Consider the following 72,089-nt stretch of genomic DNA (forward strand, 5'->3'; position numbering starts at 1 on the left):
AAACTGTAGTCTATCATCTAATATTTTCCAAATCAATATAGAAAACATTAAAAACATTGATGCACACAAAATCAATTATTTTATTTAGAACATATTAACCCATTCACTACTGAGCACTTTTTGATTGAAAAAATCTTAGCATAACATTTATTTGAAGAAAGGGGTGTACAGTAGAGATGTCCCGAACGGTTCGCTGGCGAATAGTTCCTGGCGAACATCGCATGTTCGTGTCCGCCGCGGATGGCGAACATATGCGATGTTCGATCCGTCCCCTATTCGTCATCATTGAGTAAACTTTGACCCTGTACCACAGTCAGCAGACACATTCCAGCCAATCAGCAGCAGACCCTCCCACCTCCTGGACAGCATCCCTTTTAGATTCATTTGGAAGCTGCATACATTTTTTAAAAAACATTTTTTTTTTTTTATTTTTTTTTTTTTAAATTCTTTATTTTTGTAGTGCATGGAGGTATAACAAATGAGCATGTGGTACCCCAACGGCATTCCTAATGCTTTTCAAGTAACGATTGTAACAATAGGGTATATGTTAATACCCTAGTCTGCGCGGAGCCCTCCATGGGTGAAGATGGATTAATTTTTTTTGGGCGCTCGGGTTTTTTATTTTATTTTTAAGTTCGACGGGTATGATGGCTTTATATTTGGCCTTTTTTGGGGCTGAAAAATGAAGATTTAAAAAAAAAAAAGAAGACGTCGAATAGTAAGTTGAATTTTACTTTACAGGGTAGTAATTTTATTCCCCCCTCACTATTTTTTAAGGTGAGGGGGGTAGGTAGGGGCTTTTTTATTTGGGTGGGGGGGTGGGTGACTAGGCGCTTGGGGACCCCTAGTCACCTTTGATGAGGGGGGGATTTTCATTTAGGGCCCCCACCCGCCGCTCAGGGGTGGGGGCCAGGGGGGAACGGTAGGTCCCCCCTTATTGTTTTTTAGGGCCCCCACCCAACGCGCAGAGGTGGGGGCCGGGGGGAGGACAGTAGATCCCCCCTTATTGTAACTTAGGGCCCCCACCCGCCGCGCAGGGGTGGGGGCCTGGGGGAGGACAGTAGGTCCCCCCATTATTCTTTTATAGGGCCCCCACCCGCAGCTCAGGGGTGGGGGCCGGGGGGAGGACAGTATGTCCCCCCCTCTTATTGTAACTTAGGGCCACCACCGGCCGCGCAGGGGTGCGGGGGTGGGGGGGGGGGACAGTAGGTACCCCCCCATTATTCTTTTTTAGGGCCCCCACCTGCAGCTCTGTATATAGAGGGAGTCATGTTTACACGGTATATAGAGGGGAGCCATGTTACACTGTATATAGAGGGGAGCCATGTTACTCTGTATATAGAGGGAGCCATGTTTACACGGTATATAGAGGGGAGCCATGTTACACTGTATATAGAGGGAGCCATGTTTACACGGTATATAGAGGGGAGCCATGTTACTCTGTATATAGAGGGAGCCATGTTACTCTGTATATAGAGGGGTGCCATGTTACTCTGTATATAGAGGGAGCCATGTTTACACTGAATATAGAGGGGGGGCATGTTACTCTGTATATAGAGGGGAGCCATGTTCACACTGTATATAGAGGGGAGCCATGTTCACACTGTATATAGAGGGGAGCCATGTTACTCTGTATATAGAGGGAGCCATGTTTACACAGTATATAGAGGGAAGCCATGTTACTCTGTATATAGACAGGAGCCATGTTTACACGGTATATAGAGGGGAGCCATGTTACTCTGTATATAGAGAGGAGCCATGTTTACACTGTATATAGAGGGGAGCCATGTTACTCTGTATATAGAGAGGAGCCATGTTTACACGGTATATAGAGGGAAGCCATGTTACTCTGTACATAGAGAGGAGCCATGTTTACACGGTATATAGAGGGGAGCCATGTTACTCTGTATATAGAGAGGAGCCATGTTTACACAGTATATAGAGGGGAGCCATGTTACTCTGTATATAGAGAGGAGCCATGTTTACACTGTACATAGAGGGAAGCCATGTTACTCTGTATATAGAGGGAGCCATGTTTACACGGTATATAGAGGGGAGCCATGTTACTCTGTATATAGAGAGGAGCCATGTTTACACTGTATATAGAGGGGAGCCATGTTACTCTGTATATAGAGGGAGCCATGTTACTCTGTATATAGAGGGGAGCCATGTTACTCTGTATATAGAGGGAGCCATGTTTACACGGTATATAGAGGGGAGCCATGTTACTCTGTATATAGAGAGGAGCCATGTTTACACTGTATATAGAGGGGAGCCATGTTACTCTGTATATAGAGGGAGCCATGTTTACACGGTATATAGAGGGAAGCCATGTTACTCTGTATATAGAGAGGAGCCATGTTTACACGGTATATAGAGGGGAGCCATGTTACTCTGAATATAGAGAGGAGCCATGTTTACACTGTATATAGAGAGGAGCCATGTTTACACTGTATATAGAGAGGAGCCATGTTTACACTGTATATAGAGAGGAGCCATGTTTACACGGTATATAGAGGGAAGCCATGTTACTCTGTATCTAGAGAGGAGCCATGTTTACACGGTATATAGAGGGGAGCCATGTTACACTGTATATAGAGGGAGCCATGTTTACACGGTATATAGAGGGGAGCCATGTTACTCTGTATATAGAGGGAGCCATGTTACTCTGTATATAGAGGGGTGCCATGTTACTCTGTATATAGAGGGAGCCATGTTTACACTGAATATAGAGGGGGGGCATGTTACTCTGTATATAGAGGGGAGCCATGTTCACACTGTATATAGAGGGGAGCCATGTTCACACTGTATATAGAGGGGAGCCATGTTACTCTGTATATAGAGGGAGCCATGTTTACACAGTATATAGAGGGAAGCCATGTTACTCTGTATATAGACAGGAGCCATGTTTACACGGTATATAGAGGGGAGCCATGTTACTCTGTATATAGAGAGGAGCCATGTTTACACTGTATATAGAGGGGAGCCATGTTACTCTGTATATAGAGAGGAGCCATGTTTACACGGTATATAGAGGGAAGCCATGTTACTCTGTATATAGAGAGGAGCCATGTTTACACGGTATATAGAGGGGAGCCATGTTACTCTGTATATAGAGAGGAGCCATGTTTACACAGTATATAGAGGGGAGCCATGTTACTCTGTATATAGAGAGGAGCCATGTTTACACTGTACATAGAGGGAAGCCATGTTACTCTGTATATAGAGGGAGCCATGTTTACACGGTATATAGAGGGGAGCCATGTTACTCTGTATATAGAGAGGAGCCATGTTTACACTGTATATAGAGGGGAGCCATGTTACTCTGTATATAGAGGGAGCCATGTTACTCTGTATATAGAGGGGAGCCATGTTACTCTGTATATAGAGGGAGCCATGTTTACACGGTATATAGAGGGGAGCCATGTTACTCTGTATATAGAGAGGAGACATGTTTACACTGTATATGGAGGGGAGCCATGTTACTCTGTATATAGAGGGAGCCATGTTTACACGGTATATAGAGGGAAGCCATGTTACTCTGTATATAGAGAGGAGCCATGTTTACACGGTATATAGAGGGGAGCCATGTTACTCTGAATATAGAGAGGAGCCATGTTTACACTGTATATAGAGAGGAGCCATGTTTACACTGTATATAGAGAGGAGCCATGTTTACACTGTATATAGAGAGGAGCCATGTTTACACGGTATATAGAGGGAAGCCATGTTACTCTGTATCTAGAGAGGAGCCATGTTTACACGGTATATAGAGGGGAGCCATGTTACACTGTATATAGAGGGAGCCATGTTTACACGGTATATAGAGGGGAGCCATGTTACTCTGTATATAGAGGGAGCCATGTTACTCTGTATATAGAGGGGTGCCATGTTACTCTGTATATAGAGGGAGCCATGTTTACACTGAATATAGAGGGGGGGCATGTTACTCTGTATATAGAGGGGAGCCATGTTCACACTGTATATAGAGGGGAGCCATGTTCACACTGTATATAGAGGGGAGCCATGTTACTCTGTATATAGAGGGAGCCATGTTTACACAGTATATAGAGGGAAGCCATGTTACTCTGTATATAGACAGGAGCCATGTTTACACGGTATATAGAGGGGAGCCATGTTACTCTGTATATAGAGAGGAGCCATGTTTACACTGTATATAGAGGGGAGCCATGTTACTCTGTATATAGAGAGGAGCCATGTTTACACGGTATATAGAGGGAAGCCATGTTACTCTGTATATAGAGAGGAGCCATGTTTACACGGTATATAGAGGGGAGCCATGTTACTCTGTATATAGAGAGGAGCCATGTTTACACGGTATATAGAGGGGAGCCATGTTACTCTGTATATAGAGAGGAGCCATGTTTACACTGTACATAGAGGGAAGCCATGTTACTCTGTATATAGAGGGAGCCATGTTTACACGGTATATAGAGGGGAGCCATGTTACTCTGTATATAGAGAGGAGCCATGTTTACACTGTATATAGAGGGGAGCCATGTTACTCTGTATATAGAGGGAGCCATGTTACTCTGTATATAGAGGGGAGCCATGTTACTCTGTATATAGAGGGGAGCCATGTTACTCTGTATATAGAGGGAGCCATGTTTACACGGTATATAGAGGGGAGCCATGTTACTCTGTATATAGAGAGGAGCCATGTTTACACTGTATATAGAGGGGAGCCATGTTACTCTGTATATAGAGGGAGCCATGTTTACACGGTATATAGAGGGAAGCCATGTTACTCTGTATATAGAGAGGAGCCATGCTTACACGGTATATAGAGGGGAGCCATGTTACTCTGAATATAGAGAGGAGCCATGTTTACACTGTATATAGAGAGGAGCCATGTTTACACTGTATATAGAGAGGAGCCATGTTTACACTGTATATAGAGAGGAGCCATGTTTACACGGTATATAGAGGGAAGCCATGTTACTCTGTATCTAGAGAGGAGCCATGTTTAGACGGTATATAGAGGGGAGCCATGCTACTCTGTATATAGAGAGGAGCCATGTTTACACTGTATATAAAGGGGAGCCATGTTACTCTGTATATAGAGGGGAGCCATGTTACTCTGTATATAGAGGGGAGCCATGTTACTCTGTATATAGAGGGAGCCATGTTTACACGGTATATAGAGGGGAGCCATGTTACACTGTATATAGAGGGGAGCCATGTTACTCTGTATATAGAGGGAGCCATGTTTACACAGTATATAGAGGGGAGCCATGTTACACTGTATATAGAGGCGAGCCATGTTACTCTGTATATAGAGGGAGCCATGTTTACACTGAATATAGAGGGGGGGCATGTTACTCTGTATATAGAGAGGAGCCATGTTCACACTGTATATAGAGGGGAGCCATGTTACTCTGTATATAGAGGGAGCCATGTTTACACAGTATATAGAGGGAAGCCATGTTACTCTGTATATAGACAGGAGCCATGTTTACACGGTATATAGAGGGGAGCCATGTTACTCTGTATATAGAGAGGAGCCATGTTTACACTGTATATAGAGGGGAGCCATGTTACTCTGTATATAGAGATGAGCCATGTTTACACGGTATATAGAGGGAAGCCATGTTACTCTGTATATAGAGAGGAGCCATGTTTACACGGTATATAGAGGGGAGCCATGTTACTCTGTATATAGAGAGGAGCCATGTTTACACGGTATATAGAGGGGAGCCATGTTACTCTGTATATAGAGAGGAGCCATGTTTACACTGTACATAGAGGGAAGCCATGTTACTCTGTATATAGAGGGAGCCATGTTTACACGGTATATAGAAGGGAGCCATGTTACTCTGTATATAGAGAGGAGCCATGTTTACACTGTATATAGAGGGGAGCCATGTTACTCTGTATATAGAGGGAGCCATGTTACTCTGTATATAGAGGGGAGCCATGTTACTCTGTATATAGAGGGAGCCATGTTTACACGGTATATAGAGGGGAGCCATGTTACTCTGTATATAGAGGGGAGCCATGTTACTCTGTATATAGAGGGGAGCCATGTTACTCTGTATATAGAGGGAGCCATGTTACTCTGTATATAGAGGGAGCCATGTTTACACGGTATATAGAGGGAAGCCATGTTACTCTGTATATAGAGAGGAGCCATGTTTACACGGTATATAGAGGGGAGCCATGTTACTCTGAATATAGAGAGGAGCCATGTTTACACTGTATATAGAGAGGAGCCATGTTTACACTGTATATAGAGGGGAGCCATGTTACTCTGTATATAGAGAGGAGCCATGTTTACACGGTATATAGAGGGAAGCCATGTTACTCTGTATCTAGAGAGGAGCCATGTTTAGACGGTATATAGAGGGGAGCCATGTTACTCTGTATATAGAGAGGAGCCATGTTTACACGTTATATAGAGGGGAGCCATGTTACTCTGTATATAGAGAGGAGCCATGTTTACACTGTATATAAAGGGGAGCCATGTTACTCTGTATATAGAGGGGAGCCATGTTACTCTGTATATAGAGGGGAGCCATGTTACTCTGTATATAGAGGGAGCCATGTTACTCTGTATATAGAGGGAGCCATGTTTACACGGTATATAGAGGGGAGCCATGTTACACTGTATATAGAGTGGAGCCATGTTACTCTGTATATAGAGGGAGCCATGTTACTCTGTATATAGAGGGAGCCATGTTACTCTGTATATAGAGGGAGCCATGTTACTATCTGAGGTGGTTAACTATGATTGGCCCTGGTATGTTTGTTAGTCTGGCCTGGTTGTCTGGCATGAATAAAAGTAGCATGTTTCAACTATATTAGTAGTTAGACTAGTTTGCACTAAAACATGGAAGACATCCTAGTATGAATCATGATCAACCACTCTCAGAGACTATGCATTGCGACATGTATATGATGTGGAAAGGTTAACTGTTATGACTGTCTATAGACGAAGTGGCTTTAGCTGCACCTTAAGGATCACCAGTCCGTGGGTGCTGTATCTCTGCGACTGCTACTCAGGAACCATAGATTGTCGGGTATTGTTGCCAATGCTATTCAGGAGCCATAGATTGCCGGGTATTGTTGCCAATGCTATTCGGTGGGTGAGTCCTGTAGCCTCCTGGACTGTTTGCGGTTGTTTGCGGTGCGTTAAACGGGGAGTTTGGTCTGTCACTGTGAAGCGGGCGTAACCCTTACACTACCTGATCGATACAACATCATACCTGATGTTTTAAAGCACGTTATTCCAAACAATTTAGGAATGTTAGGTGATGTATGCCCTTTATGGATTAAAACCAGACTCTGCATCAACTATGTAATTTTCCATCGGAGTTTTGCCATGGATCCCCCTCCGGCATGCCACAGTCCAGGTGTTAGTCCCCTTGAAACAACTTTTCCATCACTATTGTGGCCAGAAAGAGTCCCTGTCCCTTTAAAATTCGCCTGCCTATTGAAGTCTATGGCAGTTCGCCCGTTCGCAAACATTTGCGGAAGTTCGCGTTTGCCGTTCGCGAACGTAAAATTTTGTGTTTGCGATATCTCTAATGTACAGCTACTATATAAACATATGGTAACACGTACCAACATAAAACGTATGGTTGCCAACAAACTTAAACATTTAAGTTATGCAAGTTCATACACAGTTTGTATTTTTCGCTTATTCGTTCATTCCTCATAAACATATTTGTGAAATGAAAAGCTTTAGACAGTATATAGGGACCTTTATCTTGCAATATTTCACACAGCGTCTGAAATGTAAGTATAAAAAGGAAAAATTCAAGTTTTCTCACATACAGTAGATGTGACAAAAATGGTAAATAAAATTGGGCAATACCTTATACTTATAGGATTTTAGTTTTGTCAGGACAACTCTGCATTTTGGGGTACTATCCCTGAAAAACTGGGTAGCGGGGGCCTGTCCTGCACTTTGAGAACTGTCCAGCAGTTCAAATCTGCCGGTCAAACTTCAAGATTCAGGAAGGAACAAGGCACTAAACTATGCTTCAGTTGCACTTTGTGCATGGTCTGCCGTGAGATTTTTACCAATTTATGGGTGGATCAGTACCCTTTCACAGGCTGAGTTCACTCCTTTCATGGCAAGGATCTGCCAACCTGTGCAGCCCTCCTCTATCCCAGAAAGATGGTCAGGAAAGATTGGTTGGTATATCACCAGGGGTGAATTTTTACTTTCCAGGGCTGAATTTGTACAATGCCTACTGTGGAGTGAACATTTTGAGAACTGTTAATTATATAGCTTTTGGATGTTATTACATGTTATTACATGGAAAGTAAGGTTAAAGTGAGAATAGATGTTCTTTATTACAGTTGTTTTATGTGCCGTGTTAATATGTAGTGTTGTCGCGAACCCGGAATTTTCGGTTCGCGAACGGCGAACGCGAACTTCCGCAAATGTTCGCGAACCGGCGAACCGCCATTGACTTCAATGGGCAGGCGAATTTTAAAAACAACAGGGACTCTTTCTGGCCACAATAGTGATGGAAAAGTTGTTTCAAGGGGACTAACACCTGGACTGTGGCATGCCAGAGGGGGATCCATGGCAAAACTCCCATGGAAAATTGCACAGTTGATGCAGAGTCTGCTTTTAATCCATAAAGGGCAGAAATCACCTAACATTGACACCTGTCCTCAAAGCCCAGCCCTGATACACACTGACACAGAGCAGAATAGAGACTGTTCCCCCTACATAGGGTCACTTGGCAGATATGGATTGACACCTGTCCTCAAAACCACTGATACACACTGACACAGAGCAGAATAGGGACTGTTCCCCCTACATAGGGTCACTTGGCAGATATGGATTGACACCTGTCCTCAAAACCCCTGATACACACTGACACAGAGCAGAATAGAGACTGTTCCCCCTACATAGGGTCACTTGGCAGATATGGATTGACACCTATCCTAATGATCCCTGATACACACTGACACAGAGCAGAATAGAGACTGTTCCCCCTACATAGGGTCACTTGGCAGATATGGATTGACAAATCCCTGACAAACAGCTACCACATGCAAGGAAGGCAGCAGGGGCGCAAATGACCCACTCCCGATGCGGGAAGGTAGTGACGACAAATAACAATACAGGACTCTTTAGAGGCCCTGTAATTGTAATCAGTCCACTTGAAATCCTTTAACTTTGATCAATTGGAGGGAAGTCTGGTGCAGAGCCACTGACCCATGCGCAGGGCCAGCCTTAGGCCTTTGGGCGCCCTGTGCAAGAAATCTTCCCGACGCGGGAAGGTAGTGACGACAAATAACAATACAGGACTCTTTAGAGGCCCTGTAATTGTAATCAGTCCACTTGCACCAGTGGGGCTAAAAATTAGGCATGTACACATGCCTGAAAAATTTGGTATTGTTGCAGCCGCTGCTGTAGCAGCGGCCAGAAAAATTGATGTTTGTTTCACAGGCAGAAAGTGCCCTAAAACATGGCGGCTTGAACCCTAGTTGGTGGCGGATAAGTCACGCAAGTCAAACGTCATTCAGAGCTAAAATACAGCAGTGGACCATTTTTAGCCCAAGGCAGCTCATCTCATCAGGCCTTTTTTAAGCGAATGTATCGCCCAGTGTCAGTCCCTTCGGGATCCATCCCTCATTCATCTTAATAAAGGTGAGGTAATCTAGACTTTTTTGACCTAGGCGACTTCTCTTCTCAGTGACAATACCTCCTGCTGCACTGAAGGTCCTTTCTGACAGGACACTTGAAGCGGGGCAGGCCAGAAGTTCTATCGCAAATTGGGATAGCTCAGGCCACAGGTCAAGCCTGCACACCCAGTAGTCAAGGGGTTCATTGCTCCTCAGAGTGTCGATATCTGCAGTTAAGGCGAGGTAGTCTGCTACCTGTCGGTCGAGTCGCTCTCTGAGGGTGGATCCCGAAGGGCTGTGGCGATGCATAGGACTTAAAAAGGTCCGCATGTCCTCCATCAACAACACGTCTTTAAAGCGTCCTGTCCTTGCCGGCGTGGTCGTGGGAGGAGGAGGATGACTTCCACCTCTCCCCCTGTTAGATTCCCGTTGTGCTGTGACATCACCCTTATACGCTGTGTAAAGCATACTTTTTAATTTATTTTGCAAATGCTGCATCCTTTCCGACTTGTTGTAATTCGGTAACATTTCCGCCACTTTCTGCTTATACCGGGGGTCTAGTAGCGTGGACACCCAGTACAGGTCGTTCTCCTTCAGCCTTTTTATACGAGGGTCCCTCAACAGGCAGGACAGCATGAAAGACCCCATTTGCACAAGGTTGGATGCCGAGCTACTCATTTCCCGTTCCTCCTCCTCACTGATGTCATTGAAGGTATGTTCTTCCCCCCAGCCACGTACAACACCACGGGTACCAGATAGGTGACAACGAGCACCCTGGGATGCCTGTTGTGTTTGGTCTTGCTCCTCCTCAAAGCTAAAATCCTCCTCTGACTCCTCTTCCTCACAATCCTCTTCCAGCGTTGCCGCAGGTCCAGCAAGCGATGCTGATAAGGCTGTTTCTGGTGGTGATGGTGACCACAACTCTTCCTCTTCCTCTTCACGCTCATCTACAGCCTGATCCAGCACTCTTCGCAGGGCACGCTCCATGAAGAAAACAAATGGTATGATGTCGCTGATGGTGCCTTCGTTGCGACTGACTAGGTTTGTCACCTCCTCAAAAGGACGCATGAGCCTACAGGCATTGCGCATGAGCGTCCAGTAACGTAGCAAAAAAATTCCCAGCTCCCCAGAGGCTGTCCTAGCACCCCAGTCATACAAATATTCATTAACAGCTTTTTCTTGTTGGAGCAGGCGGTCGAACATTAGGAGTGTTGAATTCCAACGTGTAGGGCTGTCGCAAATCAAGCGCCTCACTGGCATGTTGTTTCGCCGCTGGATATCGGCAAAGTGAGCCATGGCCGTGTAGGAACGCCTGAAATGGCCACACACCTTCCTGGCCTACTTCAGGACGTCCTGTAAGCCTGTGTACTTATGCACAAAGCGTTGTACGATCAGATTACACACATGTGCCATGCACGGCACATGTGTCAACTTGCCCAACTTCAATGCCGCTATCAAATTTTTCCCGTTGTCACACACCACTTTGCCGATATCCAGTTGCTGCGGAGTCAGCCACTTTTCCACCTGTGCGTTCAGGGCGGACAGGAGTGCTTGTCCGGTGTGACTCTCTGCTTTCAAGCAAGTCAAACCCAAGACGGCGTGACACTGCCGTATCCGGGATGTTGAATAGTGCCTGGGGAGCTGGGGGGGGTGCCGTTGATGTGGAGCAAGAAGCAGCGGCACAAGAGGACTCAGCCGAGGAGGTTATGGAAGAGGATGGAGTAGGAGGAGTAGAGGAGGTGGCAGCAGGACTGCCTGCAATTCGTGGCGGTGTCACCAAATCCTCTGCAATGCCACGCATTCCTTGCTTGTCAGCCGTCAGCAGGTTTACCCAATGCGCAGTGTAGGTGATATACCTGCCCTGACCATGCTTTGCAGACCAGGTATCAGTGGTCAGATGGACCCTTGCCCCAACACTGTGTGCCAGACATGCCATGACTTCCTTTTGCACAATCGAGTACAAGTTGGGGATTGCCTTTTGTGAAAAGAAATTCCGGCCGGGTACCTTCCACTGCGGTGTCCCAATAGCTACAAATTTTTTGCCTCAGACTCAACCAGATTGTATGGTAAAAGCTGGCGGGCTAATAGTTCGGACAAGCCAGCTGTCAGACGCTGGGCAAGGGGGTGACTTGGTGACATCGGCTTCTTACGCTCAAACATGTCCTTGACAAACACATGACTGTGGGCAGATGAGCGGGAACTGCTCAAGGCGGGAGACGGAGTGGCGGATGGTTGAGAGGGGGCAAGAAGGACAGCAGTGGTTGACGTGGCTGAAGATGCTGGACCAGGAGGAGGATGGCGGCTTAGAGTAGGCGTGCTGCTTGTACTCATGTGTTGATCCCATAGGCGTTTGTGATGTGAGATCATGTGCCTATGCAAAGCAGTTGTACCTAGGTGGGTGTTGGACCTCCCACGACTCAGTTTCCTTTGGCACAGGTTGCAAATGGCATCGCTGTTGTCAGAGGCAGACACACAAAAAAAATGCCACACTGCTGAGCTCTGCAATGACGGCATTCTGGTGGTGGACACAGCATGCGTTGATTGGCGTGCTGTCGGGCTGACCCCGGGTGCCGATGCATGCTGTCTGACTGTGCCACTAGCTCCTTGCGACGACCCCCCCCCCTGCTTCCAACTGGTCTCCTCCTCCTCCTCTCTGTCTCCCCATCTGAACTTTCGCCCTGTTCTTCTTCTCTTCTAGCGGGCACCCACGTGACATCCATGGACGCATCGTCATCATCAACCGCTTCGCTTGTATCTGACAACTCAGAAAAGGAAGCAGCAGCGGGTACAACATCATCATAATCACACCGTACCTCCATGTGTTTAATGCTGCCTGCCTGAGACATATCCCTGTTATCTACATCCTCTAGCAATAATGGTTGCGCATCACTCATTTCTTCAAACTGGTGTGTGAATAACTCCTCTGACATACCAAGTAAAGCGGCTGTGGTGCTAGTTTCGGTGGTGGCGGCAGGCGGGTGAGTGCTATCTTGAGAGGTGCCTGAAGCTAAGCTGGAGGAGGATGGTGCGTCAAGGTTCCGAGCGGAGGCTGTACAAGATTGGGTGTCCTGTGTTAGCCAGTCAACTAAGTCCTCAGAACTTTTCAAGTTCAGGGTACGTGGCTTCTGAAAACTGGGCATTATTCTAGGGCAAAAGGGAATCACAGCACCATGACCACGACGGCCCCTGCGGGGTGGCCTGCCTCTGCCTGTCATTTTTTGGGGGATTTGTGGTACTATGCGTGCAAGCTACTGTGAGACCAGATATGATTGGCAATGTGCACTGGAACAGTTCTGCAGAGCACACACTGTAGGCCTAAGACACCCGCTTGAAGACAAGTAACTGCTATTCAATCTATAACAGTGAAAAACAAATTTTTTTTTAAAAGCACGCTATAGAGACACAAGATATGAGTGGCAACTGTCAAAGCACGCTGGCACAGGTCTGCAGAGCACACGCTGAAGTAGGCCTGAAACACAGACGCTTGCAGACAACTAACTGCTCTTCTATTACAGTGAAAAAAAAATATTTATTTTAAATCTAAAGCTTAACCAATTGTTAAAACAGATATGAGTGGTGGCACTGGGCAAATAGGCACAGTATCCAATGTGAACCTCACACAGAAGCTGGCAGGCAGGCAACTGCTCTTCTATTACAGTGGAAACAAAATTTTGGTTGTAAAAGCACGCTAAAGAGACACCAGATATGATTGGCAACTGTCAAAGCACGCTGGCACAGGTCTGCAGAGCACACGCTGAAGTAGGCCTGAAACACAGACGCTTGCAGACAACTAACTGCTCTTCTATTACAGTGAAAAAAAATTATTTATTTTAAATCTAAAGCTTAACCAATTGTTAAAACAGATATGAGTGGTGGCACTGGGCAAATAGGCACAGTATCCAATGTGAACCTCACACAGAAGCTGGCAGGCAGGCAACTGCTCTTCTATTACAGTGAAAAAAAAATATTTATTTTAAATGTGAAGCTTAACCTATTGTTAAAACAGATATGAGTGGTGGCACTGGGCAAATAGGCACAGTATCCAATGTGAACCTCACACAGAAGCTGGCAGGCAGGCAACTGCTCTTCTATTACAGTGAAAAAAAAATATTTATTTTAAATGTAAAGCTTAACCTATTGTTAAAACAGATGTGAGTGGTGGCACTGGGCAAATATGCACAGTATCCAATGTGAACCTCACACAGAAGCTGGCAGGCAGGCACCTGCAATTACATTACACAGGAAAAAAAAAAGCAGCCTGATGTTATAGCCCTAAAAAGGGCTTTTTGGGGTGCTGTCCTTACAGCAGAGATCAGATGAGTCCTTCAGGATTGTAGTGGACACTGAATACCCTAGCCTAGCTATCAATTTCCCTATGTAATCAGCAGCAGCTAAACTTTCCCTCCTCTCACTAAGCATGCATCTTCCGAATGAATCGAAAATGGATGCTGGGAGGGAGGTTGGAGGGTGTGGAAGGGAGGGAGTGCTGCTGATTGGCTGTAATGTGTCTGCTGACCGAGAGGCACAGGGTCAAAGTTTGCCCAATGATGACGAATAGGGGGCGGATCGAACTGCGCATGTGTCCGCCCGCTGCGGCGAACGCGAACACGCTAATTTCGCCGGGAACTGTTCGCCGGCGGACAGTTCGGTACATCACTATTAATATGTAGTATATTTTTCATCATCATCCTAATTCTGTGTATTGATAGAAATAGGATAATTCTTTATGGAGATATCTACATAGACTAATTTGAGATCTTTAGTGCATTCTATTATAATATACAGACTTAGAATTTGTTTTTACAGAAGAAAACAGTCACTTGAACTTGCTGACCCACCACCTACAGGAATTATCTTATCAGAGAACTAGATTTGATAATGTATAAAAGTTAGGGATCGACCGATTATCAGTCTGGCCGATATTATCGTCCAATATTCTGTATTTTCAGCAATATCGGTATTGGCCAATAAAAATACGATATTGCCGATAATGCTGACCAGGGCCGTCATCAGGGTCCTGATGGGCCCGCGGCGGTCCTGGGGGGCCCAGCACACTCTTACTAACCTTCACAGCAGCTTCCTTCAGCTCCCCTGTCTAACTCTTGCGAGTCTCACGGCTGTCAGAGTGTTGCCACGGGTTACCATGGCAACGCTCCGCACGGCATGCAGGCCGTGAAAGTTAGACAAGGGAAGGGAAGTAATAGTGTGCTGGGCCCCCCCCAGGACCGCCACGGGCACACCCCAGGGAATGCCATTTCCCCCCTCCCTGGCTAGGTAAGAAGCAGGGAGTTGGGACAAACAAAATGAGGGAGGGAGGGGGTGACTAGTTACAGTGAGGGAGGGAGGGGGTGACTAGTGACAGAGTGAGGGAGGGGTGAATAGTTACAGAGTGAGGGAGGGGGTGACTAGTGGCAGAGTGAGGGAGGGGGTGACTAGTGGCAGAGTGAGGGAGGGGGTGACTAGTGACAGAGTAAGGGAGGGAGGGGGTGACTAGAGACAGAGTAAGGGAGGGGGCGAGTAGGGACAGAGTGAGGGAGGGAGTGACAGAGTGAGGGAGTGACTCCCCATATTCCCTATGCTCCCTGTTTGCTTTCCCCATCTTCTCCTTATTTCCTACCTTTATCTTGCTACCTCTCGTCTCTCCCAGGCTGCTGCTCCTTCCCCTCGCTGGCTGGAAAGGGCTCTGTGTGTGAGGAGAGTGCAGGAAATGAAGTCACTTCCTAGCCCCATCTCTCCCCATCACACAGTGCACCGCACGGGACAGCAAGAAGGAGATCTGGCAGAGAGCAGGTAATGCTGCCAGATCTCATTTAGTGGGAGGGAAGAGGGGGGTAATGTGCAGAGCGGTAGGTTCCTGGGGCCCTGCGCTCTATTAATGAAAGAGATTTTATTATTTTAATTTTGCCGTTCCAGTTGGAGAGATCTCTAATCTCTCCAGCTGGACCATGGCTGTGCGGCTGGGCCCATGGCTGCCTGGTCAGTCCCCTGCAGACAGAAATATATTTATGCATAGCTTAATTTAGATTCTTTATATTGTATTCCAAAGATTCAGAGAAAAACTGAAATAAACAATGAATAGTGCAATATGAAAGTAATAAAATATAGATTTCAATCAAAATGCTAAAAGTGCTACAATGCTAATTCTTGTAAGAGCTCTGCTGTAATCAGCATGGATGGTACAATCACCGTCTAAGGATGTATGGTAGCCTGTGATGGTAAGCAGTCTCAATATCCAGTATCAGGGAATCAACTTTATTTCCCATATTGGAAATGGACACAGATTATGCCCAAATAAGACGGCATGCCACATTAGCGTTGTGCCCACCTGATAGAATTGATGGGAGAAAATTTTACAAGGCTGCTTTAGCTATCACCTATCTGAAAAACTGTATTTGTTTTTGTGCATGCTATTTCTTACCGTATTTTTCGCTTCATAAGACGTACCACACCATAAGACGCACTTAGTTTTTAGAGGAGGAAACCCAGAAAAAAAATATTCTGAACAAACTGTCCCATAGTGTTTCTTAACACCCCCCCTCCCCTGTCACATAGTGTTCCTTACCACCCACTCCCCTCTCCTGTCATATAGCGATCTTTAATCCCCCACCAATGTCCCATAGTGATCTTTAACCCCCCATCCCATAGTGATTTTTAACCCACCCTCCCCTGTCCCATAGTGTTCTCCCCCCCTCCCCTTGTCCAATAGTGTTCCCCCCTCCACTCATCCAATAGTTTCCCCCCTCCCCTTGTCCAATAGTGTTCTCCCCTCTCCCTTTGTCCAATAGTTTTCTCTCCCCCTCCCCTTGTCCAATAGTGTTCTCCCCCGTCCCCTTGTCCAATAGTGTTCTCCCTCCCTCCCCTGTCCCATAGTGTTCTTCCCCCCCTCCCCTTGTCCAATAGTGTTCTCCCCTCTCCCTTTGTCCAATAGTTTTCTCTCCCCCTCCCCTTGTCCAATAGTGTTCTCCCCCGTCCCCTTGTCCAATAGTGTTCTCCCTCCCTCCCCTGTCCCATAGTGTTCTTCCCCCCCTCCCCTTGTTCAATAGTGTTCTCCCCCCTCCCCTCATCCCATAGTGTTCCCCCATCCACCCATCCAATAGTGTTCTCCCTCCCTCCCCTTGTCCAATAGTGCTCTTCCCCCTCATCCCATAGTGCCCCCCCCCTCCCCTTGTCCCATAGTGATCTTTCCCCCTCTTCCTATAGTGTTCCTTAGTGCCCCTCTCTTACACCCTTGGTCCCCGGTAGGTTTACTTACCTGTATTGTAGCGTGTATCGGCAGAACAGCGTGCACTGCGGTACGGGAACTTAAATTTCAGTTTCCGGACGGACTGAAAGGAAGTGCGCACACTAAGTGCACACTTCCTTTCATTCCGGCCGGAAAACGGAAACTGAAATTTAAGTTCCTGTACCACGGTGTGCGGTGTTCCTGTACAGGTAAGAAACTTACACATTCACTCTATAAGACGCACAGACATTTCCCCTTACTTTTGAGGGGGGAAAAAGTGCGTCTTATAGAGCGAAAAATATGGTAATCTGTTTTTTCCATATGTTTTGGTCTTTATGACAACATCACTACTTAGAAATGCATGTAACAGGTGTGCCTCTCAGTTCCCTTTTTTTCTGTGAAGATTTTGAATCCAGACCAGATTCCTACTGGGTTGTCACCCCACCCATCCATTATACGTGTCTGTTTGGATGTGACCACAGGAAAGCATATATTGGAGAGAGTCTCTGGAAGCAGTTTAAGTAGTAAACATTTTAGTTAGCATGTTCATCTCCCATATTAAAATTAGTGTAGGACCCATCAATATTGGGTTACTGTGAAGAAGTGGTGGGCTTAACACGATATCGGCATGTGGTGTAACTGAATCCCTATATATGTTTGCTAAGATAGGTGATTTTAAGTAGACTTGTAAAATGTAAAACTGTATTTTTGTGTGCATGCTGTTCCTTAATCTGTATTTTGTTTAGTGGTTATGGTGCCATAAGTGTGTTGGCACCTCTTTTTCTGAGAGGTCTAGCAGTAGTAATATTAATTAATTTAAAATTATTTTGATGCCTGGCTTTGGCTAATAACATTTTCTAAACAAATGCTTTATATGAGTATTATGCCATTTCTTAAACCCTGACTGTGGTTGGATGCTAAATTAATTTTCACCCAGCTGGGTTGCAGCACTGTTCTAAATGACCATCTCTGCAAAAAGACAATTAAAACTGCCTGTCTTGTTATTAGAAATCACGTTATATCACACATAAAAAAAAAAAGCTGGATATGAAGTGGAGCAATGGTAAATTAACAAGCTTAACCCCTTAAGGACACATGACATGTGTGACATGTCATGATTCCATTTTATTCCAGAAGTTTGGTCCTTAAGGGGTTAATTCAATTAGAATTTTCTTCCTGGCAATCTGCCTTCTATATTGTACTGACTTTTATTAGGGATCGACTGATATTGATTTTTTAGAGCCGATACCGATAATCTGTGAAGTTTCAGGCCAATAGCCGATAACTTACTGATACCGATATTTTGTACATTTACCATTTTGAAAAAATAAATGATTTCTACACAAATCTACTGTTAACTGAGCATGTTTATTATTTATTTATTTTTTTGCAAATCTTTTTTTATTAAGGTAAATGCACAAAATACATGCCAGTCGTAATGGTTTATGTTTTCAAGAATATATGTGTGTGTAGTGGATGCAGTGAGAGTATTTGATTAGTGAATGCAGTGTGTGTGTTTGTGTAGTGGAGGCAGTGTATGTTTGTGTAGTGGATGCAGTGTGTGTGTTTGTGTAGTGTGTGTATAGTGAATGCAGTGTGTGTATATAATGAATGCAGAGTGTGTGTTTGTGTAGTGTGTAAATAGTGAATTCAGTGTGTTTGTGTAGTGTGCGTATATAATGAATGCAGAGTGTGTGTGTGTAGTGTGTTTGTTTGTGCAGTGAGTGTTTGTGTAGGTATGTAATGCGTGTAAAATGGGGGGGGCATTTTAATTTGTTTTAATTTTTTTTAATATTTGTTTTTTTACATTTTGTTTGTCCCCCCTCACATTGCATACATACAAGTAGCACACATGCACACAGTGCATACATATAGGCAGCACACAAGACACGTAGCAAGCACACTATGACAAAGGGAGAAACCAAATATATATTTGGAATTTTTGCAAAATCCAAATTGTAATATTAAAAAAAAGTTAGAGAATATTTCTAGATTAGCTATTTTTGCCAAATGGGTTTAGCAAATAGCCCTGTCAATGTCCATGGCTCTAGGCAAGGGCCCCCAATCTTTGTAATTTATATTATTTTTTGTCAGGACAAGCAGATTGTCATAATGGATAAGTATATTGGCTACTACTTTACTCCCGTGGACAAGTACATTTATTTTAATGTTCCACACCCCCGCACATGCAGACACACACTAACACTCAATACACATATGCATTCACGCTGACACTATATACAAAAAAGCACATGTAGTCATCCAGACATGCACAAGTGCATTTATACAGACTCAAATACAAACATGCATTGATACACAGGTCGTCACACTGTACACATCCAAAGGAATGCTGTATTATATCAGTTATCTTTAACTTTTATTTAATGCACATATATTTGGTCTTCAAAGGGCCTGGGATCTAATTTTGCCCGGGGACCCCAAAGCCCCCAATCTGCCCCTGCCTGCATGTAAGCTTATCCAATACAATAAGTAATCATTATTTGGCACATTTGATTTATTGTTCACTGTTAGAATGACTTTGGGAATCCTTGTATAATTTACTGCAGGCCCCTTTTTTATTTTTTATAGTGAGAGCCATATGAATAGTGCTGAATAATAAAATGAACTACAATAGGCAAACCAAAGTTTAGCATAAATGCAACAATGTGTGACAATGGCACTACTAGATATATATTGAAATTGTACTAAACATATAATTGAAATTAAAACTAATAGAAATATAGAGGCAGATCTAATCTTGAAAAGTGGTATGTGGTTTTGAAACCTAGCTGTGTTTTGAAGTAAATGAAATGACTGTGTGAATAGTTTGACTCAAGTGAAATTATGTATGCATTTAGACATGTGGAAAACCCTAAGTCATAAACTAAATGTAAAATCATGTGTGGGCAGGGCCTAACCGCCGAGCACAGCGGATGCAGGTTGCAACAGCTCCTGTGAGACACTGACAATTCTTTTGAATTTACCCGAGCTGCAGCTTAAAACGGGCAAAAGCAGACCGACACACGTCAGGGGACTTTGCGACCTACATGCTGATGCAACACAAGTGGTTTCCTAGGCCTACTCTGACGAGAAACTCTTGAGGCCTAGATGCATGGGTGACATGGGGGAGAAGGCTGCTTTCCCGCCGCCAGGACTCTCGGCTGCTCTACAGAAGTGCCTCCTTTCCCCCCTATGGACTGGCAGGGGTTATCCCGATCCCCACCGACCTGGCTCATGCGTTGCAACTGGCCCCTGAGGCCCATAATAGCCCTCACTCTGCTTGCGATGGGCCCAGCAAAATGGCGGCCTCCACCTTGAGCCCTACACCCTCTCAAGCTCTGCACGAGCAACTGGATGACATACTCTGCCGCTTTTGGGAGAAGCTGAAGCAGTGCACCTCCCAATTGCCCCCTATCTAGACCGTGGTAGCGAAGAAGGCAGAGGTCATGGGGTGGAATAGGCTTTGTTTGGGCAAAGCAACAAGCCAAGCCCTCAATACTCGAAACACGCGCCCACCACGGCCAGAGGTCACCAGGACACCCCTTCCAGGACATTGACCACTATGCAGGAATGCCACCCGCCACTGGCAGCAAACGAACATCAGGTCCTTCGACAGCACCCATAAAGGGAGAGGCCTCACTGAGCACCCAAGTCTGTGGAGCAAAGATGTCGAACTCACACAAGACCTGGAGCTGGGGAGAGGCCCTGCTCTGACAGTGCCCAGCTGTTGAATCGGCTGACGCAGGGACCCGAGACCTAGACACATCGCACCAATAATGGAAAATTGGACTGCAGGGCCGAGTAACGACTACCCACTAAAGTTGACTTGAACTCTCTACCTATCTTTATATATTATCCTTCACTTCTAAGCCTATATGACACACACTGCCCACAGACTAACCTGTCGGGGGGCTATCATCCCAATGCTGCCATTAATCTCCATGCTAACCCATATCAGCTGAACATGGTAGCTCGGGGGTACTTACCATACCAGCACATGCACACCGTGCATAGCGAGCCACTTCACAAGCTTATCTCTGGGAATATATGGTCTCACTCTCTCATGTATTGCCTTCTATTCTATTTTCGTTTCATGTACATATGTTGGTTTTAAGACTTGTTTCTTTTAAATATATACTTACCTACTCGCCACTACAAGGCCACATATGAGGCACCTAGGTGGATTTAAGCATGTAACCCTTATGGGTCTGCCCTCGGTAACCCCTTAATACTTCCATCCGCGTTAGGCGGCAAAAGCAATGGGCCAGTCACCATCAGCCTAACGTTAATATGCATATTACTTGTTAAGTGAAGAATCTTTTGGGCAGAAGCCACGTGTGCGAAAGTATTATCTTGTTGAATATTAAAAAAGAGGCTGTTATGCTCAAGGTTATACTGTTTTCCACAATTATACACCTGCACTATACTTACCTGCTATTACCCATTCTCTTTATTCTGTAAAGTTATACTTTGTCACAATAAAAGAAAGATTGACAACAACAACAAAAAATGTAAGATCAAGTGGAGGTGTCTTGAAAAGCACACTAATGCACCAGCAAGCAGTAGCAAATCATAAAATATATACACTATATACTGAATTGCTTCTTTCCACTTGAAACAAACCAGCATACAGCCACATGGCCTCCATAGGTAGATTCCTTTACAGGTGAGTGTATGGAAGAATATCAGCTTATAATTTTATCTTAACAACTTCCCGTTAACCAATTTAGGGCATTCACTACAAGCTGGGCTGAAAATTCGCAAACCCCAGAGATTTAGAGAGAAGCAATGATTCATTTCAGACCTCATGTAAGATCTTTATCGTCTGTCTCTTACTTTGAGTCATAAAGCATGTAGCTAGTATATTTGCCAAAAGAATATTAGAAATCAAGCTCTCCCATACAGATAACATTTTAGTCTTTATAGTGGTGGCTCTACACTTTGTGAGGCTTTAGGCAAAAATTAACCTCCCTGGCGGTATGATTATGTCAGGAATTTTGTACCAAAAGCGGTACCATTTTTTTGCATTTGAATTACCCGCCCAGTTCCGCCCCCATGTCAGGCATGTCAATCAAATTTTAATTAATCAAATCACATAATTACGTTAAAAGATTATTTAAATATACATGTAGAATTTTAATATATATGCATTTATAGGTATTTAAATTCTACGTGTATACTAATGTAATCTTTTATGTAATTATATGTATTTATCTATATATATATATTTGTGCTTATTTGTATTTTATATATATATAGATATATATAGAATGTCATTCTAAGTGTATTTTGTTACCGATATATATATATATATATTAATAACAAAATACAGTTAGAATGAAATTACATATGCATATATAATTTATATTAAATTTTGTTTCAATATTTTTATTTATTTTATTATTTTATTTATTTATTATTTTAATTATACGTATTTATATATAATATATATATGTACATCTATTATATATATATATATATACATATATATATATATATATATATATATATATATATATATATAAAATATATTTAATTTATTTTTACACTTGTCTTTTTTTATTTTTTTATACTTCCCACCAGCAGGGGGACTGTCTGATATTTCAAACAGTCCCCCTGCTGGCAGATCCACAGCCAGCTATAGAGGGCCATGTGATCGCTCTTTGAGAGCGATCACATGGCCCCCGGGGTCCTGATTTGCCGTGGGAGGGCTGCCTGGGCTGTGAGGCAGTCTTCCCGATGCGGATCGCGGCGGAGGTCAGTAAATCTTATCTACCCCGAGCGTGACTCGGGGTTACCGCTTCTGGCAGCGAAAATTAACCCAGAGTCACGCTCGGGAATACCGCCAGGGAGGTTAAACATGAGGCCCCCACTAACACCCATAGTGAAATAATATAGGGGTTGCATTGCATATGTGTAAGGTGCTAGTTATATTGAAGGATGGGCTTGTAGCACTAGCTACCAAACGGAGCTACCATGAGAAATAAAGCCAAATCCTTGCTCCCGACACCATTCACCAAGCCACAAGTTAAAGTCTCTAATACACATCCGCCTGTCATTCTGAGTGTTATGCACAGGCAGAACTTCAGAGAATGACAGTGTGGAAGCCAGCTGCCGTATATCATTTGCAAAAACACTAAAAACGTCCTTAACCTCTGAAACCTCATTGCAAAACAAGTTATTTGTCCCTAAATGGACAAGTACATCCAATTACCCTTCCTGCTTTGCTTGCTTAACAATATTACAGATACGTCTCCTGTCTCTGTGAGCAGTAGCTCCGGGAAGACACCTCACAAGACCACCATTGTCCATCTCCACACCTCTTATGATGGAATCCCCCAACAACAACTGCTTTCTATTAGGCCTCACCATAGTCTTCAAGCATCTCTGCACAACACCACTAGCCTCAGTGCCTCTCTGCACAACACCACTAGCCTCAGTGCCTCTCTGCACAACACTACTAAGCTCAGTGCCTCTCTGCACAACACCACTAAGCTCAGTGCCTCTCTGCACAACACCACTAAGCTCAGTGCCTCTCTGCATAACACCACTAAGCTCAGTGCCTCTCTGCACAACACCACTAGCCTCAGTGCCTCTCTGCACAACACCACTAGCCTCAGTGCCTCTCTGCACAACACCCAGGGCCGGCGCTACCATTAAGGCGGACTAGGCAGCCGCCTAGGGCGCCCCTTAGGAAGGGGCGCCGCCAGGAGCGCCGGCCCCCCTAATGCTGCAGCCGCCCGAGCGCTCTGCAGAGAGCCTCAGGCAGCTGCAGCTTCGCCCGGGCTGGTGCGTCCATGAGGGCGCACCGCCCGGGCGCAGCATGAAGAGAGGAGCTGACAGGAGGGAAGCGCTCAGCGCTCCCTCCTGTCACTCCCTCACTGTAGCGTGGCCAGCCCTGTATGATCCGCCGGTACAGGGAGCATTTGTCTCCTGTACCCGGACGGACTAACAGGAAGTGAACACTGAGTGTTCACTTCCTTTTAGTCCGGCCGGGTACAGGAAACAAATGCTCCCTGTACCCGCGGACAGTACAGAGCTCGGCCACGCTACAACATAGGTAGGGGAGGGTGGGGGGAATAAAGGGGGGGGGGGGAAGAAATAAATGGAGAGGGAGGGAGGGGGGGGAATAAAGGGAGGGGAGATAAATAAATGGAGAGGGAGGGAGGGGGGAAATAAATGGAGAGGGAGGGAGGGGGGGGGAAATAAATGGAGAGGGAGGGAGGGGAAATAAATGGAGAGGGAGGGGGGGGGAATAAATGGAGAGGGAGGGAGGGGGGGGAAATAAATGGAGAGAGAGTGGGGGGGAGGAGAAATAAATGGAGAGGGAGGGAGGGGGGAAACAAATGGAGAGGGAGGGAGGGGGGAAACAAATGGAGAGGGAGGGGGGGGGGAATAAATGGAGAGGGAGGGAGGGGGGGGGAATAAATGGAGAGGGAGGGAGGGGGGGGGAGAGAAATAAATGGAGAAGGAGGGAGGGGGGAAATAAATGGAGAGGGAGGGAGGGGGGGGAAATAAATGGAGAGGGAGGGGGGGGAATAAATGGAGAGGGAGGGAGGGGGGGGAAATAAATGGAGAGAGAGTGGGGGGGAGGAGAAATAAATGGAGAGGGAGGGAGGGGGGGAAATAAATGGAGAGGGAGGGGGAGGAGAAATAAATGGAGAGAGTGGGGGGGAGGAGAAATAAATGGAGAGGGAGGGGGGAGAAATAAATGGAGAGGGAGGGGGGAGAAATAAATGGACAGGGAGGGGGGGGGAATAAATGGACAGGGAGAATAAATGGACAGGGAGGGGGGGAATAAATGGACAGGGAGGGGGGGAATAAATGGACAGGGAGAATAAATGGACAGGGAGGGGGGGGAATAAATGGACAGGGAGGGGGGGGATAAGTGGACAGGGAGGGGGGGGGATAAGTGGACAGGGAGGGAGGGGAAGGGTGGACAGGGAGGGGGGGATACATGGACAGGGAGGGTGGGGGAATAAATGGACAGGCAGGGTGGGGGAATAAATTGAAAGGGAGGGGAAATAAATTGACAAGGTGGGGGGAAGTAATTGACAGGGAGTGGAATTGACGGGGTTAGGAGGGGGAATGAGAGTGGGGAGGGGAGAAGAGAGTGACAAGGGAGGGGGGAGAAGAGAGGGACACGCAGGGGAGAAGAGAGTGACAAGGGAGGGGGGAGAAGAGAGGGACAAGAGGGTGGAGAAGAGAGGGACAAGAGGGTGGAGAAGAGAGGGACAAGGGGGGAGAAGAGAGGGACAAGGGGGGGAGAGAAGAGAGGGACAAGGAGGGGAGAGAAGAGAGGGACAAGGGGGGTAGAGAAGAGAGGGACAAGGGGGGGGAGAAGAGAGGGACAAGGGGGGAGAGAGAAGAGAGTGACGAGGGAGGGAGAGGGGGAGAAGAGAGTGACAAGGGAGGAGGGAGAGATCGACGTCCATCACACACACACAATGCACCCCTTGCACACAGAAAAACACACAATGCATTACACACACAGACACACACACACAAGCAATTCAACCCTTACATACAATGCATCCCTTACACACACAGAAACACACAATGCATTCCTTACACACACTCAATGCACCCCTTACAGACGCACACACTGCATCCCGTACATACACAGAAACACACATTGCAGCCCTTACACATACAAACACAGATTCACACAATGCATTCCTTACACACATATCAGGACATCCCCTACTCCTGTGAACAAACTATTTGGTGGAACATGAAGGTGGACCCTGGGGCCCAGACCATGAGCTGTGTAAAGGGCCTTTAAAAAAATGGAGCTGCTTTCCGTTCTCCCAGAACACAAACAGCCTCCAGAGAGCCTGTTATACACTAGACGAGTGGAGCCAGACTGCAGCTAGAGCCCATCACCATCCTCATCTGATTGTAAGTAGGCAATCTAGTATATTATTCGTGGCACTAATCTCTAATTTACCTCACATTAAAGGGACACTTTAGTCCCCAGAACCACTGCAGCTTAATGTAGTGGTTCTGGTGTCTATAGCCTGTCCCTGCAGGCCTTTTAATGTAAACACGGCGGCACTGCAGCACTTGCGTTAGTTAACATGGGGCATTGTGATGTCATATGGGGGGGGGGGGGGGGGGCGGCAAACTTTACTTTTGCCTAGGGCGGCAAAAATCCTTGCACCGGCCCTGACAACACCACTAGCCTCAGTGCCTCTCTGCACAACACCACTAAGCTCAGTGCCTCTCTGCACAACACCACTAAGCTCAGTGCCTCTCTGCACAACACCACTAAGCTCAGTGCCTCTCTGCACAACACCACTAAGCTCAGTGCCTCTCTGCACAACACCACTAGCCTCAGTGCCTCTCTGCACAACACCACTAGCCTCAGTGCCTCTCTGCACAACACCACTAGCCTCAGTGCCTCTCTGCACAACACCACTAGCCTCAGTGCCTCTCTGCACAACACCACTAGCCTCAGTGCCTCTCTGCACAACACCACTAGCCTCAGCGCCTCTCTGCACAACACCACTAGCCTCAGTGCCTCTCTGCACAACACCACTAGCCTCAGTGCCTCTCTGCACAACACCACTAGCCTCAGTGCCTCTCTGCACAACACCACTAGCCTCAGTGCCTCTCTGCACAACACCACTAGCCTCAGTGCCTCTCTGCACAACACCACTAGCCTCAGTGCCTCTCTGCACAACACCACTAGCCTCAGTGCCTCTCTGCACAACACCACTAGCCTCAGTGCCTCTCTGCACAACACCACTAGCCTCAGTGCCTCTCTGCACAACACCACTAGCCTCAGTGCCTCTCTGCACAACACCACTAGCCTCAGTGCCTCTCTGCACAACACCACTAGCCTCAGTGCCTCTCTGCACAACACCACTAGCCTCAGTGCCTCTCTGCACAACACCACTAGCCTCAGTGCCTCTCTGCACAACACCACTAGCCTCAGTGCCTCTCTGCACAACACCACTAGCCTCAGTGCCTCTCTGCACAACACCACTAGCCTCAGTGCCTCTCTGCACAACACCACTAGCCTCAGTGCCTCTCTGCACAACACCACTAGCCTCAGTGCCTGTCTCCATGACACCAATACACTCTGAAAGTGCAGAAAATGAGTTATGTAGAGCAACAAACTGTGCAATATGCCTTTCGTCCACAACTCTAAGTCTACCAGATTCTACAGTAATCCATCTGCCATTCCTAGTATGTCTCTGTGGCAGTGGCTTTGCAGCAGTTCCAGCCTGATTTTGTTTACCAGATAATTTACAAATCTCAGACTTCAAAAATACAATCTCCTGCCGCAATATAGACAACTGTCTACAGATTAGACAACAACCAAACCTCCAAATAGTGGAACGTGAAACAAATGCATAGCAACTATTACACTGAACTAAGTCTGCCATCCCAATGAGGTAAATAGTTTAAATCAAACAAATCTTAACTTTTTATTTATCCTCCTGAATACCTCATATTACCTCCAGTTTATTTCCAGAATATCTCCAACCACACACACTTAGAAGCAACACTCTCAAGAATATCTCCAACCACACACACTTAGAAGCAACCATAGCTATAGAGCACTGATACAGTTTGACAAGTTTTCTTCATCATAGTGGTTTGGTTGTATGTGTATAATCTGCCAGTTTTTAGTTGTTATTGTTATACTGCACCCCTCTGTCAGTGCATGCTGTCATTAGTTATAGACAAAGCTCTGCAGCAACACCTATGCTTTATGGCTAACTAGTTTTATCTGTTAAACAATACAATACACAAAATGTTTACCTGTTCTGCTTTTTGTATTTCTTGTAGGGTTCAACCAAGTGATATCTAAATGTGCTGTTGAGGATGAATTCCATATTGTCAAATGCAGCTGGATAGATGCCAAACTAATTCAAAATACCTTGACGAATAATGAAAGTTATATTACTTGGTACAAACACACAGATTCAAACAACAAAGTGAATATTTCTGCAAATGTGAACAACAGGATAATTGCTAAAGGAGATACACTTGAGTTTTGGCCATTACAATTAAATGATTCCGGAGAATATAGCTGTGCTATCCAGTAAGTAAACATTTTAAATTATTATAAAAGCAACAATACTATACTGCCGAGCCAGAACTAGCAGAGTTGGCTAGCGACCTTCCTTAACAATACAGCAGATGTGTTGCTATACATGAAGAGCAGAAGGACCACCCGTGGAGGTTCCCTACTGCACGACCTTATCAATCAAGTCTTTGGCATAGAGTCTATGCTGAAGAATTGATTAACAGGTGGGGAAAGACTTGTTTTTCAAAAGGTTTTCCTCTCAATCTATATATTTGCTAGCAAACCTTCTAGCACAATGTATACATAAAATAGGATGATCTTTAAAAAGCAAAATTAGTTTTGGCCCTGGCAAGTTCCATTTAATGGCATCATAAACACACCATCTTATTGAAGTAATTATGGTATCTAGAGTCCCCTGGTGCCAACTCATGGTTAATTTCTCAATGTTCAAAATGAACGATCATCCCCTGCAGCCAGGTCTCTCTATGCTGTTTAGACTTATTCTTCCAAGTTATCTTAAACAGTGATGGGTAGCAGGGATTGACTGCGAGTATTGAAAAGGGCTATATTTCCATTGTGAATGGAATCAACAATTCTGTCCATTAGCGCTCCTCCTATATATTTTTTTTTTTTTGTAAATTTTTATTTTTTCGTGCACAGAAATACATCAGAGTCTGCGTTGCCACAACAACTAACACATACTCTTTTGTGTACAGCAGGATACAACAGTGGTGTAGCGTGATTAAATATGGCACATTTTGGTATATCAAGATACATTATACAGCATAACACATGAGTCACTTATCACCTGGTACTTTTCTGCGTACCTTTCTAGAGCTTGTACGTGTGTACAGGAGAGGTCAGGTCGTGAGGAAGTGGCCTAGTGTCGTCTGCTTTACACTATTATAGGGAGCATATGTATGCTGCTTAGAGTGAGGGCTGGTTAGGGTGAGAGACTTCTCTGCGTGTGCGGCACGTCATAAAACAAGAGACATAACATATTAACATAACAGAGAGCGTAACAGTACATACTGAAATGTCATAACGAGTGATGGCGGTGGGGTCGGTGTGTGTCCTCGTGAATTACTAGGTCTATGTGTTAGCGCTGTTGTCGATTTTTGAAAAGGTACATCTATTTCAGCCCTGTGTAATGTGGAGCCTAGGGGTGCACGCCGCTAGTTCGCTATAGCGCTAGTCGCGGCATGGTGTGGCTTAGCTATTGATGGCTCCAAGTGTGCTTGTCCCCATGTCCCAGGGGTGAGGGGGGGGGGGGGGGTTATCGCCGGAGCAGTTAAGGTCAGCTCTGTGAGGGTGATTTCTCCGCCTTCGGGGAGCAGTGCTTTTGCAGTTTCTAAAGCATAATGAAAGTTAAAGTAAACTTATTAAACAGTATTAAGAGAGAGAGCAGTTCTGTATGGTCGGAATTAGACCAGTGGATCGCACGGGCGATGCTGAAGTGGTGGCCCATTTCATGTCTGTGGGAGCCCCGTTGTCCTGGGTCGAAAGACTGTGTCTTTGTCCGCTGTCTTCGGTTGAGGGCGAGGATGTGGAGCTGTCGTGTCGGTTTGGCTTGAGAGTCCCAGTGTGCCCAGTATAGTGTGACCGTCTTGGGGGGTCGTAGCCTTGTGTTGTACTCCATTTACAGTCACCCATAAGGTTCTGGGGGTTGCCCATTTGTAAGGTATTCCAGCTGCGTGAAGTGGTTTGGTTACCGGTTGCATGTCCCTGCGCCACAGGAGTGTGGATCTGCTTAAGTCCTGAAAAAATGAGAGTCGGCAAGACTCAAATTCCAATGGGGTCTTCCCCCGAAGTGCCGCCAGTAGCCCAAGTTTGTCTGACATTGTTTGACATCTGAGTATAATGTCCCTTGGGGCTGCGCTGGGAGCCTGTGGCGATTTGGAAATCCTGTATACCCCATCAAATATAAAAGATTTAGCCTGTCTTGTCGGCAATACCTCTGACACCAGGCGTCTAATGTAGTGGGGTAGTTCCTCTAGTGGTACAGTCTCCAGTACCCCTCTGATTTTTATATTTTTACGTCGGCTCCTGTCGTCCAGTAAATGGACTTGGTTGGAGAGATTTTCTTGGGCGGTTTGCAGTTGTCGAATCGTGCTGTCCATTGTGTGTATGCTGTGTTTTAAGTCCATTATGTCCCCCTCTGTTGCTTGGGTGCGTGCTGTCACTGCTTGCACTTGGGTGGTGAGCGCTGCCAAGTCTGCTTCCCACATTTGTTTAAGATTACGTTGGAGGCCTGACAGCATATTCTGGATGTCACCCTTCGTGGCTGGGGTGCTGTCCTCTGGTGTCTGAGAGGGTTCTGGTCTATATGGGCCTGGTGGGGGACTGTCATGGATATAGTCATCGTCTGAGGGCGCAGGTGAGGCCTCACGGGGAGTGGGTGTTTTTACCACCCTGGGTGTTTGTAGCAGTTGGCCAATGTCCTGCCGTGATTTTGTTGTGGCTGGGGTCGGTTTTGGGGTTTTCCGTCCCATCTCACCTGCGTTATGCTGGCTGATCTGTTGGTCTGCTGTGGAAGGTAAGTGCCACGGCCAGTCCCACTCCACTCGGTCTCCGTGCTGTCCGCCCGTGTGGTAGGCCTTAACGCCTCGTTTTCGGGATTTCGCTCCGGGTGCCGCGAAAAATGGCATCAGCCTAGCTGGTAGGTCTGCCCGTATGCTGCGGTAACTTTTAAGACCACGGGTGTTGTTTCGTGGACCCGATGTCGGCGGATTGTCGTTTATTTTCTCGGAGCTCCGAGAAATGGTGTCTGCTCCGGTGCGGTGTTAGGCTCCGCCCCCCTCCTCCTATATATTTTATCCATGAAGTCACTTGCGACATATATGAGATTATCACGTAATATCTCAGGTGTTTTTTGAGCAGACCAAGAACACTATTTGCCGATGATGTAATTTTGACCTTGACGATTCTAGAAATGTCCCTTCCAGCAGTAATGAACTACATATATGAATATAGTTACCTTTCTAACTATAAAATTAAAGTACATATGACCAAAGTTTTTCATAGGAATTTAACACACTCGCAGGTCAATTCCTGGTCAAAAACTCTGGATTTAAGTGGTCGAATAATTCCATCTAAGATAAATTTTAATGTCAGTTCATGGCTTCAGGAAAACTATGACATACTTGTCCAAGAGCTTAAAAGTCTGACAGATAAATGGAGTAAAATATAGCTCTCTTGGCTTGAGGGGATTAATACCCATAAATCCTATTTACTTCCCAAGTTAGAATATCTCTTTCGTATAATACCTCTTAGAGTCCCCAAAATAATGCTGAGGTTGTTGCATAGACTATTTGTATTTTATGTTTGGGATGGAAAAAAAACTAGGATTGCGCATAAAACAATGCTATCCAGAACATCAAAGGGGGGATTTATCCTTTCCCAATGTTTTTCTTATTCACGACACTGTTATGTTTTCACATTATCTAGGGAAACATGTATTTTTTAACGAAACCTTGGTATATGTTTGAAAGAAAGATGTGTGGTAAATTTGATCCTTTTCACTTTGGATATGTCACGATTCGGGAACCTAACACACTAACAGGTCACAGATAGTAAAGGGTGCAATACCGGTCCTTAGAATGGCAGGGTTAAGCACACTAAGAATAGTCAGGAGACAAGCCGAGTAAAGGGAGCCAGAAAACAGAAGAACGAGAAACAAGCCGAGGTCAAAGGAATGGAGAATACAGGAGAATCGGAATAACAAGCCAAATATTCGGTAACCAGAGAGACACACGAGCAAATAGCAATACAGATATCAAAGACCACAACAGGGCACTGAGAGACAGGCAAGGTAAGTATTTAAATCCTGTGTTTAATTCTGATTGGATAATTTCCAATCAGAATTAACAATCACACGTGGGAGATATCTGTACCTCTCACTGTGATTGTAGTGCTGTGACTTTAACGCCGGGTCACGTGTCTGACCCCGGCGTTTGTATGAAGCATTATACATGCTGCCGCTGGGAGACGAGAAGGAGGATGCAAGCGCCGTCCGGGGCTGTGAGAACGCCGCTCGCCAACAGGTAGGGGAAGGGGAGACCGCGGGCGGCGAAGAACTGAGGGTGAGTGCTGCAAGCGGATTGCAGCCTCCCCTTACAGCCGCCCGTGGGACCCTGACAGGATAGATAAAAACATCTATAGAAATTTGAAGATAGACAACTTAGTTATCAACCAAGTCTTTTACTCTGTAGAGCCAATAAAGAAACTCTTAATCTCAGACAAACAACTTTCTAAACATACTCCATTGATAGTTCTGAAATTACTTATTCAAGATTTGAATTTGACAGGTTGGTCAGACGCAGGATTAATGAGAATAAAATAGACACGTGCAATGAGTTTCGGTCCGAATTTAAATTCGGATTAATTTTGACAATTCGGACATTCAGATGCTTCCGAATGTCCGAATTGCTGAAGTGTGGAAGTACCGAACCGAAGTGCCAAATTGCCGAAGTCCCAAATTTCGGAAGTGCTGAACTGAACCGAAGTCCCGAATTTCCTGAAGACACGGATTTCAGAAATCCGAACCGAACCAAATTTTTTGTCCATGCACATACCTAGAATAAAATGTATTTACTGTGCTGGTAAAATCTGCAAGCTTTTAGATCTTCAAATTGGAACAAATCTTGATAATAAATAACTATTTACATATATAAGAATAGAGGATTATCTTCGTAAAGTTTTAATAATAAATGAATCACCTTTAGATAAGCTTCTACTTGGAGATCATGGAAAGATACCTTCTAAGATTAGGAAACTTGTATATACCCTAAATCAAAATATGAAAATAAAAACTATTAAAGATTGGGAAAAGGACATGGATAAAACGTTCTCTTTCCAGACATGGCAAAATTCTTTTAAAATGATTGGGAAATCTATCCATTGCATGAATATACAGGAGACCTTTTTTAAACTTGTGCACATATGGTATATGACTCCTATAAAACTTTGTAAATTTTAACCAAATACTTCTATTCTTTGTTGGAGATGTAATAGAAATGTTGGTACACTAAAACATATATGGTGTTCCCTTTAAAGTGCTAGGCTATACCGCTACATCTATGTGAAATCACCATCTACAGGTTTCTTGAGTCCACTTTTGACAGTATATCTAATTAAATAATTTTCTGTCAGGAAAAAATATCTGTAATTAATTTCAAAATTTTTCAGTACCGGTATCTTATATTTATATATATATTTTTTTTTTTCAAGAAACAAAATTAGCAGACGTCATATCCTAAACATTTCCAAGAGAAATCAGGATAATTGTTTTACTTTATCTTGTATACATACTCAACAATATTATACTGGAACATATGCAAAGATTGCTGTTGACCTATATGCTGAATACACAAATGAAATCACGTCTATTGTGTGGTACAAGGTAGGTAAAATGCTCATCTTAAATTTCTTCTGTTAAAAATTTACTAGGCCGAAAGTGCATGTAATGTTAGTGTGGTTGGTCTGCAATTGGATACTGTGCACAACTAGTACATATTTTTAAGCTATGGGAATAGTGTAATATCTTGAGTAAATATGAGATAATTGTACAAATCTTTAAATTACATGTGAATACATGTGGGAAATCAGATGCAAATTCGTGTATTTAAAGAGGAAATATTTCAATGTTTAACACTACACAGGGTTAATCACTGCAGTGAGGATTACCAGAAATTCATAGTGAACATAAACCAGATTATTCACTAAAGTGAGGATTTAAAGTGAATTTCTAATTTAAGGTCAAAATAGCCAATGTCAACAAAGTTAAATAGAGTCCTGGAATGAGGTACCTGTGATAAGGAGGGGTGCAAAACCAGGGAGTTGGCCTGGACTCCCAAATATATAAAAAAAATACATATGAAACCAGGAAGGCTGCACTCACCTGAACATGCATTCTCTAAACACCAGTTCACAAAATGTAATAGTTTTTTTTTTTTTTTTTTAAACACCTGATATAGACACAAAAATTAGGATTTAGTTAGTTAGGATTTAGCATATAATCATGCAATAATGCCAATGTACCCCATTCTTGGCAGGGTCTACTCAACCTAATGTATGCTCTTATTAGATAACACTACTTGCTGTTGACATTCTTCATCTTGGGACTCTCTGCAAGTCAAGGTTAAATATTGATATGTACTACATAAATTGCACAATACATTTAAACTTTAAATTTTCTTAAGTGCATATTTTGTAGCTAACCAATGCAGTAATATTGCATTTATGTAATGATGCTAGAAAGAACAAAACAGAAAAAGTGATAAGGTAAATATAAGCATATCATTATTAATTAACCTACATTTCCTGGTTGACGGGCATTGTGAAAATGAATATATATTCATTCAATTGTAGGACTGTGAATGGTATGCTGAGGGGGTCGATATGATTTCATTTGATTCCATACAGCAGTCAGACGCAGGAGAATATGCATTTGTCATTACACGAACACACAATGGACTAAGTTATAGCAGCTCAAGGAGAACAAAGTTAGTGGTAAAAGGTGCGTAATGTTTTCGATATATAAAAAAAAAAAGCTAAAGGCTAATTATTTTGTCTTTTCACACTGTTTACACTTTTCTCTCTTGTATATTATAGCTCAGAATTGAGAGTTCAGGTCTTATTTTACCCAACAACAGCACTGGAAATGAAACCATCACGTAATACTTGCTGACAAATAAAATATCTAATTTTTTGTTGTTGTTTTGAAATTAAATATAGAAGGAAGTAAGATTGTTCGTTGAGTTTCAGTACAATTGCGTTTCAGTACAGTTATGTAACATATTTGTATTTGAGGACAGTACACAGTCATTAGTGTCATAAACCACAAGAATTGAAATTACCAATGAATAAGGAATTTATTAAAATTGCAAGCCTAGAAGAAAAGGTTTCAACCGCGAGAGTGAAAGTATGTTGCCTTTTCACAACTTACTTTCACTTTTTGTGATAAATAAAATCCTCTGAAAACTGTTTCTGAAACAAAAGTTACATGTCTGTCATGAGAGCATCTTCCACTATAGACAGACGCCTACAAAACATAGTGCTTTAAGTATAGTACCTTTTGAATCACTATGATATATTTTCATTTATTCAGTTAATTTGTGTTTTTTTATAAGATTTGTTTCTTTCTGTGTTGGGTGAACTTTATTATTTATGGAAATTTTAAGACATTGACCAAATCACCACTCACAAAGGCCTTGATATAATATTTTTGGACAAACTTTTCAAATGATTCAATTTTTTTTTATTAATTATTTCCTATTTTGATAAATTTGTAATATTTTTTTGATATGTTGATATATGTTTGATAGATGATATATTTTTTGATATTTTAATATTTTGAAAAAAATAATTTACCAGTTTAGCCAAAAATATTGCGTAATTTGAAAAGCTTAGCGAAAATATTACCGGTAAACCAAGACCAAAAATGGCTATTATACACAAGATGATGCCATGCTTCTATAGAAATAAAAAATATTACATTGGAATTTAAAAGTAGTTATTCCCTTGCATAAGCTCTTTCAAAAAAAAGTTATTTTGTAATCTTGTCAGGTAATAACTAAAATATATATTAGCTAGTGCAGTGATTCCAAAACCAGTTCCCCTGGCCCACCAACAATCCAGAATTTATGTATTTTTATTTTTTATTCCAATGGAGATACTGACAAAACCTATACTGTTGGGGGTTTCTTGTGGACTGGTTTGTACCGCTGGTCTATTATAAACTTTCTGAACACTGTACAGTCTATCCTAATTCTTCAAGCATATTGATCCGAGTATAGTTTAATAGTGCTTGACTAGTAGAAGAAAACATTTTTAACATGTTAAAAATGATCAAGAGTGTTATATATAATGTTTTAAACAAACAAACAAATAAATACATATTACTTATCTCAAATTGTCAGGTTCACCTAGGGTTAGTGGTAAAGCACTTTCTAGTGCCTAAGCATATACAGGATTTGCTATTTTGTAGTATTTTTACAGAAATCTAAAATTCTAGATTATTTAACCCAATGACATATTTGAAAGGAACATTGCTTTATAATGATTAACTGTATTGATTTAATTGGTTTATTTCATTGCTTTTAGATGAAGGAGAAATAGTAAGACCAACAATTACTGGTGAGAAAAATGTCACTGCAGTTATAGAACTAGGTATGTATGTGTGTATTTATTAAAACTCAGGCAATTTGTGTCTAACATATACTGTAATAGAGATCACGCATTGCTTATTTGGCTTTAACCAACTATTTACCTAAATATCAACAGAGTGCAAATATGGTAAGGAAGGGAATAAACATTGCAAGCATTACACGTTTTGAGGATATGTTTAAATTATATCTATATATTGTAGAAATCTAGAATGCACACACAGGTCTTTCGAAAAATATACTGTGATTTACTTAGAGTGAATAGGCATACAGCAAATAATCGACGTTTCGACCCTACCGGGTCTTTTTCAATATATATATATATATATATGTGTGTTTGTACAAAAGCAAATATAGGCCTCACTTTAATAAGCTTTACAAATGATTAAAAACTTTCCAAATTGTTTATCTAGAGAAGTAAGCATTAAAGGGATGGAAAATTATTTGGAAAGTTTTTCTAACACAATTAAATCATTTGGAAGGTTATTAAATTGATGCCATAGTTAGTGCAAATATACACCTGCACACAAGGTCACACATTTAGGCTGGAAGAAAGGAGATTTCATCTAAGGCAAAAAAAAGTAATTTTTTTTTACATTAAGAACTATAAGGATATAGAATTCTCTGCCTGAAGAGGTGGTTTTGTCAGAGTCTATACAGATGTTTAAACTGCAATTGGATAAATACTTGCAAAAACATAACATACAGGGATACAATTTCTAATTAGTGGGGTAATAGCTGCTTGATCCAAGGAGACATCTGACTGCCATTTTGGGTTCAAGAAGGAATTTTTTCCTAGTTTATTGCAAAATTGGAAGCGCTTCAGACTAGGTTTTTTGCCTTCTTTTGGATCAACAGCAAAAACATATGTGAGGAAGGCTGAACTTGATGGACGCAAGTCTCTTTTCAGCTATGTAACTATGTAATAATGTAACTATGTAATATATAAGATATAAAGTCTGTCTCATCCACTCATCCATCCATTAGAGAGACTATTTGACTATTTCTATTTAAATCTTGTTTAAAATTGTAAATATAGTGATAATAAGAACATCTGATAATCTCTAAAAATGTTAATGCTAATAGTTTACTGCATTATTTCCCAACTGTTAAACAAATAAATAAAAAAATTAAATAGTTTGAAATGTATATACCGTATATACTCGAGTATAAGCCGACCCGAATATAAGCCGAGGCCCCTAATTTTATCCCAAAAAACTGGGAAAACTTATTGACTCGAGTATAAGACTAGGGTGGGAAATGCAGCAGCTACTGGTAAATTTCTAAATAAAATTAGATCCTAAAAAAAATATATTAATTGAATATTTATTTACAGTGTGTGTATAATGAATGCAGTGTGTGCGTATGTGTGTGTGTATGAGTGCAGCGTGTGTGTATGAGTGCAGTGTGTGTATGAGTGCAGTGTGTGTGTGCATGAATGCAGTGTGTGTGTGTATGAATGCAGTGTGTGAATGCAGTGTGTGCAGGGCCGGTGCAAGGATATTTGCCGCCGTAGGCAAAAAATGTTTTGCCGCCCCCTCCCCCCCCCATATGTCCTGACTTCCCCTCCTCCTCCCTCAGTGGTCCTTACCTCCCCACCCCCGTGTTCCTTCACTCCCCCCCCAGTGGTCCTGACTCACCCCTCCCCTAGTGGTCCTTACCCTCCCCTCCCCTAGTGGTCCTTACTTCCCCCTCCCCTCCCATAGTGGTCCTTATCCCACCCCCTCCCATAGTGGTCCTTATACCCCCCCTCCCTCCCATAGTGGTCCTTATACCCCCCTCCCTCCCATAGTGGTCCTTATACCCCCCCTCCCTCCCATAGTGGTCCATATACCCCCCCTCCCTCCCATAGTGGTCCTTATCCCCCCTCCCTCCCATAGTGGTCCTTATACCCCCCCTCCCTCCCATAGTGGTCCATATACCCCCCCCTCCCTCCCATAGTGGTCCTTATCCACCCCGCCCTCCCATAGTGGTCCTTATACCCCCCTCCCTCCCATAGTGGTCCTTATACCCCCCCTCCCTCCCATAGTGGTCCTTATACCCCCCCTCCCTCCCATAGTGGTCCTTATACCCCCCCTCCCTCCCATAGTGGTCCTTATACCCCTTTTTTTTGTTATTATTATTTTTTTATTATTTCTTATTTTATTTATATTTTTTTTTTTTTCGTCCCCCCTCCCTGCTTGATATATGGCAGGGAGGGGGGCTCTCCTTCCCTGGTGGTCCAGTGGCAGTTCAGTGGGGGGGAGAGGGGGGCTGGCAGAGCTGTAACTTACCTTTCCTGCAGCTCCTGTCAGCTCTCTCTTCCTCCGCGCGGTCTGTGCAGCTCCCTCTGTCAGCTCCCACTGTAAGTCTCGCGAGAGCCGCGGCTCTCGCGAGACTTACACTGGGAGCTGACCGAGGTGCTGAACGGACGGCGCGGAGGAGGAGAGAGCTGACAGGAGCTGCAGGAAAGGTAAGTTACAGCTCTGCCAGCCCCCCTCTCCCCCCAGTCTGTATTATGGCAATGCAAATTGCCATAATACAGACTCTGACTCGAGTATAAGCCGAGTTGGGGTTTTTCAGCCCAAAAAATGGGCTGAAAAACTCGGCTTATACTCGAGTATATACGGTAATTAAATTTTGTATGTATCTCTGAAAAGCAATATATACACAAAATTAATGTTTTTCATACATTTACATGATAGATATTCATCCAATGCTTCAAATAAATGCTTACTAATATATTTTAAAACAAAGTTACTTGGTAGTGCTTTGGTTATTTAATTTCTGTTTTTATCAGGGGCATTACTAGGTGGGGCCTGACCTATGCTGGAGTCCCGTGTGGTCTTGTGAAAAAAATCCCAGCTCTGATTTTTTTTTTATGATTTGCTATGTTAACCCTGATATGATGCAGAACACAACTTTTAGGTCACCGATGGACACAAATCCTCACAAACTTAACCTGTTTGATTGTACAAAGTTATCTGCGCACAGTTCTAGGCCCTCATAGTGTTTAATTATATCCGATTAGAGACTTTTTTCCATGCGTCCGCGGACATTGGTATGAAGCAATGGTACCCCCGTAGGGGAGATTTTAAATATGTCTCCTTTACATTCTAATATATTATATTCAATGCAATGGGGAATATGGGGAGATGCAAGAAACATTTGAGAAGTCTTCCACCACCTTGAAAGAAGACCAAAAATGTGAAAGTTTTGTAAAATTATATAAATTTTTACCCGGACCTGTACTTGTTCTAAATTGTGCTACTTTGCTGATGATCCATCATCCATATCCTCCTTTTTATTTGTGTGCTTAGAAACATAGAAACATAGAATGTGACGGCAGATAAGAACCATTCGGCCCATCTAGTCTGCCCAGTTTTCTAAATACTTTCATTAGTCCCTGGCCTTATCTTATAGTTAGGATAGCCGTATGCCTATCCCATGCATGCTTAAACTCCTTAAACTGTGTTAACCTCTACCACTTCAGCTGGTAGGCTATTCCATGCATCCACTACCCTCTCAGTAAAGTAATACTTCCTGATATTATTTTTAAACCTTTGTCCCTCTAATTTAAGACTATGTCCTCTTGTTGTGGTAGTTTTTCTTCTTTTAAATATAGTCTCCTCCTTTACTGTGTTGATTCCCTTTATGTATTTAAATGTTTCTATCATATCCCCCCCCCCCCCCCCCCGTCTCGTCTTTCCTCCAAGCTATACATGTTAAGTTCCTTTAACCTTTCCTGGTAAGTTTTATCCTGCAATCCATGAACCAGTTTAGTAGCCCTTCTTTGAACTCTCTCTAAGGTATCAATATCCTTTTGAAGATACGGTCTCCAGTACTGTGTACAATACTCCAAGTGAGGTCTCACCACTGTACAATGGCATGAGCACTTCCCTCTTTCTACTGCTAATACCTCTCCCTATACAACCAAGCATTCAGCTAGCATTTAAATGTCAGTTGCCACAACTCTGACCATTTTTCTAGTTTACCTAAATCATTTGCCATTTGGCTTATCCCTCCTGGAACATCAACCCTGTTACATATCTTAGTATCATCCGCAAAAAGACACACCTTACCATCAAGACCTTCTGCAATATCACTAATAAAAATATTAAAGAGAATGGGTCCAAGTACAGATCCCTGAGGTACCCCACTGTTGACAAGCCCACACTTCGAATATACTCGATTGACTACAACCCTCTGTTGCCTGTCACTCAGCCACTGCCTTACCCATTCAACAATATTGGAATCCAAACTCAAACATTGCAGTTTATTGATAAGCCTTCTATTTGCAACAGTGTCAAAAGCCTTACTGAAATCTAGGTAAGCAATGTCTACTGTACCACCCTGATCTATAATTTTAGTTACCCAATCAAAAAAAATCAATAAGATTAGTTTGGCATGATCTCCCTGAAGTAAACCCATGTTGTCTCTGATCTCGAAATCCATGTGTTTTTAGATGTTCAACAATCCTATCCTTTAACATGGTTTCCATCACTTTCCCCACTACTGAAGTAAGGCTTACTGGCCTATAGTTGCCCGACTCCTCCCTATTACCTCCCTAAAACCTCTGAACTGCTCACTGAGAACATTTGTTCCCTTTTGAGAAAGATGCAAACCATATTTTTTGTACCGTTTATTTCCATTCCAAACAGAGCTACCATGAGCAATAAAGCCAAATCCTTGCTCCCGACACCATTCACCAAGCCACAAGTTAAAGTCCCTAATACGCATTCGTCTGTCATTCTGAGTGTTATGCACAGGCAGAACTTCAGAGAATGACAGTGTGGAAGCCAGCTGCCGTATATCATTGGCAAAAACACTAAAAACTTCCTTAACCTCTGAAACCTCATTGCAAGCCAAGTCATTTGTCCCTAAATGGACAAGTGCATCCAATTGCCCTTCCTGCTTTATACATACTGCTAATAGCATACTGCACAACACTGTGTCACCTTGAATATGGGCGTCTAATATGCTCAGTTCCCTGGTGTCCCTGAATGTGGGACGCCAACCATGAGGATGGTGGGACAGGACCCAGAAATCAGAACTGCCCCACTAAGAGCAAGACAGTTTGGATTATTTATTATTTGCTGAAGTGGGAATGGTTAGGAATTCAGAGTGAATTTTAACTTTGAGCTAAACTTAATACATAGCTACATCAATTTACTTGGTTATAATACTTTGCATGTATCCTATCTAATGCCATATTTAAATATGGAGAATTAAAATATTCTCTTACTCAAAAACAAATAGAGTTATTAATGGTAATATTATGCTTGTCTTTTTATTTTTTATGTACTTTAATATATGTACTGCTGAAATATAAAATATTTGTATTTTTCTACCAGCAAAAGACTGATGTTAATGTTTTGTTCCATGCTCTACATAGGAGAAGATTTCACTGTTAAATGTGAAGCTTTCTATGGCCATAGCAACAATACCGATGCTATTTTGTACTGGCTTCAAGCTAATAAGAATTACAGACTAAATAGTGACGAAGAAGAGTTTGTATTTGTAGATACATGTGGAAGTGTCATAAACACAACATGCAGCACAGAAACATCAGAAATGTAAGTAATGGACATTTTATATGTATCCACCTCTATGAATTACAATTCCGTTTATATTTATAGGCAATATCTAGTTTAAGGAATTATCCCAAAAGTGGAATAACTATGTTGAAAAGCACTGTTACTAAATTACGGTAGGTTTCAGATTAATAGTGTGACACTTAAAGGAACATGCCAAAAACCCAAAGCACTTCAGCTTGATGAAGGGTTTTAGGTTTAAAGTGTGGTTTTATTTTACAAAAAGTGCAAATTTCGATACATTTAACTTTTTACACCTCCCTGGCTGTCAAACAGACAACACATCCATTTACTTCCTGTTTTTTTTTTTTTTTTTTTTTTTAAATGAAGAGGCAGCAGCTGCCCAAAGTACTTGCCTTGCAATGCCTTCTCAATGAGCTGCATTGGGATGTCTGTAATCGCAAGCACTCTCCTTCCCCAGCAAGTCTGGGCTGGGGAAGGAGAGTGCCTGCAAATGCTGTAGATAAGAGGTCTGCAGCTTTTGCAAATTGTTGTTATATATACCCCTGATTAAAAATGGTATTGCGAAATGCATACATGTTTTCATTGGGGCAAATATCTACTAGATTGTTAAAAATAAATCTCTTTCTGGAAAAAAAAAAAAGAATAATATTTTACACACATTTCCTACTAAAACATGGCAGAAATCTATACACAGGAAAAAAAAAGAAATTCAACATACAAAATAGGCAAATTAACTCTCTAAAGGCAGTATATCACAGCTTCGTATTTTTGTATTTTTTATTTTAAATGTTTGAAATGTACATTTTTAGATATAAAAAAACTAAGATTTTTGCTTTTTTAATGTCTTCATATAGCTCAAACTGAGTAGGGATGGTGATGATGGCAAGCGTAGCTCCATTATACGTTTAATCAGACGAGGGTATTTAAAGAACTCTGTGTGAATTACTAAATAACCAAAATATAAACATAGCTGATTAGAATTTTTTTTCTAGTTTGAGTAGTTTGGTTATGTTTCATTTTTGTGTATTTGGCGTAAAATTTGAAATTCACATCTGTAGAGGTAGACACGTCATATAGCTACATGTAAGATTATTAGGCTATGCCAGAACGTGTGACAAAGGTTAAGTGAGTTATGAAGAATAATGTCAAATTACTAGTGAGGTTAGAAGTTGAAAAACGTGTGGGGTAAATGTGAAGTCAAGAGGATGTGGGAGATTGTTCCAAAGTTAATGATGTAAAGATATTGAAAGTTAGAAAGTTATTTTATATGATCCAAAACATAACCTTTTTCTCAGTAATGAATGCATGTCCTCTAAAAATGAATCTGTTCGATTCTGGGAAGCAATCTATCTATGCACATTCATAGGCTGGATGTCCCCACAGTCCATGGGGATTTTATTTGTGTTTATTATATATATTCTCACGTCTTCTGGTCTTGTTCGTGCCTCGGTACAAACTTCAGCCTGTGCATATAAATCCCAAAGAGAGTGCTTAATATATGCTTGTCTATTTCTACAGATAGTTTTATTCACTAAAGTGTAAAATGTCTGCAATTCTAAGTGAATTCAAAGTGAATTACAAAATTTAGGTCTATAACCAAATCTGAACCATAAACAAACCATTGCAGCTAGAAACAAAATCTAGTCCGCTATGTTTTCAGTTTTTTTTTTTTTAAGCAATTACACTGAGTTTTTAACACAAACTTGTCTGTAGTAAAGCATAGAGGAGCTTCACTTGCCATTACCACCATTCCTTCTTAGTTTGAATTATATGTAGGCATGAAAAAACAAAAACTTCAGGATTTTTTCATCTGAACATGTCAATTTTAAACAACATTTTCAATAAATAAAAAAAATATACAAAGCTGTAATATACTGCTTTTTAGAAAACAGGGTCCAATCTAGCCTTGATCAGCAGAGAGTCCCAGGAGGAAGTATTTCCCCAGTAAGTGGATTGATCTCATAAGGGCAAGCATTAGGCTGTCAGAGTAGGACCTGCCAAGAATGGGATACATTGACGTTGTGGCAGGCTTATGAAATGTACCATCACATACTGTAACTAAACCTCCATTATTTTTGCCTAGGTGAGGTGTTTTTAAATAAAACAATTACATTCTGTGAGACTTTAAATTGCTGTTTAGTGAATGAGTGAGTGCACTGGATCTTGTATGTGGTATGAATTGGTCTAGCTGCACACTATAATGTATGCATGTTCAGGTGAGTGCAGTCTCTTGTTTTTTTATATATTGTGGCAGGATGGCTGGGCTCTTGACAATAAACTTCTAATGCAAGCATCAGGATAAATAGTAATGCAGTTATTTGCACTTTCCACAAGGTACACAATGCTGTGCTTCACAGTTATAAATAAAACAAAAATAAAATAAATCCTACTCCATTTTGGAGACTAACTAAATAATATTTTTTCTATGTATCCAACTGGCCAGCTAATCCAGTTCCCAATTTTAAATCGTATAAACACAGCACTTTTAACACACAGGCTTTTACACAGTACTTTTTCATTTAGAGTTTAGGCTTAAAGGACCACTATAGGCACCCAGACCACTTCAGCTCAATGAAGTGATCTGGGTGACACTAAGTGTGTGTGTGTGTGTGTTTGTGTGTATGTGTGTGTGCGTGTGTGTGCGACTGTATATAACTGTGCCACTCTGTATGTGACTGTCTGCCTGTAACTGTGTGTGACTTGTGAGGATATTTATGGGGTAATAAATAAAAAAAAAATTATATTTTATAAAAATTATCAAAAATTGAATAATTTGTATTAATATCATAAATTTATATTCTGATACGGTTTCCCATTAATTGATTTAAAGTGAAGAGTTACCCACTATTTTAACTCTCATATACTGTGGAGTACGTTTATTAGAGGATTTGTACACACATTAATCACAACCGATTATAAAAATCGAATTAATTGTGACAATTAATAATAATAATAATATGTAACATGCATGACAATAATCAGTGAATATTTAGGTATTGTATAGTATGTATGTATAGTACAGTGAGGCTCCAAGTTTAAACACTTTATAAAAAAAAAAAATACGTAATAATTAAGAATAGGAAAAAATGCTAAAAAGATTGAAAAACTGTAAAAAGAAGACAAGAAAATAAAGGCAAATAAACAGTACTTTCAACAAATGACTTGTAAAGTTCTATATTATTTTTGAATAAACTACTTATGTAAAGATTATCAGACAATTCTACCTAATGCTGCGGGTAGAAGGAGCACACAAGTTTGAAAATAAACAGATGATTGCAAAATAGTGAGCATTGGTTGGGATAACCGACAGCCTGACTCAGGGCAAAAAGATAGCCGTTAAGAAAGGGGTAGTAATTTCAATTCAATAAAAAAATAATAATAATAAATAGCATTTTATAATAACAATTATATGAAGGTTTTAAAACAATTTAACGACTGTTATACTTTTATTTTTATTTCCGTTTTTTTTTTCCTCCGTTGCTTGAAATCAGAATAACTAAATGTTCTCTTGGATATCTTGGAATGTAGTAGTGTGTTTGTCTACTCACTAAAAAATAACATTTAATGAAAAAAAGAAAGTCAACACAGATTTAAAAAAAAAATTCATTCACTTTTTCACACAAAATATATCTACAAGAAATAATGAACAAAATCCAAATAGTGTAATACAGCAACTACTACATTTAGTTCTGGAATTCTCAAGGTTAAGCTCACAAGAATTGGTGTAATTTAAGGCTCATCATGTTTAGAAGTAGAGATTCAAATTCTTCTCTGGAAAATCTCCTGGACAAGAATGTAAGGAGTTAAAAGGCCCAACATTTATCACGAGGATCCAATAGTAAAATGCAGCTGCAACTTAATAGATATAAGATACATAAGATAAATATGTATCAGGGGTAAAGAAATAAACATAAAGGATAAAAACAAATAATGCAAACAGTGGGGCACAATATAACGACCATACGTGTTTCATCTTATCCCTAAGACTCGCTCAGCGGCATCAAGGTGCTGTATAGTGCAGGACAAACACACTAATTGTTTATATACCTTAGTAACTTCTCTGAAGGGTCACCATCAGCCAATCCCATAGGGTTCTGCAATGGACACTGTTTTAAACACTGTTTTTTTTTTTTTATTCAAAGCATGGGCTATGATTCAAAAGGATCAGTGACCTGAAACCAGCCTAGGACTGCAGTTTCAACTGTCTGGGTCTCATGAGCATGGCACCAGCTCTGGTGTGGTAGTTGAAGTCTCTCTGAGAGCATATAGCTAGATAGAAAAAATATAGTGGTAAGGTCAAACACGAGAGATGTCTCCACAGAATAAATACAAAAATACAAACATTACTATGCAGTTTGCAGAGTGTGGGTGTTACATCAGTTTGGCCTCACCACAATCTTTTGTGGCCTGTTTCTAGTCACCAATTCTTTTGAATCATAGCCCACACATTGTAAAAAAAACAAACAAAAAAACTACTGCATTTTAAACATTGTCCTTTACTAAGGGTATCTGCAGAAATATAGTATGATATCTGAAGCATGATTTCCATCTTTGCTTGTTTGAATGCCAAGATGGGAACACTGGGATAGTTGGGGAAACATGCTTTCTCAAGTTCATGTGCCCAAAAAGTGTCAAACTTGAGATATACAGGTGACACATAACAGTATTTTTAAAATGTATTTATTTTTGTATTTGTACTGTAGGTTTCAACACCACTTTTTTCCCACCACAATAAAAAAAAAAAATATATATATATATATATATATATATACCAAAAATAGAGTTGTGGTGGGGAAAAAGTGTGGATGAAAACCCCTTCCACCTGAAGTTAGTAACACAAATGTGGTTCTTTGTTGAGCTCATTTGCATGCACCTACTCAGAATTCCTTGTAGTAGTTAGAGCACTGTTAAAGTGAGATCTCTGTGGGAAAAGTAAGTCTTATGGCTTGACTGGTGTGTGTATTTGTGTTTAGCAATGTATTAACTATATATATATATATATATATATATATATATATATATATAATTTCTAATTTTTGTAATTTATTTTTTGCTTGGGTACTTTGCACTGTTAATGTGTTTTATATGTATCTGTTGAATAAATAATGAATCTGGAAATAATTATTCACTCTGATTAAGTATTAATTCAAATTGTTCTATGTACAATAATGTATAGGTATAAGAATAATAAAGTGTTTGGCACAACAGAATTACACCTAAGAAGCATAGACAAAGACGATATTAAATATCCATTTAAATGCCAACTGGTTAGCAACTCTGTTTTGGACATCAAGTCTGTTACTCTGACAGTTAAAGGTAGGATGAAATGTTAGTTTATGTTGTTCGTGTTCTAAAAATTAAGACATTAAAATATTCAGATTTTTCATACTGTTCTATAATTCATTCTATTGTAATAAAACGTTGAAGTGGATAACAGTAGGGTATAAAAAAAAGAAGCAAATAATACATTTCAATCTGCAAGTTATCCACTACTGCACAATGTATCAAATAGTTGGGGGTTATTGTAATATCAAGCCAAATAAAGTAATGTGACCCACATGAAAGCCTCACCTTTTATCATGCATAAACCGAAAGAGCTTAAAGGGATAATCCACTGCCCAAATAAAAAAATAAAAAAACTATTTTGTAGATATACCTACAATAAAAACATGCATGCATGCATTTGATTGTGCATTTTTTCATTAGAGTATATCTAAAAACAGCATGGAAAAGCTGCAGATCTCTTGTCTGCAACCTTTGCGAGCCATCTCTTCTTCCTCAGCCCAGACTTTCTGTGGCTGTCCAATCACAGACTTCCCAGTGCAGCTCAATAAGAAGTCTTTGCAAAGCAGGTGAAATACTGTCACGTATTCATCCGCTTATAAAAATGTGGTTAATGACATTTACTGTCCACACAGGAAAAGTTGTGCCGAGCAGCAAAAAAATCCACAGAAGGGTTAATGCTGACCAGCAATTATGCAAATGGAAACCTGGTAACTGCTTTGGGGTCAAAAGCCAGTTACAGCCTATCAGATCTAGAGGAGGGGTATTTAGGCCCAGTTCTCATCCTGCTCAGTGCCCTGTCGTGGTTTCCCTTGTGGTTGTCTGAGAGTGCGTTATTGACCTCCCTTGACCTCGGCTATTCCTGACTATTCTTTGGTACATTAGTCTGGCCATTCTAAGATCCGGTATACGTTACCTATCAGTCCTCTGTGTTACACAATTCTACGTGCTGGATCATTCTGTAATCCTGACAAATACAAGATTTAGTGAGAGTGGACCTGACGAAGGATTACACCGAAACATGTGTCGGGTTTTTGTTTGGAGTGCTTTTAGGGCTCTTGTCACCATGCACAATGGGATGTCTTTTTTATATATAGACATTTTGCACTCTCACTGACTCTTGTATTTCACTCTGTTTATTTTACTCCTCTACCTCTCTAGTTAGTTATATCATTATCCTATACCTGTCTCTCGATACATTTAATACATATGGACACTCAGAGATTTCCTACTAAGTGGTGTAATGATTTTTCCTTTCCTTTGTATGAACAGACTAAGAATACGGATTCACTCTTAGTCAATTATTCCTGAGACATGTTGATATAGTTTTCAACAGTAGTATAGTTGCCAAAAAAATAAAAAAGCCTTTATTGAAATCTATTAAAAACCTGGGTTATCAGTGATGGACAGAATAATATAGGGAGCAATATGTATGGTAGGAACAGGGCTAGTCAGGAGCCTAATAGCCAAAAGGAACCCTCACAAAAAACGGAGAGGGGATAGAAGGCAATATGTACTCCCATACATAACTCAGGTAACAAAGCAGTAGGAGAGAACAGGGAAAGGGAGAAACACACACTCCCAACCAAACGGTAGTGCTATGCTAATACCCTATCTCCTATAAAACACCTTCGTGGGTGTTCTAATCTAAATGCTGTCATAACATCTGAATCCCCAGGTTACACACACATGCTAGAAAAACATAAATGAAAAAGGTGCTCAGAGCAAAGTGCTCAAAGAGTATTAAAAACACAGCACTTTGCTCTGAGCACCTTTTTCATTTATGTTTTTCTAGCATGTGTGTGTAACCTGGGGATTCAGATGTTATGACAGCATTTAGATTAGAACACCCACGAAGGTGTTTTATAGGAGATAGGGTATTAGCATAGCACTACTGTTTGGTTGGGAGTGTGTGTTTCTCCCTTTCCCTGTTCTCTCCTACTGCTTTGTTACCTGAGTTATGTATGGGAGTACATATTGCCTTCTATCCCCTCTCCGTTTTTTGTGAGGGTTCCTTTTGGCTATTAGGCTCCTGACTAGCCCTGTTCCTACCATACATATTTCTCCCTATATTATTCTGTCCATCACTGATAACCCAGGTTTTTAATAGATTTCAATAAAGGCTTTTTTATTTTTTTGGCAACTATACTACTGTTGAGATTGGACTGGGTATTTACCCTCTGGGCGGTCTTTATATAAGACATCCCTTTTTGGGTTTTTTTCTTCCTTTTTTCTACAATTTCCAGGGTTACCCCCTTTTAACCAGTCCAGGTGACCTCTATACTCTGGAGGCTCGGCAGTGGGATACGGGAGTGTCTTTTCCTCCCCCCCCCACTTTCCAGCCTTTTGAGTTTCCTTTTTCTTGATATAGTTTTATCCTCTCTATACGGTTTTTTTTCCTTTCATACATACCTTAACTAGATCATCCTTTCAAAGGGGTGCAACGTGGGCTATAAATAAGCCTATTTAATAAAGCTTGTATGTATACAATTTTAAGCACTTTTTTGGATGATCCAAGAAGCTACCTTTATTTTATACGGCTAGTATTTTTCACATTTGCTCTTGAGACATATGTGTCTGTGATTAAATATACAGTGCATTCTGAGTCGATCGTGACTTTATTTATTCCAAGATACTATTTACACCTTTCCAGGTCACACTCAGCCAGTATTTGTGGTTCGAGTGTGTTTTTATTTGTTATTGTCACTTACTACAGGGTTAGGCCCTCTAGACATAACTGGATTGTCTAAACTGGTGTACAGGTCCTAAGAATGTTACTCTAGGGTATCTGATTTTCTGTTTATTTCTTGTTTGCAAGTTCTTGTATTGATTTTTATGCCAAAGATTTCTTACATTATGTACCAATCCGTGCAATGTGACATTCAGCAAATGTGTAAGTTTATAATTGCTGTTAGAATGTTATTATTTTTAACTTGGTTTTGAAAATAATTTTAGATAACGATATGGTGATAAAAGAAGAAAAAGCTACAGATGTTAGGTGTAAAACACCCACCCTGTTGTTATGGATGTTATGTTTGGTTTACATGCAACTAACGTTATGGTTTATTTTCTATTGCACGTGTTTCCTATTGGGATGTGTACTTCCTTCCTGTATCTCCTGAAACATGGCTGCTATACTCTAATAGCTTGCAAATCACAAGAACCAATCATATAAGACAATGTTATGCTGGTACCAAATGGATTAAAACAAATTAGATGCTCAGTTTCAGGTCTCTGCTGGAAAGGATGCCCATCCATTAAACACTTATGTATTAAAATATTGCAGTTAATCTCCAGAATTTGGCAGGCAGACATACCCATGAACCCATGGATTTGGTAACTATCCAAACCTCACGGAGAATAAACCAGAGCACAGAATAAGCTAGTAGCAAGAATAGATTTAGCCACCAGGAGGGCAAGCGCAGGACGGTGGGGGTAATGCCAACACACCTTCAATGGAAGCCATATTGTGTAGAGTTAAATGAACCAGTGGAGATGGACCGACTCTCAGCTTTAATCCAGCGATACCACAAAACACTTTCACAAAATATGAGACCCTTGACTTCTAGAATACCAGAGTCACATATACATTAACATGTTCAGTGAACAATGGAAAACCTCCTCATTTCACTTTTTGCCTTTCATATAATTATAGGATATAATTATATATATTGAGTCACAAACTCCACCTTTGAATTTTTACCTCCTTTCATTCTCTTTTTTTTTTCTCTTTCTTCTCTGTAAATAATCCTTGTTTTGAAGTTATAGATTATTGTTTATATTTGCGCTCTTAATGGGTAGTAGACAACAAACACACACCAAATTGCCACACTCCAGGCAATTCATAACACTTCGGCAAAACCTGTGCACCATCATATGTGAACTGTTGCCGTAAATCACACAAACTAACTAATTTTTACTTTTATTTTTGCAACCTTATATGGTGATGCTGTACATGACACAGTTCATCATTCAAAGTAACAAAACCACATCGTGGAGGATCCCCCCTCCTTCTAACGCACGCACGCTTTGTTCAAGTAAAATTTGGTGGTGTCCATAAATGTTCTGCTGTGTGACACATCTTTCTCTATTGTTATTGTTTTAAATCCAAGTTCTTACATTTTATGTAACACTAGTGTCATAAATGTGTCCTAATGATGATTTTGTCTAATATACCCCTTGTGATTGTATAGTTTATAATTTATTAACGAAAATACAGAAATAAAGAATGAAAAAAAAAATTACAATGAGAAAATGAAAGTAGGAGTAGAGCATTATGCACAAAGGTCAATATTTGAGTCTTCTTGAGAAAATGAGCAGGACACTAGATTGACCAATTGCTTCTAACCAGCTTTCACACTTTATGGTCACATATGTCATTAGATGACTAATCTACACATATAACACTGGAATATCCATGCAATACATATGGCTCAATTTTGATCTTTATAAACTATATGAACTATGTGAACTCCATATCTATTACTCATTTTTAATACACCCTTGATGTATTTGAGCAATGTTCTGTTCTCTGTTTAATAACTATTTTTCTAGCCATTTATTACAACATGATTTTTTTTAAAATATATGCAACACTATAGTTGTTTTGCAATATAGTTTATCATTTTCCAAAGAGTTGTAAATACATTCCTGCTACTTGACAGATGAGAATTAGATCATTCATTCAATATTCAGATTGTTGCTAGTTTGGGGGGGGGGGGGGGTGGTTACAAAGTCAAAGTCAGTCCTAATTGCACTGAACATTGTTAGATTTATTATTACTAAAAAGAAACTGAAATACTACATTTATTGTATCTATGTGAAAATACCGTGATCTATTCCAGTCTAACTTTTCAACTGCCTTTAAGAAAATTGGTTGTTAAATAAAAGCTAGGTAAAGTTTTTTCAAGACAAAAAAAATGAACGTGCGTTCAAGCATTCTATGCTACAAACAGAAAAATCAGCAAACAATAACAAAAACAAATTACTTTGCAAGCGAACCACTATTAAAACATATGGAGTAGTTTCTTTTTTTTCTTTCTACCCTGCCCTTCGGTTCAAGGCCATTAAGATTACAATAAAAGCTTAGTAGGTCAGTTATCCACAAACATCCAGTTTGGAGCCAGGTCAGTTCTTTAGAGTAAGGCTCAACAGACGATCCCAGGATTAAAAAATGCTCTTGTCAGTACTGATCTCTAGCAATCAATGTAACTTGATTCTCCTCTGCTGCTTACTTTCCCCTTCATCTCTCCCTCCCTCTCTCTGTGCACTCTCCGCTGAAATTTATTTAAAAATAAAATCCCATCTCTCGGTCCACCCACTTGGCCCTCTGTATTATCTTCTGGACCCATCTCAAGTACAGAATATTTTTCCCTTGGGTGCTGGTGATAGGCTAAGAGTGTCAGTTAACAACACTCTCAGCCTATCACTGGCCACCCATTGAAAGAAATGCTTTAGAAAGGCATGTACCTGCCAGAGAAGGAACAGAGGGCCCAAGTGGGTGTGTTTTTGAAGAGCAGTCTGTGCTATAAACGCCTATTAAAATATGGAACAGCACTTGCCATTCTGCTGGTATCGTCTCTTCCAAATTCTAAGATCCTATTCCAGTTTACAAAAGGTTATTTACTGACGTTAGAATTTAAAGTGAATTCCTAGTGAATTTCACATTTAATGCCAGAACAGCCAATCTGAAAGCATGACTTAGAGCATTTTTCTATTTTGCCTTATTTGGCCTTAAATTTGAAATTAACTTTACATTCTCACATTAGTAAATATTCTTGTTGAACAATGTTCATTAAAACAAAAGATTAAAGGACCACTCTAGTGCCAGGAAAACATACTCGTTTTCCTGGCACTAGAGTGCCCTGAGGGTGCCCCCACCCTCAGGGACCCCCTCCCGCCCGGCTCTGGAAAGGGTAAAGTCTTTAAAACTTACCTTTTTCCAGCGGTGGGCGGAGAGCTTTCCTCCTCCGATCCTCCTCTTCTCCTCCCCATCGGCTGAATGCGCACGCGCGGCAAGAGCTGCGCGCGCATTCAGCCGGTCACATAGGAAAGCATTCATAATGCTTTCCTATGGACGCTTGCGTGCTCTCACTGTGATTTTCACAGTGAGAATCACGCAAGCGCCTCTAGCGGCTGTCAGTGAGACAGCCACTAGAGGAAATAGGGGAAGGCTTAACCCATTCACAAACATAGCAGTTTCTCTGAAACTGCTATGTTTATGAAAAAATGGGTTAACCCTAGAAGGACCTGGCACCCAGACCACTTCATTAAGCTGAAGTGGTCTGGGTGCCTAGAGTGGTCCTTTAACAGTAACATTCAGTCCACTTATGCTTGGATTTTCAGTAATATGTTACATTGAATCACATCAGTTGGACCATAAACCTCTTCTGTTAGTATTAATCTTTAACTTATAATACAGACAATGCTTATACATAAAATATAGAATGAAAGTGTGCAACATTCATGAATTGCTATTTTTTTTTTACATTCAGACAGAAGCAAAGATATTTCTCATCACTTCTTTAGAACATTCCTGGCGGCGTCCATCACCTGTTCAGTCTGCATTGTTAGTCTTGTCATTTTGTGCATTATATTTAGAATTGAAATGGTTTTGCTATATAGGAGTGTGACAAGAAAGGATGATACCATTGGAGGTGAGTGTTTTATCTCCACTTTGCTATTCTCGAATGCCTTTTAATGTATCCATTGAACAATATTAGCAGGTTTACTTAAATGTGTTAATTGCTTATAAACTCAACATATATATTTTAATACATATAATAATAACGATCGTACTGCTGTGCAACAGAGCAAAGTTACACATAAGTGCAATGAATGAATGATTAGTAGGTAAAGAAAGTAGGTGTAAGTTAAGTACAACAGAATTAACTTATGTTAGTTGAGTTATATCCAGGATATTATTGGGAAATACGCCTCCAAATTATTTTTTACTATGTCTATAATTTAGACTACATACGAATAATAGTTGTTTAAAATTTAATAAAGTAATAAATATTTCATAAAGACAAATAATATGATATAGAGAAAAAAAGAAAAGAAAAATAAAGACAGAAGATTGAAACAAGAAAAGAGATAGATAACAAAAGCGAAATAAAGAGCGATATAAGAATGGAAACAAATAAATGATGTTAATAGTAGAATGTGCCTTTATGAGATATGCACACAACTTAGACATACTAAAGCACGATACCTATCTATAATATTTCTAAAATAAAAAAAGAATAAAAAACAAAGTTACACATAAGTTAACATACAGTAAAATATTTTTTATGTTTATCTAGTAGAAAAACAGGAAGTACGCAAAAGCTGCAGATAAATGATACGAGCAGCAAATAAGCCTGGCCGAGGTGATAATAAAAGACATTAGAAATTGTTGAATGTTGAAGATGATTGACAAGTATAATTTACTTTTATTTATTGCTATTTTTTAGCAATTTTGAGCAATTAGTAAAGAAAAACAATTGGCATTAATATATAACTAGAAATATTTTGGAATGAAACCTTTATATAACCCTAACAAAATCAAAAGAGCAAGACTTGTGTGTTGTTTATTGTGTGTCTGAAAATCAGAACAGAATGAAGCAGCCAATAACTGAAAGTGCTGAGGAACGAATCTACTGCACTTCTACGATTTACATGATTACTCATTTTTAATTTTGCTATGTAAGCAGTTTATGTTACCGAAAGAAACGACGCCATTTTTTTTTCTTTCACACAAATTTCAAATCTCAGTTAAACACTATCAGAGAGCAATCTCGAACAATCCTGCAGCTGTTATACTTCAGGCACAATCACATTCACCTAGCCAGTAGCAAATGGTAAAAAGAGCTATCATATAAGAACAAATGCTACATTGTGACACTTACATTGACAGACTATTCTATATTTCATTATTTCCATTAGACATCTCTGAAAACTGATACTGAAACTGTGGGTTTTTGCATTACTTGTTGATGTGTTCTATTTGCTTTTACTGCCAACATGAATGCCACAATACTGTGACTCAGCAATCACGATGCTTCATGCACACCTCCCGTCCCAACTGCAGTGCCTGCCACATGTTCCTTGGTGTCCCTGGTGCTTCCTCTGCTCCTTGAGGCTCCTGCATCGGTGTGCTCTTGTCACAGGTCCACTGCACAATAGGCCACAGCCTTTACTGTGGCACCACTGTGGCCATTTTTGTTTGCAAAACACTGGCACTTTCACGTGGAGGGCCTTCTCCCTCTGGTCATCCTGCTATGCTCCCCACACTAGCACTTGTGTGCTGGTGTGTTGAAAACTCTCCTGCTTCCTCCCTTCACTGTTTCTTCTGTTCTAGTGTATCCAATCTACACATGTTTTGCAAACTTTATGGGGAGTTCAAGACATATCTTAGTCTCCAAACTTCAATCCAAAATAAGCAAGATACCTTTGTCTTACAAAATAGTTGACATTTTCCTTTCTTTTGTCCTTTGTTGAGCGTTTGCAGATTTGCCACAAATCTAGCAGGATTGTTAAACAGCCTCTTCCTGAAGAATTCAACATTTCTATGTAAAAAAAAAAACCAACAACAACAAAACAAAAAAAACGAATACATGTGAAATTATATGCAAATGATAAACTCCAAAACAATGTTAAGGAAAATATTAGTTTAATGCTTACATTAGATAAAAACAGTTGTGGCTTTTTTGTTTTTGCTTTTTGTGTTGACCATGTTTATAAAGTATGCATCATAGTGGTATACTTTATAAAAATTTAAAATCTTTATATCTATTTTTTTCTCATTAAACTATTATTATTATAGATGGAAAAGAGTATGATGCTTATTTATCATTTGCAAACCATTCCCTTGCTGACCACAAAGAAAAAGAATTTGCATTCAAGACTCTACCCAACATAATAGAAAACTACTTTGGATACAAGTTGTGCATTTTTGAGAGAGATATTATTCCAGGTGGAGGTAAGTGTAGAATCATTCAGTGAACAATAAGTAAAAAGAGTGTGTAGTTGTAGCAGTGTGTCAGTTCCTTTTGGTTTTAGTGTACACTGGGGAGGATCTATATACTGAAACATAAGAATACAGATAGTAGTGCATTAGTCCATAGGAGTGACTGGGTTTCATGACAAATTGTATAATGCCTCCATTTTTGCTTTATTTTTGTTAAATAAATTCCAAAGTGTAGCTCTGTGTTAGCTTTACAGGATGCTGCATTGCTTTTTATTTGTTACATTCAATTCATTATGTTAAATAGAGAAATAAGTAATTGGAATGGGATGAGACTAAAGTATTGGAAAAACAAGTTAAAAAAAATATATATAAAAAATGAATGTACTTGTGCATTCCTATTATACCATGCCATTACTAATCTGAAATAATACTGCTCCTCCGTATTCGTCAATTTCCCTCTATTGGTTACTTGACCTGGGAATAAAATAAGCATTTAGTTGCTATCCCCTGCTACACATTGCCATCCAATCAGTTTTATCGTGTGGATGAGAAGGTGGATAAAAATGACTGTAGTTTTTTATAAATTTTGGATGCAGTAAAATTTCAAAGACATTTCAACTCCAATTACTATGAAAACTAGAGAAAATTAAAGAGTAGTGTTTTGTTACTAGTCCATACAAACAACACAGAATCAACAATAATAAGTAAATAATTATTGTTTTTTTTACATGATCATATGGTTCTTATGTTTGGCTAAACTACATATTATAGATGCTGATGAAAATGGCAGAGAGGTTTATTTTAAAAACACAGAAAAATAATTCTTGTAGTATGCAGAGAAATGCCTGATTTGTGTACTTTTACACAATATTTATATTTAATTCTTTTTTACAGCAACGGTCGATGATATCAACAGCTATCTTGAAAAATGCAGAAGGCTAATAATACTCCTTAGCAAGAACTGCATGTCTGACAAATCAATATATGAGCTTGAAAGTGGAATGCACAAAGCCATGGTAGAACGGAAGATTAAAGTTATAGTGATTGAATTTACACCTTTAAATGAACTGAATGTTATGCCAGAGTCTTTGCAACTTCTTAAAACCAGTAGCCGAGTAAGATGGGAAGAGTGTAAGACACATTCTTTAACATCCAGGTTTTGGAAAAAAATTCGTTACTTGATGCCAGCCAAGCCAGTGGCACCAAACATTTCATTTTCAAATGCCAAAAAGTCTTCACTATCCTACATTGTAAATAATAATAATATAGCATACTGATCACATGAGAGAACGTGGAAGCACACCACAGAAGAGAAGGAACTGGAGAATTCAGAATTGCAGAATAAACACAATATTTATTAAAGCAGATACAGGACTATATTGTTTGAATATTGTTTAATATTTTTGTATGCTATCCATAATCAAGCCAATGTGGATAATTGTATGGAGGCCCTGGAAAACTCTCTTGGGCTATATCTCTGATTTTGCATGTGTGTTTCCATTGAAACTGCTATGTTTACATATTGGTTAATTCAGCCTCTAGTGGCTGTCTCATTGACAGCCGCTAGAGGCGCTTCCGCGCTTCTCACTGTGATTTTCACAGTAAGAAGATGCTGATGTCCATAGGAAAGCATTGAGAATGCTTTCCTATGGACTGACTGAATGTGCGCGCGGATCTTGCCGCGCATGCGCATTCAGCCGATGAATGGAAAGGAGGAGGAGAGTCCCCAGCGCCGAGGGAGCCCGGCGCTGGAGAAAGGTGTTTAACCCCTTCCTCCAACTTCAACCCGGCGAGAGGGACACTGAGGGCGGGGGCACCCTCAGGGCACTATAGTGCCAGGAAAACGAGTTTGTTTTCCTGGCCCTATAGTGGTCCTTTAATAAGGACTTAATAACAAAAGTTCCAATAAGCAGAGTAAATGTAACTGACCACTAGTGTTGTCGCGAACCCGAAATTGACTTCAATGGGCAGGCGAATTTTAAAAACAACAGGGACTCTTTCTGGCCACAATAGTGATGGAAAAGTTGTTTCAAGGGGACTAACACCTGGACTGTGGCATGCCAGAGGGGGATCCATGGCAAAACTCCCATGGAAAATTGCACAGTTGATGCAGAGTCTGCTTTTAATCCATAAAGGGCAGAAATCACCTAACATTGACACCTGTCCTCAAAGCCCAGCCCTGATACACACTGACACAGAGCAGAATAGAGACTGTCCCCCCTACATAGGGTCACTTGGCAGATATGGATTGACACCTGTCCTCAAAACCCCTGATACACACTGACACAGAGCAGAATAGGGACTGTTCCCCCTACATAGGGTCACTTGGCAGATATGGATTGACACCTATCCTAATGATCCCTGATACACACTGACACAGAGCAGAATAAAGACTGTTCCCCCTACATAGGGTCACTTGGCAGATATGGATTGACACCTGTCCTCAAAACCCCTGATACACACTGACACAGAGCAGAATAGGGACTGTTCCCCCTACATAGGGTCACTTGGCAGATATGGATTGACACCTGTCCTCAAAACCCCTGATACACACTGACACAGAGCAGAATAGGGACTGTTCCCCCTACATAGGGTCACTTGGCAGATATGGATTGACACCTGTCCTCAAAACCCCTGATACACACTGACACAGAGCAGAATAGGGACTGTTCCCCCTACATAGGGTCACTTGGCAGATATGGATTGACACCTATCCTAATGATCCCTGATACACACTGACACAGAGCAGAATAGAGACTGTTCCCCCTACATAGGGTCACTTGGCAGATATGGATTGACACCTGTCCTCAAAACCCCTGATACACACTGACACAGAGCAGAATAGGGACTGTTCCCCCTACATAGGGTCACTCGGCAGATATGGATTGACACCTATCCTAATGATCCCTGATACACACTGACACAGAGCAGAATAGAGACTGTTCCCCCTACATAGGGTCACTTGGCAGATATGGATTGACACCTGTCCTCAAAATCCCTGATACACACTGACACAGAGCAGAATAGAGACTGTTCCCCCTACATAGGGTCACTTGGCAGATATGGATTGACACCTGTCCTCAAAACCCCTGATACACACTGACACAGAGCAGAATAGAGACTGTTCACCGTCCACAGAGACCATGATACACACTGACACAGAGCAGAATAGAGACTGTTCACCGTCCACAGAGACCATGATACACACTGACACAGAGCAGAATAGAGACTGTTCCCTGTCCACAGACACCATGATACACACTGACACAGAGTGTCCGCGTGAAATAGGGCCGTGAGTAATGACGTCACGGGTAGCCTGCCCATAGTATCGCATAGGGTGGAAGAGCTGATAGGACATCTGAAACGTATTGGGATGGAGATGCTTAATTGTTCTCCAAAATGCTTGACACCACCCCATAGTGAATCTCTGCAAACTTTAATACCATCAGAGGAGGAAGAATGTGGCAGCCCACTGGGATTATTCCAAAAATTTCAAATTGATGATTTTCCAGACCCTGGGGTTGACATTAGTCCAGATTTACATCTTGTGACCCATGAGGATGTTCCATGCACTACTTGTGAAATAAAGACAGATAATAAAGTGAATGATCCTTCTCCTTGGGACTTGCACCCTGTCGTTGAAGGTGGAGTAGGCAATGGCAAGAGCATGCTGTGGGTAGTCAGTGCAAACACTCTCTTCCCGGTGAATAATGAGGAGACTAACTATGATGACGTTATTTGCGTTGAAAGTAATGATGCCAGAGATCTTTTGAAACCATATGGAAGGAACGAATTGGTTAAAAGAAAGGCAAGAGACCACCTGCATATAGACAAGAATACGCATAAGAGAAAGAAGAGAACAGGTGAAAAAGAGAAGCTGCAGACTGCCTATCTGCAAATAGTTGAGTTATGTCCTGAAGATGTCCGTGTTACCACAGTGCAGACTCTGTTTGATACACTACTGAGGAGAGTCAGAGAAACCCCAGATCTTCACGTATTGGATGAGTCGGTGCGTGGAGTTGCAGAGAACGTAGAACAAGAAATATTTAAACTTTTCCTGTGTACTGACAGCAGATATACATAGGGTCACTTGGCAGATATGGATTGACACCTGTCCTCAAAACCCCTGATACAGAGCAGAATAGAGACTGTTCCCTGTCCACAGAGACCATGATACACACTGACACAGAGCAGAATAGGGACTGTTACCCCTACATAGGGTCACTTGGCAGATATGGATTGACAAATCCCTGACAAACAGCTACCACATGCAAGGAAGGCAGCAGGTGCGCAAATGACCCACTCCCGACGCGGGAAGGTAGTGACGACAAATAACAATACAGGACTCTTTAGAGGCCCTGTAATTGTAATCAGTCCACTTGAAATCCTTTAACTTTGATCAATTGGAGGGAAGTCTGGTGCAGAGCCACTGACCCATGCGCAGGGCCAGCCTTAGGCCTTTGGGCGCCCTGTGCAAGAAATCTTCACCCTGTCACACCCATGTGCAAGAAATCTTCACCCTGTCACACACACACACACACACAGGCAGACAGCCATACACACGCACACACACAACTGCGACTGACAGTGGCGTACATACCAGGGTCGCAGGGGTCGCGGCTGCGACCGGGCCCGGCCCACCAGGGGGCCCGGCCGCCCCTTCGACCCGGTATGTACGCTCTGGGCCAGCCTCTTCTCCTGGGGGGCCCAGGAGCCGGCCACCTCCGGGCCCCCCGAGGCTGGCCCTGCTTACACCCGGCGGCCGGTCAGGCTGGCTGGTGCGCGAGGGAGCACTGTCCCCTGGGTATCAGTACGCGGCGCGCGAGGGAGCTGAAGAGGAAGCACTCAGGGGACAGTGCTCCCTCGCGCACCAGCCAGCCTGACCGGCCGCCGGGTGACTGGCCCCCCAGGAGCCCAGCAGCACCACTGGACCCCAGGGAATCCCCTCAGCACTCCAAAAGGTAGGGAGGCTGGGGGGATTAAATAAAAAAAAAAAACATGTGTGTCTGTGAGTGAGTGTGTGTGTGTGTGTTAGTGTGTGTGTGAGTGTTAGTGTGTGTGTGAGTGTGAGTGTGTGTGAGTGTTAGTGTGTGTGTGAGTGTTAGTGTGTGTGAGTTAGTGTGTGTGAGTGTTAGTGTGTGTGAGTTAGTGTGCGTGAGTGTTAGTGTGTGTGAGTGTGTGTGTGTGTGTGTTACTGTGAGTGTTTGTGTTAGTGTGTGTGTCTGCTAGTGAGTGTCAGTGAGTGTGTTACTGTGTGTGTCTGTTACTGAGTGTGTTTGTGTGTGTGTGTTAGTGAGTCTGTTTGATGTCTGTTAGTGAGTGCGTGTTTGTCAGTGAGAGTGTATGTTTTGTAAGTGAGTGTGTATGTATGTCTGCCGCTGAGTGTGTCTTTGTCAGTAAATGTGTGTGTCTGTTAGCTAGTGTGTATGCATTTGTTCGTGAGAGTGTGTGTGTGTGTGTCTTCAGCACTTACCTTTCTCCAGCGCCGGACTCCCATGGCGCTGGGGATCCCTCCGCCTCTCAGCTCCGAATGCGCATGCACAGCAAGAGCCGCGCACGCATTCAAACCGCCCATAGGAAAGCATTACTCAATGCTTTCCTATGGACGTTCAGTGTCTTAAAATGGCGGAAGCGCCTCTAGCGGCTGTCAGTGAGACAGCCACTAGAGGCTGGATTAACCCTCAGTGAAACATAACAGTTTCTCTGAAACTGCTATGCTTTCAGCTGCAGGGTTAAAACTAGAGGGACCTGACACCCAGACCACTTCATTGAGCTGATGTGATCTGGGTGTCTGTAGTGGTCCTTTAAATGTGTGTGCATCTGCATGCAGTGGCGTACATACCGCGGTCGCAGCCCTGCAACCCCTGCGACCAGGTGCCCACTGCCATGTGTTGCTGCCCCGGCCCGCGCAGAGTAAGCGCGAGGGGGGGCCCACGGATCAATTTTCGAACCGGGGCCCCATGGGTCATGTGTACGCCACTGGCGACTGACTAGGTTTGTCACCTCCTCAAAAGGACGCATGAGCCTACAGGCATTGCGCATGAGCGTCCAGTAACGTGGCAAAAAAATTCCCAGCTTCCCAGAGGCTGTCCTAGCACCCCGGTCATACAAATATTCATTAACAGCTTTTTCTTGTTGGAGCAGGCGGTCGAAAATTAGGAGTGTTGAATTCCAACGTGTAGGGCTGTCGCAAATGGCCACACACCTTCCTGGCCTGCTTCAGGACGTCCTGTAAGCCTGTGTACTTATGCACAAAGCGTTGTACGATCAGATTACACACATGTGCCATGCACGGCACATGTGTCAACTTGCAAACTTCAATGCCGCTATAAAATTTTTTCCGTTGTCACACACCACTTTGCCGATATCCAGTTGCTGCGGAGTCAGCCACTTTTCCACCTGTGTGTTCAGGGCGGACAGGAGTGCTTGTCCGGTGTGACTCTCTGCTTTCAAGCAAGTCAAACCCAAGACGGCGTGAAAACTGCCGTATCCGGGATGTGGAATAGTACCTGGGGAGCTGGGGGGGTGCCGTTGATGTGGAGCAAGAAGCAGCGGCACAAGAGGACTCAGCCGAGGAGGTTGTGGAAGAGGATGGAGTAGGAGGAGTAGAGGAGGTGGCAGCAGGACTGCCTGCAATTCTTGGCGGTGTCACCAACTCCTCTGCAATGCCACGCATTCCTTGCTTGTCAGCCGTCAGCAGGTTTACCCAATGCGCAGTGTAGGTGATATACCTGCCCTGACCATGCTTTGCAGACCGGGTATCAGTGGTCAGATGGACCCTTGCCCCAACACTGTGTGCCAGACATGCCATGACTTCCTTTTGCACAATCGAGTACAAGTTGGGGATTGCCTTTTGTGAAAAGAAATTCCGGCCGGGTACCTTCCACTGCGGTGTCCCAATAGCTACAAATGATTTGAACGCCTCAGACTCAACCAGATTGTATGGTAAAAGCTGGCGGGCTAATAGTTCGGACAAGCCAGCTGTCAGACGCTGGGCAAGGGGGTGACTTGGTGACATTGGCTTCATACGCTCAAACATTTCCTTGACAGAAACACATGACTGTGGGCAGATGAGCGGGAACTGCTCAAGGCGGGAGACGGAGTGGCGGATGGTTGAGAGGGGGCAAGAAGGACAGCAGTGGTTGACGTGGCTGAAGATGCTGGACCAGGAGGAGGATGGCGGCTTAGAGTAGGCGTGCTGCTTGTACTCATGTGTTGATCCCATAGGCGATTGTGATGTGAGATCATGTGCCTACGCAAAGCAGTTGTACCTAGGTGGGTGTTGGACCTCCCACGACTCAGTTTCCTTTGGCACAGGTTGCAAATGGCATCGCTGTTGTCAGAGGCAGACACACAAAAAAAAATGCCACACTGCTGAGTTCTGCAATGACGGCATTCTGGTGGTGGACACAGCATGCGTTGATTGGCGTGCTGTCGGGCTGACCCCGGGTGCCGATGCATGCTGTCTGACTGTGCCACTAGCTCCTTGCGACGACCCCCCCCCTGCTTCCAACTCGTCTCCTCCTCCTCCTCCTCCTCTCTGTCTCCCCATCTGAACTTTCGCCCTGTTCTTCTTCTTGCCGAGCGGTCACCCACGTGACATCCATGGACGCATCGTCATCATCAACCGCTTCGCTTGTATCTGACAACTCAGAAAAGGAAGCAGCAGCGGGTACAACATCATCATCATCACACCGTACCTCCATGTGTTTAATGCTGCCTGCCTGAGACATATCCCTGTTATCTACATCCTCTAGCAATAATGGTTGCGCATCACTCATTTCTTCAAACGGGTGTGTGAATAACTCCTCTGACATACCAAGTAAAGCGGCTGTGGTGCTAGTTTTGGTGGTGGCGGCAGGCGGGTGAGTGCTATCTTGAGAGGTGCCTGAAGCTAAGCTGGAGGAGGATGGTGCGTCAAGGTTCCGAGCGGAGGCTGTACAAGATTGGGTGTCCTGTGTTAGCCAGTCAACTAAGTCCTCAGAACTTTTCAAGTTCAGGGTACGTGGCTTCTGAAAACTGGGCATTATTCTAGGGCAAAAGGGAATCACAGCACCACGACCACGACGGCCCCTGCGGGGTGGCCTGCCTCTGCCTGTCATTTTTTGGGGGATTAGTGGTACTATGCGTGCAAGCTACTGTGAGACCAGATATGATTGGCAATGTGCACTGGAACAGTTCTGCAGAGCACACGCTGAAGGAAGGACTGACAGAGCCGCTTGAAGACAAGTAACTGCTATTCAATCTATAACAGTGAAAAACAAATTTTGGTTTTAAAAGCACGCTATAGAGACACCAGATATGATTGGCAATGTGCACTGGAACAGTTCTGCAGAGCACACACTGTAGGCCTGAGACACCCGCTTGAAGACAAGTAACTGCTATTCAATCTATAACAGTGAAAAACTAATTTTGGTTTTAAAAGCACGCTATAGAGACACCAGATATGATTGGCAATGTGCACTGGAACAGTTCTGCAGAGCACACACTGTAGGCCTGAGACACCCGCTTGAAGACAAGTAACTGCTATTCAATCTATAACAGTGAAAAACAAATTTTGGTTTTAAAAGCACGCTATAGAGACACCAGATATGATTGGCAATGTGCACTGGAACAGTTCTGCAGAGCACACACTGTAGGCCTGAGACACCCGCTTGAAGACAAGTAACTGCTATTCAATCTATAACAGTGAAAAACAAATTTTGGTTTTAAAAGCACGCTATAGAGACACCAGATATGATTGTCAATGTGCACTGGAACAGTTCTGCAGAGCACACACTGTAGGCCTGAGACACCCGCTTGAAGACAAGTAACTGCTATTCAATTTATAACAGTGAAAAACAAATTTTGGTTTTAAAAGCACGCTATAGAGACACCAAATATGATTGGCAACTGTCAAAGCAGGCTCGAACAGGTCTACAGAGCACACGCTGAAGTAGGCCTGACACCCAGACGCTTGCAGACAACTAACTGATCTTCTATTACAGTGAAAAAAAATGATTTCTTTAAAATCTAAAGCTTAAGCTATTGTTAAAACAGATATGAGTGGTGGCACTGACTGTGCAAATGGGCAAGGCATCCAACCTGACACAGAAGCTGGCAGGCAGGCAACTGCTCTTCTATTACAGTGAAATTTTTTTATTTATTTTAAATGTAAAGCTTAACCAATTGTTAAAACAGATATGAGTGGTGGCACTGGGCAAGTAGGCACAGTATCCAATGTGAACCTCACACAGAAGCTGGCAGGCAGGCAACTGCTCTTCTATTACAGTGGAAACAAAATTTTGGTTGTAAAAGCACGCTATAGAGACACAAGATATGAGTGGCAACTGTCAAAGCACGCTGGCAGGGTTGTGCAGGGCACACGCTGAAGGAAGGCCTGACAGAGCCGCTTGAAGGACACTGACTGTCTGCTATTATCTTACACTGGAAACCTTTTTTATTTGTAAAAGCATGCTAAAGAGACACCAGATATGATTGGCAACTGTCAAAGCACGCTGGCACAGGTCTGCAGAGCACACGCTGAAGTAGGCCTGACACCCAGATGCTTGCAGACAACTAACTGATCTTCTATTACAGTGAAAAAAAAATGATTTCTTTAAAATCTAAAGCTTAAGCTAGTGTTAAAACAGATATGAGTGGTGGCACTGACTGTGCAAATGGGCAGGCATCCAACCTGACACAGAAGCTGGCAGGCAGGCAACTGCTCTTCTATTACAGTGAAAAAAAATTATTTATTTTAAATCTAAAGCTTAACCAATTGTTAAAACAGATATGAGTGGTGGCACTGGGCTAGTGGGCACAGTATCCAATGTGAACCTCACACAGAAGCTGGCAGGCAGGCAACTGCTCTTCTATTACAGTGGAAACTAAATTTTGGTTGTAAAAGCACGCTATAGAGACACAAGATATGAGTGGCAACTGTCAAAGCACGCTGGCAGGGTTGTGCAGGGCACACGCTGAAGGAAGGCCTGACAGAGCCGCTTGAAGGACACTGACTGTCTGCTATTAGCTTACACTGGAAACCTTTTTTCTTTGTAAAAGCACGCTAAAGAGACACCAGATAGGAGTGGCAACTGTCAAAGCACGCTGGCACAGGTCTGCAGAGCACACGCTGAAGTAGGCCTGAAACACAGACGCTTGCAGACAACTAACTGCTCTTCTATTACAGTGAAAAAAAATATTTATTTTAAATGTAAAGCTTAACCAATTGTTAAAACAGATATGAGTGGTGGCACTGGGCAAGTAGGCACAGTATCCAATGTGAACCTCACACAGAAGCTGGCAGGCAGGCAACTGCTCTTCTATTACAGTGGAAACAAAATTTGGGTTGTAAAAGCACGCTATAGAGACACAAGATATGAGTGGCAACTGTCAAAGCACGCTGGCACAGGTCTGCAGAGCACACGCTGAAGTAGGCCTGAAACACAGACGCTTGCAGACAACTAACTGCTCTTCTATTACAGTGAAAAAAAATATTTATTTTAAATGTAAAGCTTAACCAATTGTTAAAACAGATATGAGTGGTGGCACTGGGCAAGTAGGCACAGTATCCAATGTGAACCTCACACAGAAGCTGGCTGGCAGGCAGGCAACTGCTCTTCTATTACAGTGGAAACAAAATTTTGGTTGTAAAAGCACACTATAGAGACACAAGATATGAGTGGCAACTGTCAAAGCACGCTGGCACAGGTCTGCAGAGCACACGCTGAAGTAGGCCTGACACCCAGACGCTTGCAGACAACTAACTGCTCTTCTATTACAGTGAAAAAAAATATTTATTTTAAATGTAAAGCTTAACCAATTGTTAAAACAGATATGAGTGGTGGCACTGGGCAAGTAGGCACAGTATCCAATGTGAACCTCACACAGAAGCTGGCAGGCAGGCAACTGCTCTTCTATTAGAGTGGAAACAAAATTTTGGTTGTAAAAGCACGCTATAGAGACACCAGATATGAGTGGCAACTGTCAAAGCACGCTGGCACAGGTCTGCAGAGCACACGCTGAAGTAGGCCTGACACCCAGACGCTTGCAGACAACTAACTGCTCTTCTATTACAGTGAAAAAAAATATTTATTTTAAATGTAAAGCTTAACCAATTGTTAAAACAGATATGAGTGGTGGCACTGGGCAAGTAGGCACAGTATCCAATGTGAACCTCACACAGAAGCTGGCAGGCAGGCAACTGCTCTTCTATTACAGTGGAAACAAAATTTTGGTTGTAAAAGCATGCTATAGAGACACCAGATATGAGTGGCAACTGTCAAAGCACGCTGGCACAGGTCTGCAGAGCACACGCTGAAGTAGGCCTGACACCCAGACGCTTGCAGACAACTAACTGCTCTTCTATTACAGTGAAAAAAAATATTTATTTTAAATGTAAAGCTTAACCAATTGTTAAAACAGATATGAGTGGTGGCACTGGGCAAGTAGGCACAGTATCCAATGTGAACCTCACACAGAAGCTGGCAGGCAGGCAACTGCTCTTCTATTACAGTGGAAACAAAATTTTGGTTGATATGATTGGCAATGTGCACTGGAACAGTTCTGCAGAGCACACGCTGAAGGAAGGACTGACAGAGCCGCTTGAAGACAAGTAACTGCTATTCAATCTATAACATTGAAAAACAAATTTTGGTTTTAAAAGCACGCTATAGAGACACCAGATATGATTGGCAATGTGCACTGGAACAGTTCTGCAGAGCACACACTGTAGGCCTGAGACACCCGCTTGAAGACAAGTAACTGCTATTCAATCTATAACAGTGAAAAACTAATTTTGGTTTTAAAAGCACGCTATAGAGACACCAGATATGATTGGCAATGTGCACTGGAACAGTTCTGCAGAGCACACACTGTAGGCCTGAGACACCCGCTTGAAGACAAGTAACTGCTATTCAATCTATAACAGTGAAAAACAAATTTTGGTTTTAAAAGCACGCTATAGAGACACCAGATATGATTGTCAATGTGCACTGGAACAGTTCTGCAGAGCACACACTGTAGGCCTGAGACACCCGCTTGAAGACAAGTAACTGCTATTCAATTTATAACAGTGAAAAACAAATTTTGGTTTTAAAAGCACGCTATAGAGACACCAAATATGATTGGCAACTGTCAAAGCAGGCTGGAACAGGTCTACAGAGCACACGCTGAAGTAGGCCTGACACCCAGACGCTTGCAGACAACTAACTGATCTTCTATTACAGTGAAAAAAAATGATTTCTTTAAAATCTAAAGCTTAAGCTATTGTTAAAACAGATATGAGTGGTGGCACTGACTGTGCAAATGGGCAAGGCATCCAACCTGACACAGAAGCTGGCAGGCAGGCAACTGCTCTTCTATTACAGTGAAATTTTTTTATTTATTTTAAATGTAAAGCTTAACCAATTGTTAAAACAGATATGAGTGGTGGCACTGGGCAAGTAGGCACAGTATCCAATGTGAACCTCACACAGAAGCTGGCAGGCAGGCAACTGCTCTTCTATTACAGTGGAAACAAAATTTTGGTTGTAAAAGCACGCTATAGAGACACAAGATATGAGTGGCAACTGTCAAAGTACGCTGGCAGGGTTGTGCAGGGCACACGCTGAAGGAAGGCCTGACAGAGCCGCTTGAAGGACACTGACTGTCTGCTATTAGCTTACACTGGAAACCTTTTTTCTTTGTAAAAGCACGCTAAAGAGACACCAGATAGGAGTGGCAACTGTCAAAGCACGCTGGCACAGGTCTGCAGAGCACACGCTGAAGTAGGCCTGAAACACAGACGCTTGCAGACAACTAACTGCTCTTCTATTACAGTGAAAAAAAATATTTATTTTAAATGTAAAGCTTAACCAATTGTTAAAACAGATATGAGTGGTGGCACTGGGCAAGTAGGCACAGTATCCAATGTGAACCTCACACAGAAGCTGGCAGGCAGGCAACTGCTCTTCTATTACAGTGGAAACAAAATTTTGGTTGTAAAAGCACGCTATAGAGACACAAGATATGAGTGGCAACTGTCAAAGCACGCTGGCACAGGTCTGCAGAGCACACGCTGAAGTAGGCCTGAAACACAGACGCTTGCAGACAACTAACTGCTCTTCTATTACAGTGAAAAAAAATATTTATTTTAAATGTAAAGCTTAACCAATTGTTAAAACAGATATGAGTGGTGGCACTGGGCAAGTAGGCACAGTATCCAATGTGAACCTCACACAGAAGCTGGCAGGCAGGCAACTGCTCTTCTATTACAGTGGAAACAACATTTTGGTTGTAAAAGCACACTATAGAGACACAAGATATGAGTGGCAACTGTCAAAGCACGCTGGCACAGGTCTGCAGAGCACACGCTGAAGTAGGCCTGACACCCAGACGCTTGCAGACAACTAACTGCTCTTCTATTACAGTGAAAAAAAATATTTATTTTAAATGTAAAGCTTAACCAATTGTTAAAACAGATATGAGTGGTGGCACTGGGCAAGTAGGCACAGTATCCAATGTGAACCTCACACAGAAGCTGGCAGGCAGGCAACTGCTTTTCTATTAGAGTGGAAACAAAATTTTGGTTGTAAAAGCACGCTATAGAGACACCAGATATGAGTGGCAACTGTCAAAGCACGCTGGCACAGGTCTGCAGAGCACACGCTGAAGTAGGCCTGACACCCAGACGCTTGCAGACAACTAACTGCTCTTCTATTACAGTGAAAAAAAAATATTTATTTTAAATGTAAAGCTTAACCAATTGTTAAAACAGATATGAGTGGTGGCACTGGGCAAGTAGGCACAGTATCCAATGTGAACCTCACACAGAAGCTGGCAGGCAGGCAACTGCTCTTCTATTACAGTGGAAACAAAATTTTGGTTGTAAAAGCACGCTATAGAGACACCAGATATGAGTGGCAACTGTCAAAGCACGCTGGCACAGGTCTGCAGAGCACACGCTGAAGTAGGCCTGACACCCAGACGCTTGCAGACAACTAACTGCTCTTCTATTACAGTGAAAAAAAATATTTATTTTAAATGTAAAGCTTAACCAATTGTTAAAACAGATATGAGTGGTGGCACTGGGCAAGTAGGCACAGTATCCAATGTGAACCTCACACAGAAGCTGGCAGGCAGGCAACTGCTCTTCTATTACAGTGGAAACAAAATTTTGGTTGTAAAAGCACGCTATAGAGACACCAGATATGAGTGGCAACTGTCAAAGCACGCTGGCAGGGTTGTGCAGGGCACACGCTGAAGGAAGGCCTGACAGAGCCGCTTGAAGGACACTGACTGTCTGCTATTAGCTTACACTGGAAACCTTTTTTCTTTGTAAAAGCACGCTAAAGAGACACCAGATATGATTGGCAACTGTCAAAGCACGCTGGCACAGGTCTGCAGAGCACACGCTGAAGTAGGCCTGACACCCAGAGGCTTGCAGACAACTAACTGATCTTCTATTACAGTGAAAAAAAATGATTTCTTTAAAATCTAAAGCTTAAGCTATTGTTAAAACAGATATGAGTGGTGGCACTGACTGTGCAAATGGGCAAGGCATCCAACCTGACACAGAAGCTGGCAGGCAGGCAACTGCTCTTCTATTACAGTGAAAAAAAATTATTTATTTTAAATCTAAAGCTTAACCAATTGTTAAAACAGATATGAGTGGTGGCACTGGGCTAGTGGTCACAGTATCCAATGTGAATCTCACACAGAAGCTGGCAGGCAGGCAACTGCTCTTCTATTACAGTGGAAACTAAATTTTGGTTGTAAAAGCACGCTATAGAGACACAAGATATGAGTGGCAACTGTCAAAGCACGCTGGCAGGGTTGTGCAGGGCACACGCTGAAGGAAGGCCTGACAGAGCCGCTTGAAGGACACTGACTGTCTGCTATTAGCTTACACTGGAAACCTTTTTTATTTGTAAAAGCATGCTAAAGAGACACCAGATATGATTGGCAACTGTCAAAGCACGCTGGCACAGGTCTGCAGAGCACACGCTGAAGTAGGCCTGACACCCAGATGCTTGCAGACAACTAACTGATCTTCTATTACAGTGAAAAAAAAATGATTTCTTTAAAATCTAAAGCTTAAGCTAGTGTTAAAACAGATATGAGTGGTGGCACTGACTGTGCAAATGGGCAGGCATCCAACCTGACACAGAAGCTGGCAGGCAGGCAACTGCTCTTCTATTACAGTGAAAAAAAATTATTTATTTTAAATCTAAAGCTTAACCAATTGTTAAAACAGATATGAGTGGTGGCACTGGGCTAGTGGGCACAGTATCCAATGTGAACCTCACACAGAAGCTGGCAGGCAGGCAACTGCTCTTCTATTACAGTGGAAACTAAATTTTGGTTGTAAAAGCACGCTATAGAGACACAAGATATGAGTGGCAACTGTCAAAGCACGCTGGCAGGGTTGTGCAGGGCACACGCTGAAGGAAGGCCTGACAGAGCCGCTTGAAGGACACTGACTGTCTGCTATTAGCTTACACTGGAAACCTTTTTTCTTTGTAAAAGCACGCTAAAGAGACACCAGATATGATTGGCAACTGTCAAAGCACGGTGACACAGGTCTGCAGAGCACACGCTGAAGTAGGCCTGACACCCAGACGCTTGCAGACAACTAACTGATCTTCTATTACAGTGAAAAAAATGATTTTTTTAAAATCTAAAGCTTAAGCTATTGTTAAAACAGATATGAGTGGTGGCACTGACTGTGCAAATGGGCAAGGCATCCAACCTGACACAGAAGCTGGCAGGCAGGCAACTGCTCTTCTATTACAGTGAAAAAAAATTATTTATTTTAAATCTAAAGCTTAACCAATTGTTAAAACAGATATGAGTGGTGGCACTGGGCTAGTGGGCACAGTATCCAATGTGAACCTCACACAGAAGCTGGCAGGCAGGCAACTGCTCTTCTATTACAGTGAAAAAAAATATTTATTTAAAATCTAAAGCTTAACCAATTGTTAAAACAGATATGAGTGGTGGCACTGATTGTGCAAATGGGCAAGGCATCCAACCTGACACAGAAGCTGGCAGGCAGGCAACTGCTCTTCTATTACAGTGAAAAAAAAATATTTATTTTAAATCTAAAGCTTAACCAATTGTTAAAACAGATATGAGTGGTGGCACTGGGCAAGTGGGCACAGTATCCAATGTGAACCTCACACAGAAGCTGGCAGGCAGGCAACTGCTCTTCTATTACAGTGAAAACAATTTTTTATTTTAAATGTAAAGCTTAACCTATTGTTAAAACAGATATGAGTGGTGGCACTGGGCAAATAGGCACAGTATCCAATGTGAACCT

At 42.2% G+C, this 72,089-nt stretch overlaps 1 protein-coding gene across 1 annotated transcript; it reads left to right on the forward strand.

The window, feature by feature from the left end:
- Positions 1 to 27,807: 27,807 nt before the first annotated feature.
- LOC134594267 (interleukin-18 receptor 1-like) lies at positions 27,808 to 57,256 on the forward strand. The gene is made up of 8 exons (XM_063444630.1): positions 27,808 to 27,887; positions 34,242 to 34,389; positions 35,976 to 36,041; positions 41,412 to 41,592; positions 46,751 to 46,890; positions 53,352 to 53,513; positions 55,664 to 55,819; positions 56,702 to 57,256. The coding sequence occupies exons 2-8, from the start codon at positions 34,272 to 34,274 to the stop codon at positions 57,082 to 57,084; spliced, it is 1,206 nt and encodes a 401-aa protein (XP_063300700.1). The 5' UTR covers positions 27,808 to 27,887; positions 34,242 to 34,271; the 3' UTR covers positions 57,085 to 57,256.
- The last annotated feature ends 14,833 nt before the right edge of the window (positions 57,257 to 72,089 follow it).

The sequence above is a fragment of the Pelobates fuscus genome, chromosome 1 (genome assembly GCF_036172605.1).
Source record: "Pelobates fuscus isolate aPelFus1 chromosome 1, aPelFus1.pri, whole genome shotgun sequence".
NCBI lineage: Eukaryota > Metazoa > Chordata > Amphibia > Anura > Pelobatidae > Pelobates > Pelobates fuscus.

Bases quoted from the DNA above. Each gene is read 5' to 3' on its own strand.
- LOC134594267 (XM_063444630.1), top strand. From the start codon at position 34,272: ATGATTTCATTTGATTCCATACAGCAGTCAGACGCAGGAGAATATGCA. The intron at 34,390-35,975 runs GTGCGTAATGTT...CATTGCTTTTAG, and splicing joins AACAAAGTTAGTGGTAAAAG to ATGAAGGAGAAATAGTAAGA. The intron at 53,514-55,663 runs GTGAGTGTTTTA...TTATTATTATAG, and splicing joins AAAGGATGATACCATTGGAG to ATGGAAAAGAGTATGATGCT.